The sequence below is a fragment of the Theropithecus gelada genome, chromosome 9 (genome assembly GCF_003255815.1).
Source record: "Theropithecus gelada isolate Dixy chromosome 9, Tgel_1.0, whole genome shotgun sequence".
Taxonomy (NCBI): Eukaryota; Metazoa; Chordata; class Mammalia; order Primates; family Cercopithecidae; genus Theropithecus; species Theropithecus gelada.
Window position 1 is genome coordinate 116,554,467 of NC_037677.1, and position 72,089 is coordinate 116,626,555.

The 72,089-nt window shown below is 42.6% G+C and overlaps 1 non-coding gene and 2 pseudogenes across 1 annotated transcript; all 3 read right to left on the minus strand.

Moving 5' to 3' along the window:
• Nucleotides 1-20,064: 20,064 nt before the first annotated feature.
• LOC112631081 lies at nt 20,065-55,853 on the minus strand (annotated as a pseudogene).
• LOC112632342 lies at nt 20,616-20,727 on the minus strand. Its single transcript, XR_003121383.1, has one exon. It is a non-coding gene; the product is annotated as a U6 spliceosomal RNA (small nuclear RNA).
• A 160-nt stretch (nt 55,854-56,013) lies between the features above and the next one.
• LOC112632000 lies at nt 56,014-56,427 on the minus strand (annotated as a pseudogene).
• Between the last annotated feature and the right edge of the window lie 15,662 nt (nt 56,428-72,089).

The following is a 72,089-nucleotide window of genomic DNA, read 5'->3' on the forward strand; positions in this document are numbered from 1 at the left end:
TATACAATTTAAATTGTAATTATAACTACATCACAGAAAACTGGAAAATAAATTTCACCTAATATCAAAGACTAAACTCAACTACCATTGGCATCAACCTGTGTGATGTTTTGTTTCTCCTTGGGCCAGCACTGAGGAGCATTGAGAAGGAAATAAAAGAAGCAGCTGCATCTGCCTTTCATAAAGCACACGCTGTATGTCAGGCACTAGATGAAGCTGTTGCCATGCGTGGTTTCATCCAGTTGTCAAATCCACCCGGAGAAGCCTTTAGTTTGGGCCTAGGGTATCATTCTCTTTTTTTTCACTAGGCAGAAATAGGATCTTAATGTGAGTGTAAATTTGGACACTGAAATGGGTGGCAATCTTTGCTTACAAGGTAGATGACACAGAACACAATGATTGTGAGAGAACTCATAGACTCACTCCTCTTTCCCACACTGACATGGAAAGCTCTGCTGTTGCTGTTTGAGGAGTGTCTAGGGTTTTGTGATGCACGTTAGGATTCATGCATTAATTCACTCATCCATTCTAAAGATTCATGGTTAAGCCTACTACGAGCTAGGCTCTGTTCCTGGCACTTGGATATGGCAGTGAACAAAACAGAGATCCCTGTCATGAGCTTAAGTTCCAGTGGGAAGGGAGGCAGCAGATAAGCAACGTGCAGGATAAATGGTATGTGGAGATGTATGGTAGGCTGGAATGTGACAGATGCTATGGAAAAAATAAATTGGGACTGGGCGCTGTGGTTTGTGCCTGTAATCCCAGCACTTTGGGAGGCTAAGGTGGGCAGGTCGCTTGAGTCCGGTAATTTGAGACCAACCTGGGCAACATAATGAGACCCTATCTCTACAAAAAATACACAAATTAGCTAGGTGTTGTGGTGCATGTCTGTAGTCCTAGCTACTTGGGAGGCTGAGGTGGGAGGATTGCCTGAGCCTAGGAGCTCCAGGCTGCTGTGATTGCACCACTGAACTCCAGCCTGGGTCACAGACTGAGATCCTAGCTCAAAAAAAAAAAAAAAGAAAAAAAGGTGGGCCAAGGGAGATAATTTGGAAGTGGTATCTGTCTTGGCTTCATGCACAGGTAACATTTGAGCAGAGACAGAGGGAAGTGAGGGCATGAGCCGCACAAAGGGGTGAGGCCAGAGTGCAGTGGGTAGAGAGAATCCAAAGTGGGAACCCAGGCTTGAAGGCGGGAGCATGCCTAGCGAGGCGAGGAGACTGGGGAGGCTGTAGGAAAAAAGCCAAGAAGAGAGAAGTCAGGGCGGGCTGGTCAGGCTCTTGGAGCCATTAGTAGGGCCTTGACTTTTACCCTTAGAGAAATGAGGAGTCCCTGGAGAACCTGGGCAGAGGTGTGACGTGATGGGACTTGTATTTCCATAGCATCCTTCTGGCTGCTTGTGGGGAGAGGACAGCAGGGGTGTCACTGGTTGGATTTCCCCAGAAACAGACTCTGAGAGAGGAAAACATGCAGGAAGTTTATTGGGGTACACACTTGGGATCAGCATCTGCCGGGGAGTGAGGGAGGCAGGATTGGGCAGAGGCCTAAGTGTGGCAGTTGCAGCAGAGGCCCAATGGGATGGCTTTTCAGAGATGTCCCGAATGGAGGCGAGGGACCTGGACTTGATACCCCTGCCTCGACCAGTCATAGCATGTGGGCTGCTCCCAGAAAGGGGATGTGAGCTCAGCCAGGCAACTCTTCTCCTAAACCCAGCCCCTTCCCTAAGAGGGAAATTCCTGAAGGGACTCTATTGAGTGCCATTGGCAGGTGACACTTCTGGAAGCTGGGGAAATGAATACCTCTGTTTGAAGAGTTGACCAGGATGGCACGTCCCAGCCTCAACTAAAAGGCAAGGGTGGGAGTGACGAGGCTACAGAGGAGGCCCTTACAGAAGCCCAGGTGAGAGATGATGTGACCTGGACCTCCATGGTAGAAGGGAAAGGGTGAAGCGTGGCTGGATTCTGGACCTAGTTTGAAGGTAGAGGCTGGAGGGTTTTCTGATCAACTGGGTTTGGGATGGGAGAGAGGAGTCAAGGACCACCCCATAGTTGAGCAGAGAAAGACCAGACTGGAGACAGAGGGAAGAAAGAAAGCTGTCATTAGAAGAGGCCAAGTCAATATAGATCATAGGGGAAAGGGCCTCTAAGGGCTGGCAGTAGAGGAAGAGCCTTAGGAGGAGGGGTCTTCTGAGGGACTTTGGAGAAGTTGGGGTGGTGTGAAATGGGGATTTGAGAAATATCACTGGAGGTTATGGATTAGATCCCTTTTAATATTTTTGGAGGGGCTTAAGTTAAAAAAAAATTAAAAGGGCCAGGTGCAGTGGCCCATGCTTGTAATCCCAGCACTTTGGGAGGCCAAGGAGGGAGGATTGCTTGAGCCAGGAGTTCAAGACCAGTCTTGGCAACATGGCAAGACTCTGTCTCTACAAAAAAACTTGAAAAATTAGCCAGACGTGGTGGCACGCACCTGTAGTCCCAGCTACTTGGGAGGCTGAGATAGATGGTGGGGATGGCTTGAGCCGTGGAGGTCCAAGCTGCAGTGAGCCATGATGGCACCACTGCACTCCAGTACGGGTGACAGAGTGAGACCCTGTCTCTAAACTAATAAATAAAAAGAAATTTATTTAAAAAGAATGTTGTCTGTTTGGCCTGTGTTCTTCCACTCCATGTGACTAGCCTAAGCATGGCACTTGTCCCTTTACCAGGGATGGCCCAGGGATGGCCACGTACTCAGTCTTGGCCGGTGCTGTTGGGGACACAGCTGGCTAGGGGGGGTAGGGTGCTTCTGGGAAGGCTGCCTGCCTCCTAGGAAGGTCCATGTAGAATGTTTTCTGACCCCGATCACAGTCCTCGCTACAGTCATGATTGCTGCTCCTCCCAGTCCCGAGTGCTATTCATGCTTCATCTCTGTCACTTCTCATAACAGTGCAGGAGCAGGCATTGTCTTCTTATTTTACATGACAAAACTGGGAGTAAGGGAAGTCAGGAGACTTGATTACCATCACACATCTAGTAAGAAAAATTACACATGAAGCCATTAGGACTGGCACCGGAGAGACGCTGAATAAATGGCATTGATGATTGTAATACAGGGACTTCCTCAGTTCCAGGGAGGAAGGGAAGGTCATTTGTCCAGATTTATGTGCTTCTGAATTCACTATTGAATTTTATAGCTTTTCTGTTTCCCCCTTCACCATGTATTGGCATTTGTAAATATGGTCACATGTTTACCTGAGCTACAGTGTAACAGAAAGAACTTCAAGGTCTATAGACCTGGCTTTGAATCCAGGCTGCATCGCCTACTAGCTGTGTGACGCTGGGAGAGTTACTTACCACCTCTGAGCATGTGTCCTCATTTATGAAATGTGGATAATAATAACCTCCGAAGAAAGACAGTTTGAGGATAATAAAGTGCTTTTTAGCTCATTGTCTGGAACACAGTCAGTGCTCAAGAATGCTAGGTATTATTACCCAAGTTATTGTGTAGACGGCTCATTTGGACAGATCACATGAAAGGGCCAAATAAAGCAAGGTATGCAAGAGTGCTTTACAAATGCTTGTTATTATATTGTTAGAGAAACTCCACTGCACGGAGGAATTTGCTATATGGAAAATGGGCTGGGCGCAGTAGCTCACGCCTGTAATCCCAGCACTTTGGGAGGCCAAGATGGGCAGATCACCTGAGGTCAGGAGATGGAGAACAGCCTAGCCACATCGTGAAACCCTGTCTATACTAAAAATAAAAAAAGTAGCCAGGTATGGTGGCACATGTCTGTAGTCCCAGTTGCTTGGGAGACTGAGGCAGGAGAATCGCTTGAACCCGGGAGGCGGAGGTTGCAGTGAGCCGAGATCACGCCACTGCACTCCAGCCTGGGTGACACAGCGAGACTCCGTCTCAAAAAAAAAAAAGAAAATGAATTGATACAAGAGATGTGCATGCCTAGTGGGCTAGGAATCTTGGTGTGGGGAATAGCACAGCCATGAAGGAAGGAGGGAGGGAGAGAATGAGTGAGAGAGAGAGCACGAGAGTGACAGTTGACTGGGAGTTCCGGGCCATGCATGCATTGCCATAGGGACTTGTAAAGTGCCCAGGATTTGGAAGGATACTAGGGGTAAAGTGAGAGGGAGTCTCCCAAGGGAATGTGACTCTCCGGATGCAAGTGATGTTTTTTTTCTGAAACACCCTCAGGAAACTGCCTGGAGCCCTCAAAAACGTGGAGGCCTGAAGCGCTGCCCCTGGTCTGAGTTCCTGGAGTGTGGTCTGTCGCTGGGGAAGTCCAGAGCTCCAAGGCTCAGTGCCCAGGGGAAGCAGAAGTCACGGGCGGGGTGCAGGTGGACAGTGTCACTGAAGGATCCTAGGCAGGGGGAAAACTGAATCCAAGCCAAAGGGCCAGTACCTGGGGGCTCGACCCGGAAGAAGGTGCAGGGGAAATCAGGCGGGAAGTTGAGCCGAGAGCAGCAGCTCTGCATTGAGCTGTCGTCCAGGGGGCGCCATTCAGTTGTGTAAAGCACAATCCCATCACCCTTGCCCCAGGTACACACGGTTACCCTGGCTCGAAAAGCTCCCAAATCAGGGAGTCTTCTAGAGGGATTCTATTCACACGAGACTGAACGCGGCATGCGGGTGGGTCACTGAGCCCCCATGGGAATGTGAATTTTGTGTTTTCATTTTGATGATAATCTTTAGAAAACAAACACACACACGGCCGGGTGTGGTGGCTCACACCTGTAATCCCAGCACTTTGGTGAGGCCGAGGCGGGCGGATCACGAGGTCAGGAGATTGAGACCATCCTGGCCAACACGGTGAAACCCCATCTCTACTAAAAATACAAAAAAATAAGCCAGGCATGGTGTTGCACGCCTGTAGTCCCAGCTACTCAGCTACTCAGGAGGCTGAGGCAGGAGAATCGCTTGAACCTGGGAGGCAGAGGTTGCAGTGAGCCGAGATCGCACCACTGCACTCCAGCCTGGGCAATAGAGCAAGACTCAGTTCCAAAACAAACAAAGCGAAACAAAAACAAATGCAAAAGCAAACAGAAAACGCCCACAATGTCTCTTTACTGAAGGAGACATCCAACCAAGTCTTTTCCTTCTGGCTTTGTAATCCAAAAATGTCCTTCTAACGTGTGTGTCCTCTCAGGATGACACGTGGCACCAGCCAGCAGTCGTCTTGGGTGGATTCTAGGATGGCAGAACATAAAAGAATGGCCTTTGTTTGTTTGTTTATTTATTTAGAGACAGAGTCCTGCTCTGTTGCCCAGGCTGGAGTGCAGTGGTGTGATCTCGGTTCCCTGCAACCTCTGCCTCCCAGGTTCAAGTGATTCTCACGCCTCAGCCTCCAGAGTAGCTGGGACCACAGCCGTGCGCCGCTGTGCCTGGCTAATTTTTTGTATTTTTAGTAGAGACGGGGTTTCGCCATATTGGCCAGGCTGTTCTCAAACTCCTGATCTCAAGTGATTCGCCTGCCTCAACCTCCCAAAGTGACGGGATTACAGGCGTGAACCACCACGCCTGGCCAGGATTAGCCTTTGAATTTAGACCAATTCACTTTCAGATATTGACTCTGGACAATTTTCTTAACCTCACTTTTATATTAAGATTTTGTTGTTACAAAAACAATTGTAAAAATTCAAACTATACAGAGATACACCAGGTAAAAGGTGAATTTCTTCCCTCTCTCATCCTAATCCCTCTCCTATTTACATTTCTCAACTAGATTTTTCCAGCCCTTTTCCCAATGTTTTGTGGTTTTAGTTGTTGAGTGGGACTTTTATTTATTTTATTTATTTATGTATTTTTTTTGAGACGGAGTCTCACTGTATTGCCCAGGCTGGAGTGCAGTGGCCGGATCTCAGCTCACTGCAAGCTCCGCCTCCTGGGTTCACGCCATTCTCCTGCCTCAACCTCCCGAGTAGCTGGGACTACAGGCACCCGCCACCCCGCTCGGCTAGTTTTTTTGTATTTTTTAGTAGAGACGGGGTTTCACTGTGTTAGCCAGGATGGTCTCGATCTCCTGACCTCGTGATCAGCCCGCCTCAGCCTCCCAAAGTGCTGGGATTACAGGCTTGAGCCACCACGCCCGGCCTGAGTGGGACTTTTAAAAAACAATTTCAAGTTTGTTATTGTTCGTACCTAGGAAAGTACTGGTGACTTCCCATTGGTAGCATGTCCATCTGCCCCACTCCTTTCTCTCATTAGTGCTAATAGCTTTCAGCTGTTTTTCTTGGCATTGTTGAGCATTAGTTTTCTCATCTGTAAAATGCAGATAATGTTGACCTTGCAGAGCTTTAATAAGGATTCAATGAGATAAAGTAAGGAGCTTAGCTTAGTGCCTGGCTCAGTAGGGGCCTGATTAATACGAACTTGTACTTTCACTAATATCATCCTCACGATGAGATCTTTTCTGTACAACTCTCTTCTCTGATTGTGGAGAAATGGATTAGGGAGAAAAATGATTCAATCAGAGAAGGCTCTGCATATGGCTGCTTATACAGAAAGACTGATGTTAACCAAGGTACTGCCAATGTTTATTTTTTTACTCTGTTAAAAAAATTAAAATTGTGGTAAATACACATCTTAACCATTTTTAGGTGTAGGCAGTTCAATGGGATTAAGTACATGCTAATAGTTGTGTAATCATCACCACCATCCCTCTCCAGAATTGTTTTCATCTTGCAAAAGTGAAATTCTGGCCGGGTGCAGTGGCTCATGCCTGTAATCCCAACACTTTGGGAGGCCGAAGTGGATGGATCACGAGGTCAGGAGTTCAAGACCACCCTGGCCAAGATGGTGAAATCCCGTCTCTACTAAAAATACAAAAATTAGCCTGGTGTGGTGGTTGGCGCCTGTAATCCCAGCTACTCAGGAGGCTGAGGCAGAGAATTGCTTGAACCCCGGAGGCGGAGGTTGCCGTGAGCTGAGATCGTGCCACTGCACTACAGCCTGGTCAAAAGAGTGCAACTCCGTCTCAAAACAAAACAAAAAACCCTGAAATTCAGTACCCATTAGGCAGTAACTCTCCCTTTCCCCTTCCCCCAGTCCCTGGAAACCAACATTCCATCTTCTTTTGCCATCAATTTGACTACTGTAGGTACCTCCTATAAGTGGAATTATATAGCATTTGTCCTTTTGTGACTGGCTTATTTCACGTAGCATCATCTCAAGATAGGCTCATGTTGTAGCATGTGTCAGGATTTCCCTTCTTTTTAAGGATGAATAATATTCCATTGTATTATACACCACATTTTGTTTATCCATCTATTGGCCAATGGACATTTGAGTGGCCTTCGCTCCTTGGCCACTGTGAATCATACTATTACGAAATGGGTGTACAGGTCCCATGTGGTGGCTCATGCCTGTAAACCCAGGACGCTGGGAGGCCAAGGAGGGAGGATCACTTGAGCCCAGGAGTTTGAGACCAGCCTGGGCAACAAAGTGAGACCCCATCTCTCAAAAAAAAAATACAGAAAAATTAGCCAGGTGTGGTGGCACAACCTATAGTCCCAGATACTTGGGAGGCTGAGCTGTGAGGATTGCTTGAGGCCCAGGAGGTTAAAGCTGCAGTAAGCTGAGATCAAGCTGCTGTAGTCTAGCCTGGGCAACAAGGGGAGATGCTGTCGAAAGAAAGAAAAAAGAGAGAGAGAGAGAGAGAGAGAGAGGGAGGGAGGGAGGGAGGGAGGGAGGGAAGAAGGGAGGGAGGGAGGAAGGAAAAGATGGGAAAGAAAGAAATGGTTGTACAAATATCTTGCAGAGTTTTCTGCTTTCAATTCTTTTGGGTATTAATGCCAGTGGGTTTTTGAGAGCTATAGATCACTGTGAAAAAACTCTTTGTGTACCTTTCATGGTGTCAGAAGCTCTGGAGTGGCCTGACCAGCGCACCCTGTGCTGCTTAGTCTGCTGTGACAGGAGGGAGGTGTCTGAATCTGATGATCACCGTGTGTTGAGCTTGCAAAATCCCCGTCAGCCTGCTATCTGAGCGCTCAAGGCTGCAGAAGGCCCTGAATGAGTGTGAGATTTGTAGTTGTTATTGTTAACTTTCAAGACTTCCACAAACGTACATTTTTCTATTTTACTGTATAGTTCCAATGGCTAAAATGATCCTGAACAATGTGCAGACTGCAAATAAAGCATCAGCATTGGGCTTCCAGGAAAATAAAAATGCAGCAGGAAGAAACAGCAGCAGGGAAAAAAAAATTACTGGGAAACACATAGTGAAATGCCTCCGCTATCTTTTACATTTCCCCCGTTGTTTAAACTCTCTACGTTATTCAACACAGCATTGTTTGTCATGGCAGAAGATTGTAAATAACCTCAATGTCTATCAATGGGAGATGATTGGATAAATTATAGTCCTCCACACCAGGGGATACTGTATAGCTGTAAAGAAGAATGCTCAATCTCTTTGTTGAGAAAGGTCTACCAGACATTTGAAGTGAAATAACAAAGGCAAAATACTGAGTAGACTGTACAGTGTGCTGTCCTTTGTGGAAAAGGGAGCAAATAAGAGTGTGTGTGTGTGTGTGTGTGTGCATATAGAATACATTTTTATCCTTACTTGTGTATGTTTGATGAAACTCTGGAAAGATGCATAAGAAACCAATATTAGCAGTTTTATATGCAGATAGGAGGGAGATTTTTACATTATCACTTTTGTTTATTTTTTATTTCTGAGCCATGTGAATATATTACCTATGGGAAATAAAGAGCTTGTGTTTTCCCACCAGCCTGACCACAGGAGAGGCTCAAAATGAAATTAGCTTGTATAGGCAATAAATAATTTTACTGTTTCTTGCAAGAAAAACAAATCTCTGTTACAAGCTATTCAGAATTTATCTTCTAGTCAAGGAAGCCAACTTCTTCCCATCTCAACCCTGTAGATGCTCAAGAAGCGACAGGGAGGGTGATGCACTCGAAGCCTCACTTGGCAGCTGATCCTAAGTGCTTTGGAGAAAGGAGAGCGTCGGGTCCGGGGCAGGGGGTCTGGAGTTGGGCAGGGGAGAAAATCAAGGCCAGAATGGACTGAACTGGGTTTTACTCAGGGCTTTGCCTGTCTCTGACACTGCCCTGGGTGAACTTGGTGGGAGCTGGGAGGCCCTCCCTAGTGCAGTTGGAAACCTTGGCTTGTATGGCTGGACCCAGAAATTGGCTTGCTCAAAATCTTACAATCTACAGCAACTCTTAAGTAAGCAGGCAAGTGAACACACTGGTTGATCGAGTACCCACTTCCACTAGACCAGAACCTCTACCACTGTTCACTCCAGAGGGCCCCCAGGCAAGATTTGCTTGAGCCTGGAAAGCCTATGTAGAGGTTCTCTGCCTTCTCACCTCCAGCTCACCTGGAGAGGCATAGACCCTAGGCTCTTTCCTCTCTACCAAGGAGCCATCCCTACCCGAGGGATAGGTAATCTTAAGGGAATAATGGAGAGCTCCGAGGAACAGTTAGAAGGCATCTGAGGAACAGAAGCCCTGTGAAAGAAAGGTACGCGTCAAAACTCAGAGACTCTCTGATGGGCTAAATGAGGGGATCCTGGGGCCCAGCAACGTGTGATCTACCAAGTCACTCTTACAAGAAAAGGATATACGTAAACGGAAAATAAGTGTGCAAAAAGAGATGCAGCAGGCAGATGTGAACAAGAAAAAGCTCAGGGAGTAATCTTACTATCAGACAAAACAAATTTACAGCAAACGAAACACAGCAGCAGCAAAACAACCTGAGCAAAGATGAAGCAAGGTGCCGCATGCTGATAAAAGGAATGATGGACCAAGAAGATATAACAATTACAGATGCCTGCCCCTAATATTATACCCCTGAAATATATCAAGTAATCTGTGGTAGAATTAACATGAGAGGCTGGGAATGATGGCTCACATCCATAATCCCAGCATTCTGGGAGGCTGAGGCAGGAGGATCACCCGAGCCCAGGAGTTTGAGACCAGCTTGGGCAACATAGTGAGACCCCGTATCTACTAAAAAATAAATAAATAAAACAATGACAACAGAAATAATTAAGAGGATAGATAAATCAAGAATTATAATTGGAGATTTTGACACATACTCAAAAGCTGATAAATTAAGCAGAAAAAATGACCAGGGATATGGAAGTGTTTAATAATGTGATCACTTATCTCAAATTAGCAGAGAGAAGTTTAACTTTACATTTCAGAAAAAAAAATATTATTTTGAGCAAACACAGAACCGGCACAATACTTGTGTACTGTATCTGTGTCACAAAGGAATTCTCAGTGAATAAGAAAGAAATGACTTCATCTGAACTATATCCTGTGGTGGAAATATAATTAAATTACAAATCAGTATTGGAAGATGTGGTAGAAGAATAATGGCCCTGCAAAGATGTCCACGCTTAAATTCCCAGAACCCATGACTATATTACTTTACATGGCAAAAGTGATTTTGCAGATGTGATTAAGGTTAAGGGTCTTGAGATGGTGAGAGTAGCCTGGTTTATCCAGGTGGGCTCAGTTGAATCCCATCAGTCCTTAAAAAGGGGATAACCATTCCCAGCTGTAACCAGAGGGAGACACGGTTATGGAAGAATGGTCAGAGAGGTGGAATGTGAACAAGTCATGACCTGCTGTTGCTGGCTTTGATGATGGAGGGAGGGGCCCATGAGCCAAGGGCTGTGGGTGGCCTCTGAAAACTGGGAGTGGTCCTCAGCTGTAACAAAACAGCCAGTAAGGAAACGGGGATCTCAGGCCAAGCGCAGCAAGGAACAGCCTGAATGAGCAAGGAAACAAATTCTCTCTCAGAGTCTCCAGAAAGGAACATACAGCCCTGCCCATGCCGTGACTTCAGCCCGGTAAGACCTGTGTCCAGAACTGTAAGATAATGAATTTGAGTTGTTTCAAAGCCACTAAGTTTGTGGTAGTTTGTTACAGCAGCAAGAGAGAATACAGAAGACTAATGACAAATCCTATATGACTAAAAATTTAAAAATGTATCACTGAAAATTAATTCCTGGGTTAAAGAAGATACAGGGGTATATTAATCATCTATTGCTATGTAACACAACTAATTATCCCAAGACTTAGTGGCATAAAATAAAACATCTTATAGCTTCAGTGGATCAGGAATTCAGGTGTGGTTTAGTTGTATGCTCTGGCTCAGGGTCAAGGTGGCAGCTGAGGCTGCAGTAATTTTTTTTTTTTTCTTTGAAACAGGGTCTGGCTTTGTCACCCAGGCTGGAGTGCAGTGGTGAGATCTCAGCTCACTGCAACCTTCTTCTCCTGGGCTCAAGCCATCCTCCTACCTCAGCTTCCCAAGTAGCTGGGACTATAGGTGCATGCCATCACGCCCGGCTAATTTCTGTGTTTTTTGTTTTTTGTTTTTGTTTTTGTAGAGATGGGGAAGGGCAGGAGGAGTCTTGCCATGTTGCCCAGGCTGGTCTCCAACTTCTGAGCTCAAGTGATCCACCCGCCTCAGTCTCCCAAAGTGCTGGGATTACAGGCGTGAGCCACTGCACCCAGCCTGCAGTCATCTTAAGGCTCATTTGGAGAAGGACCTTTTTCCAAGCCCATTCACGTGGTTGTTGGCAGGATTTAGAACCTTGCTGCTTGTTGGACTGAGGGCCTCAGCTCCTTACTGGCTGTGGGCCAGAGGTTGCCCACAGTTCCTTGCTCTGTGGATGTCCCAGCATGGCCCCTTGCTCCATCAGAGTGAGTAAGAGAGCGTGTGCTGGCAAGTGGAGTTTCATAGTCTTTTATAACCTAATCTGGGAACTGACATCTCATCACCTTTGTCATATTCTAGAAGCAAGTCTCTAGGACCAGCCCTCTCTCCAGGAGAGGTGTTACACAAGGGCAGGAATACTAGGAGGCAAGGATCATTGGAGCCAAGTCAGGAGCTGCCCTGCCACAAGGAGAAATTACAAAATTCTTAGGATTGGATGATAATTAAAGTGGGACATGGTGATATTTATGTGATGCAACTAGAACTGTACCAAGAGGGGAATTTATGGTGGTAAATAAAACTAGAAACAGGGAAGATGGAAAAGAAATGAGCTCAGCTTTCAATTCAAGAAACCAGGATAGAGTAAATTTGAAAGAAGAAAAGAAGTAATGGTAAAAGCAGAAATCAATGAAATAGTAAAGTAAAACAAATAGTGAAGAGATGATTTTTCAAGATCTAAAGCTGGGTTTTGGCTAGTGAGTTGTAAGTAGGAGCTGTGTGTGCAATTTCTGAGGTGTTTCCTTTGTGGGTCCTGCGTGGATGTGATGCCAGGAGCAACATGGGAGCATGAGGATGAGGATGCACCTCAAGGCTGCTGTCGAACTTTCATACCAGGCCTGGACTCCCTACATCTTAACTTTTACATGAGAGAGAAATGAATTTCTATCTTCTTAAGCTACTGTTATTTGGGGGCTCTGTTATATATAGCTGAACCTAAGCCAGAACTAACATGAAATCGAAGAGACAAAATTGTTATTATTTTTAGATAGAAGGAGACTTTTCAAAGTAAACCCAAGAGAGTAACTAAACCATTAGAACTAAAAAGAGAATTAAAAGTTCAGCAGGTTTGGAGGTACAAAATAAATTTTAATAATAGTATCTTCTACTCTAGAAATAACTCATCATAAAATGTAAAGAAAATAAGGTACAAATTAAAATAGCAAAAATCCCCAGGCTCCATAGGCCTATAAATTTTCTGGGAGTTAACGTAATAAAAGAGTCTGAAGACTTTTATAAAGAAAAATTAGAAACTCTATTAAAGAATATAAAATAAAATGTAAATAAACAAAGAGCTATGGACGGATGACAACATTATAACACTGGTTGATTCTCACATAATTAGTCTATAAATTCAGTGTCATTCCAATTAAAAGTCTGAGCGTTTTAGAGGACTTAATAAATGGATTTTGCAAATTAGATGGAGGAATCAAACTTCATGAATAAGACATTTTTGGGAAAAGGGGCCAAAGAAATGAGACTTACACTGTCAGATACTGACATTTATTATAAATACAGGCATATGTTATAAAAACAGGCCCAATGGAAAGAAAAGCATCTAGAAATAGACCTCTATATTTGAGAATGTGGTACTTTATAGAGATAGGGAAAGGGAGAATATTTGGTAAATAATCTTAGGAAAATGGGCTCCATTATCTGGAGCAAAATAAAGTTGTATCCTCATCTCATGCCATACCCAGAAGTAAACTCCTGGTGGATTACAAACCTAAATTTGGGCCCAGCAGTGGTTCACACCTGTAATTCCAGCACTTTAGGAGGTCAAGGCAGGTGGACCACTTGAGGTCAGGAGTTCGAGACCAGCCTGGGAAACATGGTGAAATCTCGTCTCTACCAAAAAATACAAAAATTAGCCAAGTGTGTTGGCATGCACCTGTAGTCCCAGCTACTTGGGAGGCTGAGGTGGGAGAATTGCTTCAACCTGGAGCCGGAGATTGCAGTGAGCCAAGATTGAGCCACTGCACTCCAGCTTGGGTGACAGACTGAGACCCTGTCTTACACACACACACACACACACACAGACCTGAATTTAAAGATAAAAGTGCAATGTTAATAGAAAAAAGTGTAGATTATTCTTTGTGATCTTGGGCAGGGGAGATATTTTTAAACAGGATCCTCAAAGTATATATAATAAAGGAAAAATAGATTTGAATATATTAAAAATACTTTTTGGAGGGGTGATGTTGAAAGGTGAGCACCATCACCAATGTAAATGAATAGGTGATGGCTGGTAAAATATATTTGCAACATCTATGACTGAGAAAAAATTAGTTTCCAGAATGTAGAGAAAAATACCTAAAAGTCAGCATGGGAAAAAACAAGAAACACATTTAAAAGAAAAAGGGAAAAGGGGAATTATATGAATAATAGGAAAGTTATAGGACGGGAAGCCTAAATGAATTAGTATACGAGAAGATGCTCAACCTCAATAAGAAAAACACAAATTTAAGTACCAATGAGAACCTACATCCACTAAGTGGCAAAAGAAAGTTTATGATGATGTCACTCCCCTGAGTAAAACCCTTAGAGGTTCCCTAATCAGAAAATGAAACACACATACCTCATATGGCCCAGATGATGGACTCCATACCTACCTCTCCACCTGCCTTCACTTCCTCACATTGGATTTGCATTTTAGTATAACTAATGACCATGGACATTGGAGAGAGAAGATACTAGAAGCAAATGACTAGTTAGAAGTCTGTTGAAATAGAATGGAAAAGGATGCCTAAATTAGGGTACAGAGGGGGAGTCAGAGTGAAGAAATGTTGAGAAAGAAGGATAACAGACCTGTTGTTCAGAGACAGAGAGTGGTTGAGAATGGTTTCCAAGTTTTGGCTTGGGCAACTTGTTGAATGGTGGTGTCATGCATTGAGATTGAAAGGAGAACACACAATCTAGGAGGTGTTTTAAATAGGTTGAGTTTGAGATATTGTTAGGACATTTAGAAGGAGATATATGTTGCAGGTGTTACAGGACCACCGGATTCATATGCCAGCTGTGCAGTAACTGATCAATGAACGGAGACAGAAGAGTTTGTAGCAGAGAAAAAAGAGTTTAATGATTGCAGGGAGGCCAAGTGAGGAGATGAGAGGGACCCTCAAATCCATCTCTCCAAGGAGTTCTGGGCTGGGGTTTTAAGGAGATCATGGAGGGCAAGGGGTTAGGAAATTGGAGTCATTGATTGGGCAGGATAAGGGGGATGAAATCATCAAGATGTGGAAACTGCATTCTTTGGTGAGTTGACTCCTTTTGGGGTCCATCAGACCAGCTGGCATCAGTAGTTTCATCAGTATGCAGGACCTGAAAGAATATCTGAAATGGAAAACAACATTTCACAATGTTCAAGTTCAAGTTGTTATGTATAGAGCAGTTAAAAGGAACTATATTCTAGTGTCTATGTGATTCTGGGGCAATGGGTGGCAAACAACTGTGAAGAAGTGGTCAGGAGCAAACTGACCTCATGATTAATGTTGAATGTGCTGCAAGCTTGGTTTATTTTCATTTCTCCCCCTCCCTTCTTCCCTGATTAATTTTATAAAGTGTATAGGGATGATTTGACAGGTGGCTATGTGCCTTGGAACTTAGGAGAGGTACCTGAGCAGAGATTTGATTTGGGTGTTGTCAATCTGTAGTGGGTAGTTGATACCGTTAGACACAGTGGAGCTATTGCCTGAATCGGAAAACACAATAGCTTTTCTTTGTTTATAAAGAAGATGCTTTCTGACCACTGTTGTGATTACTATTTTTTTTTGGCATGAATAGGCAATTCCCCCCACCTCCAATTCAACCACCTCCTCTTTTTTTTTTTTTTTTTTTTTTTTTTTGTCCTGAATAGTTATTTCCTCTTTTTTTTAATTCAACCTCTTCTTTTTTTTTTTTTTTTTTTTTTTTTTTTGGCCACACAATAATGCTCACCTCTTATTTTAGAGTCTGACTTCTTATGATTGAAAGATTATTGGTTGCAGTTAGTGGTAGAGATTATGACAGTAGAAGGATTAAAGCAAACTAGTATATACCTGGAGATTCCAATTCATGACCCTGGCCTCTGTGGTACTGTGCTTTAATCAGCCATCTGGTTATTAGAAGATGACATTTTAAATGAATTGTAGGTTAAACTAATAAGTGCTGTTACTATGACTTCCAGGCTATTGATGTTCAAGGATTTATATGATCTAGGGTTACTTTCTAATGGTACTAAGGAATATTCAAATTCAAGTTGCAGAGGTTTCAGAAAAGTGACATGAGCTAATTGGAGGCCCTTGATATATAAACTTGTGAAAAATTGGAGCCCCAGGTACAATTCATTCATCAGGCCCTTTTCCCTGGTAAGTCTTTCAGTGTGGACTAGGAGCACAATTAACAACATGGGATTTGGAGGTAGATTTAAGACCTAACTCTTCCACTTAAAAATGTGTGTCCTCTTAAGCTGCTTTTGTGGTTCAAAGATGGCTGAGGCAGTTCTAGATGCCTAGAAACAGAAAAAGGGAAGACTGTCTTCCAGAGTCTGTTTGAGTTTCCAAAGGCTGGGTGTGGCGGCTCATGCCGGTAATGCCAGCACTTTGGGAGGCTGAGGTGAGTGGATCACTTGAGCTCAGGAGTTCAAGACCAGCCTGAGCAACATGTCAAAACCCTGTCTTTACAAAAATTACAAGAATTAGCAGGGCATGGTGATACACGCCTGTAGTCCCAGCTACTCAGGATGCTGAGGTAGGAGGATCACTTGAGCCTGGGAAGTGGAGGTTGCAGTGAGCAGAGATTACACCACTGCACTCCAGCGTGGGTAACAGTGAGAACCTGTCTCTTAAAAAAAAAAAAAAAAGAAAGAAAAGAAGAGAAAAAAAAAATAAATAAATATTTCCAAAAGGCCAAAGCAAACTTCTCTTCATGTCTCATTGGTTAGAATTGCACTGCACACCCGATCCTAAACCAGTCACTACAAAAAGAGCGGAATTACTGCTTGGCTCAATCATGTCTCCTGTGTTTCAAAATCTCATAATTTTATGAGTAGATGTGGATCTATTTTTATCCACTGCCAGTTGGCCACCTCAATGTACAGAGTTATTCTTTAAATTCTGAAAAATGTTCTTGAAATATGAATAAGTGAATTTGGTTCTCTTTTATTTTTCTGTAATCTCCCTCTGGTACTTCTATTATCTGAGTGTTAGAACCCCTGGACTGGTCTACTATTCTTCTTATTTTTCTAATATTTTTCATCCCTTTGTCTTTTTGTATTTTATTTTATTTATTTATTTATTTTTTTGAGACGGAGTCTCGCTCTGTCGCCCAGGCTGGAGTGCAGTGGCCGGATCTCAGCTCACCGCAAGCTCCGCCTCCTGGGTTTACGCCATTCTCCTGCCTCAGCCTCCCGAGTAGCTGGGACTACAGGCGCCCGCCACCTCGCCCGGCTAAGTTTTTGTATTTTTTAGTAGAGACGGGGTTTCACTGTGTCAGCCAGGATGGTCTCGATCTCCTGACCTCGTGATCCGCCCGTCTCGGCCTCCCAAAGTGCTTGGATTACAGGCTTGAGCCACCGCGCCCGGCCGTCTTTTTGTATTTTAAGTTTGTCATTTTGGCTTCTAAAAATTTGGTTTCCAGGAGCCCTATTTTCTCCTTCTCTCTCTCTTGTTTTTTTTTGTTTTTGTTTTTGACAGGACCTCACTCTGTCACCCAGCTATAGTGCAGTGGAGCAATCATGGTTCACTGTAGCCTTGACCTCCAAGGCTCAAGCAATCCTCCCACTTCAGCCTCCTGAGTAGCTTGAACCACAGGCGTGCACCACTATGCCTGGCTATTTTTTTTTTTTTTTTTTCATAGAGACAAGGTCTCATTATATCGCCTAGGCTGGTCTCTAGCTCCTGGGTTCAAGTGATCCTTTGACCTCGGCCTCCCAAAGTGCTAGGACTGCAGGCATGAGCCACCAGGCCTGGCCTATATTTTCTCTCTTAATGTTTGTATTTTATTGCATCCTATTCTTGTTTCGTTGGGATAATATATTCTCTTATTGCTCTGAAAAAAATTGAATCTAGCTTTGAAGACTTTTTCCTCTTTGTAGTGTCTGTTTCTTTCCAATTGCTTTCTGTTATTTTTATTCTCTTTTTGTTAAGGTTTTCCTCAAACACCTGGCAATTATTTTTAAGATTGAGACATTAAAAACCCCTATGTGTGGGACTGGGCTTGTTGAATTTAAACCATACCATAGCGTGGGCTGTTTCACTGGGGGAATTTCTCCTCCTCTCCAAATGATGCATGACTTTTCTGTTGCTTTGCTTGGCCAGATCTGGGTTCTTGTCTCACGCTCAGAAAAAAATTATGCACACGGAGATCGAAGAGTGAGCGGAGTAGAATTTGTTAAGTGAAGGGAAAGTTCACAGCAAAGAGCAGGGTCCTGAAAGCAGGTTCCTGATTGCCCCTTCACAGTTGAATTCAAGGGCTTTTATATATCCAAGGTGATGAGCTGGGTTCCCTATTTGTATAAGGCGGAAGTTTTTGGTGGCGCCACCCCCCAATCCCCTCAGTGCGCATGCGTGCCCGTAGTCTGTCGTCCCCCGTCCCCCGCAGGCACGTCTCGGCAAGCACCCCTGTGAAGTTCTTTTATCTGCACAAAACATCTGTTGTAAACCCTTGTGGGGTAGGTCGCAGGTTCTCCGAGGGACGCTTCTCTTACTGTCTGCCTAAAGCAAGCTGGCTAAGTCCTTTCACTGTTTCAGTACCTTTCAGTCTTTTCACTGGGATTGGTCAGAGAAGAATTTTTAAATCTCCTTGGAATGTAGAAGATTGAGTTTCCCCTGGTTCAGAGTCAGGGAGTGGGGCTGGTATTTGAACATTCACGTGTAAAATCTTACCTAATCTAACATTTCTTTTTTTTTTTTTTTTTTTTGAGACAGAGTCTCGCTCTGTCGCCCAGGCTGGAGTGCAGTGGCGCGATCTCGGCTCACTGCAAGCTCCGCCTCCCGGGTTCACGCCATTCTCCTGCCTCAGCCTCCCGAGTAGCTGGGACTACAGGCGCCCACAACCGCGCCCGGCTAATTTTTTGTATTTTTAGTAGAGACGAGGTTTCACCGTGGTCTCGATCTCCTGACCTTGTGATCCGCCCGCCTCGGCCTCCCAAAGTGCTGGGATTACAGGCGTGAGCCACCGCGCCCGGCCCTAATCTAACATTTCAAGTAGCGTACCCTGCCCCTCAGCTACGGTTGCTGCGTTGGTCTGTTTTCCTCACTCCAGTGACTAAACCTGTTTTCTGCCAGGATCGGAGAGAGGCATCTGCTGGGAGGCAGCTGGTTGGGAAAAGCCTACTTCTTCGTAAATACCTTTTCTTTTTAGAATGGCTTTAGACTTGAGTGTTCCCATGTACCCCAGAGTGCTCCCATATACCCCAAAGTGTTTCTTCTATTACTAGCATCTTACATTGGTGAGACACATTTGTTATAATTAATGAACAAATATATATACATTATTATTAGCTAAAGTCGATAGTTTATTTTTATATTCTTAGTTTTTTCCTAATGTCTTTTTCTATTCCAGGATCCCATCTGGGATAAACTGCGTTACATTTAGCTGTCATGTGTCTACAGCATCCTTTCGGCTATGACAGTCTCTAAGACTTTCCTTGTTTTCTATGACCTTGAGTGTTTTGAGGAATACTGGGATGGTATTTTGTAGGATGTCCTGCTATTATACTGGAATTTATCTGATCTTTTTTCCACAATAAGAACGAGGTTATGGGTTACTGGGAGGAAGACCCCAGAGATGAAATACACCCCCCAACTATTTTTTAATATGAGACAGACTCTCACTCTGTTGCCGAGGCTGGAGTGCGGTGGCACAATGGCTCACTGCAGCCTTGAGCTCCTGGGATCAAATCAAGCAATTTTCCCACCTCAGCCTCCCGAGTAGCAAGGACTACAGGTGTGCCACTGAAACTGGCTAATTTTAAAAACTTTTTGTAGAGATAGGGTCTTGCTATGTGTCCCAGGCTGCTCTTGAACTCCTGGCTTCAAGTGATCCTCCAACCTCAGCCTCCCAAAGTACTGGAATTACATGTGTAAGCCACTGTGCCAGGCCTAAAATGCCATTTTCATCATATCATGATTGATGATGTTGACTTATGACTGTCCATGTTGGCCTTGATCTCCCAGCTGAAATGGTGTTTGTCAGGTTTCTCTACTGTAAAGTTACCCTTTTGTTTCCTCCTTTCATACTATGTCCTTTGGAAGGACATCACTAGGTCCAGCCTATACCTGAGAAGTAGGGACTTATGCTAAAACTACATTTTTGTTTTTTGTTTCTTTTCCCTCATTAAGTCATTGTTTTAACGGGCCTCAAAATTCTGTGACAGATTTTTTGGTCAAGTTTCCATTAAAAAGTACTAATTTTAAAAACTAATAAACCTGCTACATGTGAAAAAAAAAAAAGCAGTGATCCACAAAACATTCTCCTTTCTTTCTGAGGGATTTATGATGCATTGTTATCATTAACCATTATTTTCCTATTAAACTTAAATGGCCAATTGAAACAAACAGTTCTGAGACCGTTCTTCCACCACAGATTAGGATTGGGGTGGCAGGTATTAGGGATGATATTCATTTGGCCCTCTGAGCTTTCTGGGCAGACTTGGTGACCTTGACAGCTCCAGCAGCCTTCTTGTTCATTGCTTTGATGACACCCATGACAACTGTCTGTCTCACATCACAAACAGCAAAATAACCCGGCGGACGATAATCTGAGAAGCTCTCAACACACATGGGCTCATCAGGAACCATATCAACAATGGCAGCATCACTAGACTTCAAGCATTTAGGGCCATCTTCCAGCTTCTTACCAGAACAACAATCAATCTTTTCCTTCAGCTCAGCAAACATGCATGCAACGTGAGCTGTGTGACAATCCAGTACAGGGGCATAGCCTGCACCGATTTGGCCTGGGTGGCTCAGGATAATCACCTGAGCAGTGAAACTGGCTGTGTCCACTGGTGGATCATTTTTGCGGTCACCAGCAACGTTGCCACAACAAATATCTTTGACAGACACATTCTTGACCTTAAGGCCCACTTTGTCCCCAGGAAGAGCTTCACTCAGAGCTTCATGGTGCACTTCAACAGACTTTACTTCACTTGCAATGTTGATTGGAGAAAAAAAATATGGAATGCTTTATAAATTTGCGTGTCATCCTTGTGTAGGGGCTGTGCTAATTTTCTCTGTATTGTTCCCATTTTAGTGTATGTGCTGCCGAAGCTAGTGTAAAACTGCTTCTTAAATAGACTCCCACCCAGTCCTAGAATTGTCAGCTTACTCCTTCACTCCATTCCCAGCAGTACCTGGTGCTGCTGATTGGCGTGACGTGCTGAGATTCTGAGGTGCAGGTTGTGTGGCCTCCTGGCTTCCCCACTGTTGGCTCACAATTAGGCTTCCTTGTATCTTCTGAGTGTGATTCAGTTTCCTAATTTCCCGGTTCTGGATTTTTGTTGCTGCTGGCTTCTCAGATTTCCTTGTCTTCGTGACTTTATGCTAGTTTTTGTACCTTTTTTTTTTGTGTGTGTGTGATTTTGGTGGGAGTACTGGAGGGAGTAGAGGTGTGGCAGTTTTAAAAACAAATTATTTGGCCAGATGCAGTGGCTCATGCCCATAATCCCAGCACTTTGGGAGGCTGAGACCGGCAGATCACCTGAGGTCAGGAGTTTGAGAACAGCCTGGCCAACGTGGCGAAACTCTGTCTCTACTACAAATACAAAAAAATTAGCCAGGTGCAGTGGCATGCGCCTGTAATTCCAGGTACTCTGGAGGTCGAGGCATGAGAATTGCTTGAACTCAGGAGGCAGAGGTTGCAGTGAGCCAAGATTGCGCCACTGCACCCCAGCCTGGGTGACAGAGCTAGACTCCTTCTGAAAAAAACAAAACCAAACCCCAAAAAACAAAACCAAAACAACAACACAAAACCCCAAATTCTTTGATTTTGCTTCCTTAAAGAGGCAGAGCTTAATTTCTCTTTCCTTGTGTGTAAGGCTGTACATAGTGTCTTGCCTCTAATGAGTGGAGTATGGCAGAAATGATGGTTTGTCACTTCTGAGATTAGGCCATAAAAGGACTGTGGCTTCCGTCTTGCACGTGTGTTCTTGCTCTGTCAGATCACTTACTTTGGGGAAAGCCAGCAGCCATGTGTGTCAGCAGCCTGATGGCTGCTGTGTGTGAGAAGGTCACAGGGTGAAGAACTGAAGCCTCCAGCCAATGACCAGCAAGAAACTGAGGCTGCCAACAACCACATGAGTGAGCTTTGTGTTGGATTCTCCAGTCCCAGCTGAGCCTTGAAGATTCTTTAAGCTGAGGCATTCCCAGATTTATGATAATCAGAACTGTGGGATAATATTAACTGAGAGAGTAAATGTTTGTTTTTTCAAACTGCTAAGTTTGGGGTTAATTTATTACAAAGCCATAGATAATTAACCTAAGAGATAAATCACAAACAGAGACTTTTATAAGTGTTACTATGGCCTATGGTTATTTACCATTATGAATTTTTGAGAACTCAAATAAAGATACAAGCTTTTAAAATATATATATATTTCTAGGCCAGGCACGGTGGCTCATGCCTGTAATCCCAGCACTTTGGGAGGCCGAGGCAGGTGGATCACCTGAGATCAGGAGTTCGAGACCAGTCTGGCCAACAAGGTGAAACCTCGTCTCTAATAAAAATACAGAAAAATAGCCGGGCATGGTGGTAGGCAACTGTGATCTCAGCTACTTGGGAGGCTGAGGCAGGAGAATCGCTTGAACTCGGGAGGCAGCTGAGATTGCATCACTGCACTCTAGCCTGGGGCAACAAGAGCGAAACTCCGTCTCAAAAAAAAATTCAAAAAAAATTTCTTATTTTGAAATAATTTTAGATTTACAGAAAGGTTGCAAAGATAGTAGAGAGGATTTCCATATGCCCCTTACCCAATTTACATCATTGTTAACATCTTACATTACCATGTCACATTTGTCAAAACAGAGAAACTGACTTTGGTTAGTTTCAGTAACCAAACTATATAGTTCATTAATCCAACTCCAGATTTTATTTGGTTTTACCAGTTTTTCTATTCATATCTTCTTCCTGTTCCAATCCAGGGCGGTGCATTATATTTAGTTTTCACATCTCCCCAGTCTCCTGGTCTGTGACCGTTTCTCAGTCTTGACTTGTTTTTCCATGACCTTGACAGAGACCTGAACCCTACTGAAAGTAGTTTTATTTGGTAGATTGTGTTTCTTTGACTGTGACCGTGCTAGGAAATTGAACCACAGAGACACAGGCTTTATACGAGTTGTAACACTTTTCCAATTTGACAATTAGTTTTACATTCATTTGCGCTATTGTTTGGTTGTCTGCCTTTCCCACTACCTTGGAAGATCCGTGAAAGTAGGGGCCATGTTTGTTTTGGAAACAGATTGATGTCTAGCACTTAGTACTTGCTCCATAAATATATGTTAATGAATAAATGGATAGTTAATGATCTTTGAGTATTTTTAATAAACTGGTGAGTTGCAGTATTCCTCAGTGGACTTAGAATTTTGCCTTCATTATAGTAAGTTTTAAGCAAATAGTAACTATATGCCAGACCAACTGCCAAGTACTTTCTCTGCAATAGCTAAATAAATGTGTATTGAATTCTGTTACATAAAATGAGGATTGCAAAATTCTTTCTGAGGGACAATGCTTCGTTTCCCCTAGATGGGGAAGTCGTACTGCCTAGGAATTATTCCTTTTTATTAAGGAATTTACTGCTACCTAGGAATTACTCCTTTTTATTAAGCCCAATGCATTTGGAGGAAAGAAAGCTGTTGGACTGGGCATAGCAGCTGTTCTCTGGGAAATAGCAGTGTGTAAATATAGCAGATCTGTGTGCCAAGGAGGGAAACGAGAAATTAAATCAGGGTTCTTAGGAGCAATGAATGTAAAGAAAAACATCACAAGTTAACAGCATGGGGGAAGCAAATATAAATTCCCAAGACCTACCTCTGCCTCTTTGAAACCTAAAGCCTAAGTTCTGAAAACCTTACTCTAATTAAATACAACTTCACTTGAATTCAGTGCAAAACTTTCACCATCTCTCAACATTTGAATTTAAAAAGTTTATGCTTTAGTATTACTATTCATATTACTATTGGCACTTTAGTTAAAATACTAAGTGCAAAACATTTGTTGGACTTTTTTTATGGTGGGAAAAGGTGGAGAGGGTGATGGCACCATCTGGGAAGATGGTGGAGATGAATCTTAATGGAATTTGGGAAATGAGAAAAGCTGAGTTGGTGATGTCTATGTCTGACAACAGTGATGCATTCCAGTGGCAGCTCAACCAACATTATTATTAAAGGCTTTATGTGGTGGTTTATGTATTATTTAGAAATCATAATAAATTGGAATTGGACTTTTGGCACCTCTCCCAGGTGAAATCTCCTGAGTGTTTATCTTATACAAGACACAGAAGGAATTCAATTTTGGACCCATGTATTTGTCTAAATGCAACAAGTGACAATTTGTGTGTTTTTTTGTGTGTAGGGAAAAATAAAAATATATTTCAGAATAAAATACACAAAAAGTCATCAAAGTAAAAATTCAGGACTGAGACTCTGGAATATATTTTGCTGGTGGCAGCATAGCCTGATAAATCAGGGCTATTTGTTTACTTTCTTTATAATTGATTTTCCATATTTTTCAGCAAGCCACAAAAAATTCAGTTTAAAATATATCTGTTAGTATCTACAACCTTCTATGGGAAGAAATTACTTGTGTCCATCTTTTAAATTATTTGCCCTCATGAAATTTTCATGGCCTTACCTCCGTATTGCTTTTCCGAAAAAGGGACTCATTCATTTATTCATCCATTGTTTATCAATGCCTTGCATTGGATCTGAAATATGGTGGCATTTTTATTCATCTTTGTTAAATGAAGAAACGTCTGCATGCATATAACATCATTCTGAACGTGTTTCCTAAGGCGTGGCCACTTGAGATGGCTAATTTCCTTTCATTATCTGTTCTCCCTTTCTTTGGTATTATAATAACAGAACTTTTAACTTGGTTCTGTCTTTAAAAGGCAGGGGCTTGCCCTTCCTTTCCACCTTTACCCCTTACAAGGCATTGAGCCATTGTGGACAGCTGAAGGCAGTCCTCTGGAGATGGCAGAGCCACAGATGGGAGATGCTTTGATCCCTGCATAACACTGTGGAGCAGAGCCTCCCTCCAGCCCCACACTGTGCAGCTGTACCATTATGTGAGCGAGAAACAAACTTCCACCATGTTTAAGCCACTGTTATTTGGAGGTGCCTCTTATACAGCACCCAAATTCATCTTTTAACCATACAATTCTCAAGGCATTAGTTCTAGAAGGGGTGAGAAGAGTAGTCCTCCAGTAACCAGAATATGGAAAAAGTCCATATTCTGAGAAAGTCCAATAAATGCTCTGAGGGTGTGGAGGAGGGAAAGTTCACATTCATTTGGAGAACAAATTAGAATTGCATTAGAAACTACAACATCTGAATTTTGAGAGCAGCATTACTCTAGAGTCTGAAGGGCATGGATATTATCATTCATGGAATCCTAACTGTCTAGCTTATTTTGTCTGGCTGTCTGTCACAGCATTGCTACCTCCAGGCTTATGAATAAGGCACAGTCCAGAGAGTCTCAGGGGGTCAGTGTGGACTCAGTCCCCACCAGAACACAGAGGCTGTGTGAACTTTCTCTGAGTAAATGAATTATGATCCTCACAAATTATTAATATCAAGGTGGGTCAAGAATGTGGGCTTTGGAGTCAGATACAGTTTCACATTCTACCTCTACCACTTACCAGCTGTGAGACTGAGCAGAATATTGAAGTAGTTGAGATTTGGCCTGCTCGAGTTCAAATCTCTTTTCCACCACTTAGGAACTATGTGACCAAGGCAATTTGTTTAACCTCTCTNGCCACCTCGCCCGGCTAAGTTTTTTTGTATTTTTAGTAGAGACGGGGTTTCACTGTGTTAGCCAGGATGGTCTCGATCTCCTGACCTCGTGATCCGCCCGTCTCGGCCTCCCAAAGTGCTGGGATTACAGGCTTGAGCCACCGCGCCCGGCCTAAAAATACCTTCTTCACAGGGTTGTTGGGATGATTAAGTGAAAACTCCTTATAGTGTTAAGTCATTAGGACGTGTTTAGTGCTTAGTATGTGCCCGGCAATCATGTGTGCACACACACACATTTATATTTTTATTTCATATTTGTAAACAGAATAGTTAATATTACCTGTTGTTGTTATTAATGACCTAACTTCCTGGCATCTCAGTTTACTCATGTATAAAACAGAGGTGATAGTATCTGAATGACTCTTTGTCCTCATTTGTAAAATAATATCCACTCTCAGAGTTGTAAGATTATGTCTATAAAGCACATGCACAATTCCTGGTACCTAGCAGGGTCAATAAATTACACAACTTTTGAAGTAGATCTCTACAAAAATTCCCTTACATTAAGGGAGGAGACCACCCCTCATATTGTCTTATGCCCAATTTCTGCCTCCAAAGAAAGAAGAAGTAAAAACTAAAAGGCAGAAATGGAATCCTTAGGCAGACAGTCCAGCACCGCGCCCTGGTAGTTAAAGATCAACCCGTGACCTAGCTGCTCGTGCTATCTCTAGATTTCAGACATTGTATGGAAAAGCATCGTGAAAATTCCCGTCCTGTTCTGTTCCGTTCTGATTACTGGTGCATGCAGCCCCCAGTCACGTACCCACTGCTTGCTCAGTCAATCACACGACCCTCTCACGCGGACCCCCTTAGAGTTGTGAGCCCTTAAAAGGGACAGGAATTGCTCACTCAGGGAGCTCGGTTTTTGGAGATGTGAGTCTGCCGATGCACCCAGCTGAATAAAGCCTTTTCCTTTCACAACTTGGTGTCTGAGGGGTTTTTGTCTGTGGCTCGTCCTGCTACAACATATTTCCTATGCCATTTTTATTTATTCATTTATTCTGAGACATGGTCTCACTCTGTTGCCCAGGTTGGAGTACAACAGTGTGATTGTAGTTTACTGTAGCCTTGAACTCCAGGGCTCAAAGGACCCTCTTGAGTAGCTGGGACTACAGGCATGCACCACCATACCCAGCTAATTTTTGTATTATTATTATTATTTTTTTTGGTAGAGATGGGATCTTGCTGTGTTGCCTGGGCTGGTCTTGAAATTCTGGCCTCAAGCTGTTACTGGTGGAGGGTCTTGACTATGAGTCCTCCAGGTTCTTGGCGTTTTGAATAAAGAATTGGACAAAAATAAATGCACAAAGCAATGAAAGAATGAAGCAACAAAAGCACAAATTTATTGAGACAAAAGTACACTCCACAGAGTGGGAGCGGACTTGTGTAAGTGGCTCAAGAGTGCTGGTTACAGAGTTTTCTGGGGTTTAAATGCCCTCTAGAGGTTTCCCATTTGTTACTTGGTTAACACCTATGTAAATGAAGTAGTGGCCTGCAACCAGTTTGATTAGTTGTGGAAGGTGACCAATCAGAGGCTGAAGTGAAATTACAAAGTTACACATGAAGACTTGGCCTGCAACCAGTCTGACTGGTTGCAGGAGGGGACCAATCAGAGATACTTTCATTTTTCATCTGCAAGGCAGAAAAGTGGGGGGTGGGTTTGCAAAGGGAGTAGCCTTTGATCCTTTTGTTACTTGGGTGTGGAGAGATGGAGTTTTCCTTTTGATTCCGTTCTGGGAATTCAGCACAAATTGGCTGTAGGTTCCCTGCCTCCAGACCCTATTCTCCTGCCTCAAAGCTGTCTTCCTGAACTGGCCTCTCAAAGTGCTGGGATTATAGGCGTGAGCCACTGCACCTGGCCCCTATGTTATGTTAAGGGAAATAAAGAGTTATGTGCAGTTTTGTTAAACGCAGTCTTGTGGGGGGATGGGCATATGTAAAATACTAAGTATTCAGCCTAACGCCCTGCTGCTTTAGCTGTCTTTTTAAGGATGCTGTGAAAAAGATATGGAGAATTACAGCTGGTGCTGGGGAGAGGAAATAGGAACAGCTACCATTTATTGGGGCCACCTATGCGGTTCACCAAAGCCCTTGAAAGTGCCTGTGTCCCTTCTGACAGTCAACGAAAGTGGGGTTCAGAGAAGGTCACACACCTGTCTTTGGGGATTTAGTGCACACCCTCCCTGGGAGTCCTATTCTGGCTTAAATGCCAGTAATAGGGCCAGGAGCCAGGCTGAGCTTGGAATATCTTCCCCAGGACCTCCTGCTCCTGCCTCCCACAGTCCGAGAAGGTGCTCACCCAAAGACCTTGGACCCCATGGCAGCCCCTCCAGAGCTCTGCCCATCTGGTCATTTCTCAACCCTTTGGGGAAAAAATACCCCCCCTCCCGCCCTCCTCAGCGAGAATGGGAGAACTCCTGCCACAGTGTCTCCCAGCGTGGGAGCACCTGCCCAGGCTTGTGTGTCATTGTGAGCGTGGAGATGGCAGCAGGGGGCCAGAGTCACCCGCACATCCAGAAGGCTTCAGAAGCACTGACCCACAGTGGGTCCGCCCTAGAGGTAAGGGGTTAAAGAAGAGGAGAAACAGCAGGAGGAGTGCTGGAGGCTGGCTGCCTGGGAGGCTGGGAGAAGCTCCTGGGGTTAATTCTGTGAGTTTTGTCAAGAAGGGGCTGGAAAGGGGAGTTGGAAGCTTCCTTCCCCTGAGAGAGTGCAGGCTGAAGAGGTGGACCTCAAGGAATGGGGCCAGGGCCCTGCCCAGCCGGAACAAGGAAGGCGGTGACTCAGATCTGGTCCTTTTTGCTCCTGCCAGGACAGTGACTGCTGCTGGGCCTACCTCTCGTCATGGTTACTTTGTCACATTCTGAATCACAGCCAGGCTGCGATCTGCCTGCAGGGTGAAAAAACCAGTGAGGTCCCAAGAGAGCCAGAAAACAGATTAGGGCCCTGCACACTGAATGGCGGACAGCAGTGGCATGTCATAAGGTCCCAGGTGCCCCAGACTGTGGGGTGGCACCAGCAAGACCTTGTTGGTTGCTTTGGGTGACTTCGCAACTGATGAGGCAGAGGCAAGATGGGACCCTCAGAGCCCACCCCTCAGCGGCTGTCACCTATGGCCGGGCCTTGGGTGCTTCCAGTGGCAAGGGGAGGATACCTTCTCATCTATTCTCTCTAGAGTGGTACATATTTCTATAGACTTGGGTGTACAAGGGATGTACTTTTCTGTTTTCTATAATTTAATTTCTGATCTCTAGCCTTCATTTGTGTGATACAGGAAAATGCATTCTGGTCACTAACATTTGAAATAAAATCAGTGACTTCAATCATATTCATCTTGAAGGCCAGGCACTCTAGGGGTGGCTGCTGAGCTGGGGCAGAGCTTTCACAAATGCCACTGTGGCAGCCTTCCTGGCTCTCCTGTGATCTTGGTCCTAACTCAGCCTCCTGCCCTGGTTATGTCACTGGGTCCTCACAAGCACTGTCTGTGGTGTCTGTGGTCCTCCACAGACAACTCAATGGCCCCTAAATGCCAGACCCTTGCCCGCTATTCTGCATTCTCCCCTTCCTGGATGCTAGGTGTGGGGAAGGCATGGGTGTGGGGAAGCTTCGGTTGTTTTCCTTGCCCTTCTGGGTCTTTGGGAGGGTTGTGACCGGCTGCGAGCACCCACTCAGTTCCAACAACCCTTGCTGCCATCTCTGTGTTGTTATTTCCTGACCTTTGTGATGCAAGGGACAAAGTTGAACCTGCCCTTGCCCAGGCTGGGAGAAGATGGAGGGCTCAGCTCAAGTAGGCAGACAGGCAAATTCTCTGTTCCTCTGCCTTTTGTTCTGTTCAGGCCCTCAGTGGATTGAATGGTGCCCACCCACACTGGGGAGGGCCATCTGCTTTCCTCAGTCTACCCATTCAAATGCTCATCTCTTCCAGAAACAGCCTCACAGACACACCCAGAATAACACTGAACCAAATACCTGGGCACCCTATGGGCCATTCTAGTTGACACAATGATTACACCCCAGTAAGAGGTTTTGTGAGTGAGGGTAGCACATCATTCAGCCACATTATCTAGAGTTCAGCTAATTTGCCACATACTCTTTACCCAGGCTCTAGAAAAAGACATTTGAAGTTACCCCCAGCCCAGACTGGAAAATATCATGAAATAGGACTTCTTTGGGGGCTTTGTATTTCACTTTTACCTCAATGTTCTTTTTTTTTTTTGAGACAGAGTCTTGCTCTGTCACCCAGGCTGGCGTCCAGTGGTACGATCTTGGCTCACTGCAACCTCCGCCTCCAGGGTTCGAGTGATTCTCCTGTCTCAGCCTCCCGAGTAGCTGGGACTACAGGCGTCTGCCATCACACCTGGCTAATTTTTATATTTTTAGTAGAGACGGGGTTTCACCATGTTGGCCAGGCCAGTCTCGAACTCCTGACCTCAGGTGATCTGCCCACGCTGGCCTCCCTCAGGGTTGGGATTATAGGCGTGAGCCACCGCGCCCGGCCTACCTAAATAAATGTTCTGCAGTCATCTTCACCAGGACCTTTGCTTTGAGTCTCAGTTCTTCTGAACGTTGTGGGTGTGGACAATTGGGGCAAAAAGGGAGCTTGATAAACGTGACATTTAGGAACCAGCTTCCTTTAGGGATTACTCCTGAGCACGTCTTAATGCTGGGATTCTGTTTGACATGTTGCACTTACTGGCCATGTCAACAGATGCTGTCATGACAGGGAGATGTGAGAGAGGAAATACTGTAGCGGGGAATGGGATATGGAAATCAGGGTGGGGAAGGCAAATAAGAACTTTCTGTTTCAGTTAAATATAGCAGTTAGAGGATGAGGGTGAGAAATGATTTAAGATACAAGATTTATCTTAAAATTTTTCATTAATGTTTATTATTTTTTCCCAGATTATGAAAGTAGAAAATTTGGAGGATACAATTACAAAGAAGAAAATAATTACCTCGTAGTTCTATTACACAGAAATAAGCTTTTTAATGCAGAAATATATCTCTACGTCTAACATGTATTTTATAAGAATATTTTATATTGACTACTTTATAATAATCTATTTTAAGAGTTTTTATAACTATGAAAGCAATCCCTGCTTGCTTTAGGACACTGAAGCAGAGCAGACTGTGTAAACGAACAGTCATTCTCTGGGAGAGTTAGTGTTGACATTTGGTGTGTATCCTTCCGGATATTTTCCTCACACGTGTACCTTCTGCAAATTGCTTTTTTTTTTTTTTTTTTTTTTACAATTAACTTTCCTTTCCCACAACCACCAGGCCATAGGTTTCCAATATCTTCTTTTCATTCCCTGTGCTGGTGCCTACTCTGGTGAGTTAATGAGCTCATAATGTTAAACAGGCCAAGGCCACTGGTTCATTCCCCAAGTAGTACCCTTTCGAGGCATAGTTCCTGACGGTAACTGTGGGGTGATTCCCAGGACAGGAGATGAGAGCAAAAGGCTCTCTCCCTTCCTGGGAGAGCGGACCCCAGGGAGGCAGGTCAGTTCCCTGTATCCTCGCCAAGTGCTGCCCCCATGCTCAGCTATTCCCACCTGATCACAGCCGTATCCCGTGTGGCGGCCGTGGCTTGCTTAGCAGAATGGTACCAGCATTTAAGTTGACTTTAAAGATGGGACATGCCTTGCATCTCAACATTTGTAGTGGCATGTACGCGTGTGTTCCAGACTTGAACAGCCTCTCAGGAACTCTGAAAGGTCATTTCTGAGGTGGCTTCTAATTTGTCTGAAAAGTTATAGTGGCGCCTGGAAGCAGGGAAGAGTCAGGCAATTTAATTGTCACCTTGTTTGCAAACATTACCTGCCTCCTAAGAGGGATGATGGTAAGTATTAACACTGGCTGGGCCACTAACAGAAGAACATGTGACCTCGCAGAGTGCTCCTACTTCTATTACCAGCCGGGCTTGTTTCTCTCTCTGTTTCTGTCTCTCTCTGTCTCTCTCTCTCTGTCTCTTTCCCTTTCCTTTAATAAATCCTCGATGCCCATCAGGAGGTTCAATTTCAAATACCTGTAGGACTGGGATGGTGACAGAACCAGTGGAGTGGGAACAGTGGCGCTCTCATGGGGGCAGTTCCACTGATTGCTGACATGCTGGAGGGTGGGCATCGTGTTGCCAGAAATTGGGTTTTCAGGGTAATTGGAAGTCCACATGTTAATATGAAATCTCCCAATTTTAAATACAGGCAATTAAGTTAATTTTTCAAAACCCTATGCAGGCTGGGCATGGTGGCTCATGCCTGTAACCCCAGCATTTTGGGAGGCTGAGGCAGGCTGATCACTTGTGGTCAGGAGTTCGAGACCAGCCCCGCCAACATGGCTAAACCCCGTCTTTACCAAAAATACAAAATATAGCCAGGCATAGTGGTGCATATCTGTAATCCCAGCTACTCTGGAAGCGGAGGCATGAGGATCGCTTGAACCTGGGAGGCAGATGTTGCAGTGAGCCGAGATCTCGCCACTGCACTCCAGCCTGGGTTACAGAGCGAGACTCCTTCTGAACAAACAAAACCAAAAACCCTATGCAGGTGGAAAAACCGTATCTGTGGGCTGTATTTGGTGTCTGCAGCAGTGTAGGTAAGGGCAATATTCCAATGGCCCATCAGGTTACGTTGTCTTTTCATAGACGTTTTTTATCTGTCTCTGAAATCCCAAAGTCTTTATTTTGCCTATATCTTGTGATTTATGAGGCAATCACATGAGTTCTTACATATTAAACCTCCTTCAGTTTCCCCTCTAACAGGACGGATGAATTGACTTAAAAACCCTTAAAACAAAAAGGGGACTATTCCTCTGGATATATTTTTAACATATGCTAATGGAATTTTGGTTTAAGGAATGAATTCTGCAGTCTTGTAAACAGAGGCTGAATGAAAATTAAATTTATTATGGAAATATCAGTGGTTATATTTACTTTCCTAACATGAATTCAAGCCTAAATTGATTTGTGTGTTATGATATCATTTATCTCTTTGAACAGAGTAAAATGGTAGTTTAAATTATAAAACTAAGAGGTGGTGGAGTACCTTTCTTCAGGGTTAGAGTCTACTGCTCCTTCTTTGTGAAATGAAAGATGACGATTACAGAGAACAGGATCAGATCAGACGCTCGCCCTACACTCCCCCTGCCCCTACACACATATAAAATACTCATCTTTCTCCCGCTTCCTTAGTACCTTCTAACACTACTTATAAGGTCAACAGGAAATGTATGGTAGCCTCATGGGCTGTCAGCGTGGACTGGTGATTCATCCAGTTTCTGGCACATCACTGTTTTCTTTCTTTTTTTATGAAAGAAAAAAAGCTCTGACTTCCAGGCTGGAGTGCAGTGACACGATCTCAGTTCACTGCAACCTCCACCTCCCGGGTTCAAGCAATTCTCCTGCCTCAGCCTCCTGAGTAGCTGAGATTACAGGCACAAGCCACCATGGATGGCTAATTTTTTGTGTGTTTTTAGTGGAGACAGGGTTTTACCATGTTGGCCAGGCTGGTCTCGAACTCCTGACCTCAAGTGATCAGCCTGCCTTGGCCTCCCAAAGTGTTGGGATTACAGGCGTGAGCCACTGCGCCTGACCCATCTTTGTTTTCTTTCAAGGGATTAACTGACTTTCAAGACTCTAAGAACTATGAATAAGGAAAATGAGTTAATGGAATTTAGCCATAGTTGCTGCCTTCACTTTTTTATGTTCCAGTCACTGGGAACTATAATACAAGCTGCTTCTTCGATGACACTTTCTTCTCATCAGAATCCAGAGGCTTCTAGTGTCAGTAACTTATTTCTTATACCAGTGGAGACCTTAAAACTCTGCCCTCTATTGAGCAGTTCAAAGATGCCCTTCTAAAGTCAACTCAGACATCCAACAATTAGAAACAACTGTAGATTTTGAGAGAAGATAGAGTTTAACAAGAGCTAATTCTTAAAGATACGCTGTACTACATTTAATGTGAGGACAAACCATATATTAGAAGGTCACAAAAACTATTCTTGTGACTATATTTATTTCTTCATAGTTCTTCATGGCATTTGATGGGGGTTTAAAAGTCACAGATGGTTGGGTTGAACTTTCCTTGCATTTGTCTCTATTGGTAAAGACATTCTCATACAGACTGGTCTAGACTCCTATTAGCTTCCAATGAAGACTTTGTGACTGACATCTCTTAATTCTACCATAGTTCTAGAAGCCACAGGTTTTCAATTTCAGCATGTCCCAACTGTGGTATACATTGCTACAAGTATAATAAATAAAATCTTAGAGAATACATGAATAGTTTTTAAAATTTAAGTGACTATATATTTATTTTAAAGGTAGTTTTAAAAATATAACCAGCACCCAAAACCAGTGGGTTCAAAGATTTCATATACTCCTTTTGAAACAAAGTAGATTATTTAAATCAAATTATTAGGTAAATAATAGTTCAGGTGATACATGAATATGGCAAAAATCATGCAGATGGTAAAGAAATAACTGAAACATGGGAAACTGTGAATTAATGGAGTCTATTTGAGTCTGTTGGGGTGATACTATTTATTAACTTTATAAAATTTCAATCAGACTTGGATTAGATGGACCTGAAATGTCAACATAGATAATCCAAATTATTTTACATCTTGACGATCCTGAAGAGGATGCCAAATCAGCTGTTGATTCTGGTTTCCCTTTTATCCTCTGCTGTACTTTAGGTTTCATTTCTGTAGGGCACCTTGTTTTATATAATAGTGTCGGCTCAGGAGTCAGACTGCCGGTGCTTGAACACTGACTCCACCACCTATTTTTTTGTGTGAACTCAGAAAACTTATTTCATCTCTTTGAATCTTTTATATCTTACACGTAAAATGGGGCAAAAATAATCCTTAGCTTGTGAAGTTCTCCTTAAGATTAATACATCGAAACACATTAAGGAACTGTCACCTCAGTAAGTACCGAATAAATATTAGCTATTATTATTTTATGTCTGAAAGGGTGTGTAAAGATAATGGTGTATGTCGTGGGTAAGTTGGCAACTCTCTGGGCCAACGGTGTGGGTGGTAGAAGAATTTGCCAAGACAGTTGTAGTTAAAGAAAGGCAGATTTATTAGAAAAAGTATGAAAATACATCCATGCATTAAAGAGGGGTTGTAGTAAAGAAAAATACGTTGCAAGACAGTGACAGGCAAATCAACGTGAGAGGAGCTGACTGTAAGGAGACAAAGGCTTGCTGGGGCTTTTATAGAATGGTGCCTGGGCTGTGTGCTGAAGAGGGCTTTGTGCACTACTGGTAATGCCAAGTTTGCAGTGAGCTAGCTTGCATTTTGTATCAGCCAAGGAACTGGTAATCGCTGGACACAGGAAGATTGTGTCCTGGACCATGAAGAAAGGCAGACTTATAGCTTATCTGCTTTTTTTTCTTCTTTTCCCTACTCCCACCAGCCTGACTCCTCCTCCCTATTTAGGACTCCACTGTTTATACACAAAATTCCATTTATGATGCTACAAAAGAGTTTATTTAAAAGAAAAACTAGTGAGTCCCATTGTGAAGCAAATAATGGCATTATTTCACAGTAATGAATTACTATGATATGTACCACTTTTTAAGGTCTGTGTGTTGAATAGGCTAGGTTTAAGTTGAAGATGTTCTTAGAGACATTTAAGTCTCATAAGGTTTGAAAGGCATTTCCCTTCACGGTTTTCACCATGATTTGGCACAAAGAAAGTCCCTTTGAAAGGTAATACGAATGAGCTCAGCATTCGTGAAGCCAAATATTCCTAACTGTATATGGAAGACTTTAGACTGGCCATAGGTCCAGAAAGAGAACTTTTTTGGAAATCTTTCAGAAGAACTCGAGATTAAAGCTCTTGGAAATGCGTTTTTGGTTTCATTCTCTTTAGCACTGCCTGAAAGAAGAAATTTAATTCTTAAAAAGGCTTGTAATTTATCAAGTCTTCTGCAATTAAGAATGTCATATGTTCTCACTTGGAAGAATATTTTGATTGTAGCTATTTAGGTAGGGCTGTACGTAGAATCACAGGATTCTTAAAGTTGGAAAGAACTTAAAATATTGTTGAGTTCTCATCTCTCTCCTGTTCTTTCTCTCGTAGAGCCCTAGAAATGTTTACCAATTTGTCCCAGTTTGCCCAGCGAGTTGGCATCAGTGCCCAGCTAGGAAACAAATGCAGATGACTCAGCAGGCCCACTGACTGAATTCCTTTCATGGACAACAGCAGCCTCTGGAGGAGGAGAATGGCATCCTGCTCACCTTTGTTGATCTTCATTTCCCCTCTCCTCGGCTGTACTTTAGGTTTCATTTTTATAGGGCATGTCATTTCATATGACGGTGTTGGCTCAGGAGTCAGGCTGCCCACGCTGGAATCCTGGCTCTACCACCTATTTACTGTGTGAACTCAGAAAATATATTTAACCTCTTTGAGTTTTATATTTCTGGTTTTTTTTTTTTTTTTTTGATACGGAGTCTCACTCTGTTGCTCACTACAACCTCTGTCTCCTGGGTTCAAACGATTCTTCTGCCTCAGCCTCCCAAGTAGATGGGATTACAGGTGCCACCATGCCTGGCTAATTTTTGTATTTCTAGTAGAGATGGGGTTTCACCATGTTGGCCAGGCTGGTCTCGAACTCCTGACCTCAAGTTTCAAACTCCTGACCTCAAGTGATCCGCCTGCCTTGGCCTCCCAAAGTGCCGGGATTACAGGTGTGAGCCACCGCGGCCAGCCAGCGTCTTCTATTTCTTACATATGAAATGGAGGTGGGGCGAATAGTACCTAGCTTGTGAAGTTCTCCCTAAGATTAATAAATCAGAACACGTCAATGAACTGTCACCTCATGAGGTACTGAATAAATACAAGTTATTATTTTGTGTGTCTGGAAGGTTTTGCACCTTCTGCATGGTTTCTGGCATACAACAGGCCTCCACTAAGAGTTTGGTGGCTCAGAGAGATCACTACTCTCCACTCGGGGGCCCTGGATGGAATCCTAGGGATAATTACATAAGAGTCATATCATTTCCACTTGGGAAGACTCTAGTTACTAAAGCCATGTGCATCTTAGTTATAAAGTGTTTTAAAAATATTTTTAGTGAATGTTTGAATATGTCTTAAAAAATTATGATCCTTGGGTTACTTACATCAGAATCTTCTAGAGTTGCTGTTCAAAATCCAATCCCAGACTCTTGGAGGTGTCTCAGGATCTGCATTTGGAGTCTCCTCACTGTCAATGCTCGGTTTCTTTATCCAGTTCACCACTGAAGGGCATCTAGATTGACTCCATGTCTTTGCTATTGTGAATAGTGCTGTGTCTTTATGGTAGAACAGTTTATATTCCTTTGGGTATATACCCAGTAATGGGATTGCTAGGTTGAATGGTAGTTCTAAGTTCTTTGAGAAATCTCCAAACTGCTTTCCACAGTGGCTGAACTAATTTACATTTCCACCAGCAGTGTACAAGCAGTCTCTTTTCTCTGTAACTTTGCCAGCATCCGTTTTATATATATATATATATTTTTTTTTTTTCCTAAAAATATTGAGTTTAATTGGGAATAAGCAGAAGAATTGCAATCCAGGACACTGGGGCCATAGTAAACTGTGGGCATATTTGAGGAGGTTGAGGTAAGGGGAAACTTTTAAAGGCAAAAGAAGTACACATAATTTGTTTTGAAACAAAGAGAACATTGGTTACAGTGACTTATCACAGAAGATGACGTCAGTTCTTTAGTGGAGACAGTGTGCCAGGCAAGCATTCTTGCCCTTTTGGCTAGCTGTCCCTGTGATTCATGAAGCAAGACGCAGGTTAGAAAGTCTTTGGCAAAAGTTCTTGTTACAGGCAAATGTGCATAAGAGCATAAGAGACTTTCAGAGCGTCTTTGATATAGTTTTTATCATAGGCATGTGTGCAGGAGGGCTTTCCCTTTCTTTTTTATTTTATTTTATTTTTATTTATTATTATTATTATACTTTAAGTTCTAGGGTACATGTGCATAACGTGCAGGTTTGTTACATATGTATACTTGTGCCATGTTGGTGTGCTGCACCCATCAACTCGTCAGCACCCATCAACTCGTCATTCACATCAGGTATAACTCCCAATGCAATCCCTCCCCCCTCCCCCCTCCCCATGATAGGCCCTGGTGTGTGATGTTCCCCTTCCCGAGTCCAAGTGATCTCATTGTTCAGTTCCCACCTATGAGTGAGAACATGCGGTGTTTGGTTTTCTGTTCTGTAGATTTTTTTAATAATAGCCATTCGGACTGGTGTGAGACAGTATCTGATTATTGTTTTGATTTATGTTTTTCTAATGATTAGTGATGTTACCCATTTTTTCATATGCTTGTTGGCTGTGTGTATGTCTTTTAAGAAGTGTCTGTTCATCTCCTTTGCCTATTTTTTATTTTATTTTTTTTGAGATCGTGTTTCAAAAAATGGCATGAACATGGCTCACTGTAGCCTCGACCTCCTGGGCTCAAGGGATCTTCCTGTCTCAGCCTCCCATGCAGCTGGGACTGCAGGCATGCAGGACCATGCCCAGTTAATTTTTGATTTTTTATAGAGACAGAGTCTTACTTTGTTGCCCAAGCTGGTTTTTAACTCCTGGGCTCAAACAATCTTTCTGCCTCAGCCTCCCAAAGTGCTGGGATTACAGGTGCGAGCCACTACACCTGGCTCTTTGGCCATTTTTAATGGGGTTGTTTTTTGCTTGTTAATTTAAGTTCCTTATAGATTCTGGATATTAGGCCTCTGTCAGTGCATAGTTTATAAATATTTTCTCCCATTCTGTAGGTTGTTCACTTTGTTGATAGTTTCTTTTTCTATGCAGAAGGTCTTTGTTTGATTTAATTAGGTCCCGCTTGTCAATTTTTGTTGTTACTGCAATTGCTTTTGGCGTCTTTGTCATGAAATCTTTGCCAGGGCCTATGTCCAGAATGATATTTTCTAGGCTTTCTTCTAGGGTTTTTATGGTTTTAGGTTTTATATTTTTCTTTAATCCATCTTGAGTTGATTTTTGTACAAGATGAGAGAAAGGGGTCCAGTTTCAATCTTCTGCATATAGCTAGCCAGTTATCTCAACACCATTTATTGAATAGGGAGTTATTTCCCCATTGTTTGTTATTGTTGGCTTTGTTGAAGGCCAGATGGTTGTAGGTGTGTGGCTTTATTTATGGGTTCTTTATTCTGTTCCATTAGTTTATGTGTTTGTTTTTGTACTATGTACAGTACCATGCTGTTTTGGTTACTGTAGCCTGTAGTATAGTTTGAAGTTGTGTAGTATGATGCCTCCAGTTTTGTTCTTTTTGCTTAGGATTGCCTTGAATATTTGTGCCTTTTTTTGGTTCCATATGAATGTTAAAATAGTTTTTTCTAGTTCTGTGAAGAATGTCATTGGTAGTTTAATAGGAATAGCATTGAATCTATAAATTACTTTGGACAGTATGGCCATTTTAATGACATTGATTCTTCCTATCCACGAGCATGGAATGTTTTTCCATTTGTTTGTACATAGCAATCCTATATCACAAGTACAGATCTCAGGAAGGGGTCTGTCTTAGTCCATTTGGGCTACTATCACAAAAGTACCTTAGACTGGGCAATTTATAAAAAATGGAAATTTGTTGCTCACAGTTCTGGAGGCTGGGAAGTCCAAGATCAAGGCACCAGCAGATTTGGTGTCTGTTGAGAGTCTATTCCTTATAGATGTCACCTTCTATCTGTCCTCACATGGCAGAGGGGTGAATAAGCTCCCTCTGGCCTCTTTACTAAGGACATTACTCCCATTTATGAGGAAAGAACCCTCATGACCTAATTACCTCTCAAAGGCTCCACCTCTTAATACTGTCACCTTGAGGGTTAGGATTTCAACATATGAATTTTGTGGGACACAAACATTCAGATCACAGCACGTTCTTTATTTTATTTTTATTTTAACTTAATTTTTTTTGAGACAAGTTCACCCAGGCTGGAGTGCAGTGGTGTGATCTCAGCTCACTGCAACCCCTACCTCGCAGGCTCAAGCCATCCTCCCACGTCAGCCTTCTGAATAGCTCAAAGGACTATAGGCACCCACTACAACACCCAGCTAATTTTTGTATTTTTTGTAGAGATGGGGATTTGCCATGTTGCCCAGACTGGTCTCGAACTCCTAAGCTCAAGCAATCCACCTATCTGAGCTTCCCAAAGTACTAGGATTATAGGCATGAGCCACCATGCCCAGCCATTTATTATTTTAAGTACAAAATGGCCTAACATGTCTCCAGTAGGAATGGAGGGAATGGGGTGGGAGATTTCCTTTTTATCTTCCAAGCAGGGACTGCTTTGAACTAAGTTGTCAGGAGCCGGGCCAGAGGCTAGTAAGTGCCTGTGGATAGGCCAAGGCATTTACAGGAGGAGTCCCAGTCTTTAAAATGGACTATATTAACATAAATAAATAACTCCTTCCAGAAGTACTGTGGTCATGACCTCTCCCATGGGTTGCAGTTCCTCTTGTCCTTGTACCGGTTGCCTTTGGATTCTACGTGATCCCAGGAATAACCCTCCCCTGCATTTTCTATCTACAGCACAGGCTCCATGACCACGTCCTTGCCCACTTCCTGTCCTGGGCCTGGAATGTAGGGTCTCCTATGAATCTACTTTGATTTAAGTTTGGTGGGTCTAGTTGCTCAGACTTTCTTCTGAATGGATAATGACTATGACAAACATTCCTGGAGCACTAAAGGTTTAACATGCATTCATTCACTCAATCCTTACAACAGGCTTATGGACCTACTGACATTGTTATGCCTATTTTGCAAATGAGGAAATTGAGGTTCAGAGAAGCACAAGGCCCCACAGCTGGTGAGTTGCAGAGCTGGGATTGGAAGGCAGATACACCTGACTCTAAGGCTTTTTCCCTTGCTCACCTGTTAGACTGTTCTGGCTGGCCAGCCTACATCATCCCTAACCAGGGCTGGGGGACTCCCTGCTTCCTTCCCTCTCAGTCAAGTTTGGGTTCTGTCCGTGTAGAAGTTGTCCTTCCCCTGTTTAGAAAGCAGTGTGGCTCCCTGTTTTGACAGCTTGCCATCAGATGGAGGTAGCAAGGCTGGATGGGCAACTCCACCCTTGGGCTACCTGTGTGCTATGCAGCAAAGTGGAGGGGCCCAGATTGGGCATTGGCTGGGCCTGCAGCTAGGGAGCTTGTTCCAGAGCTTCCATAGCAGCTCCAGAAAGAAGTACCAGGAAGGAGAAGAGCTGGTCTCAGCCAGGCCACCAGAGAAATGTCGGTTTTTCCAGGAAGGCCCAGCCTTCTTGCACAACATGTGTACCCACCCGCTCACTGCCAGGCCTGGTGTTGGTCAGTGAGCATGTCAATATGGACCCCACACTGCTTGCCTGGGTCGTGGAGGACCAAAGCCAGTGATGCATCCAACTGTGGGAAATTGTGAGGACCCAGAGGTCCGGGGTGATCTCTGGGTAGGTGGGGTATCATATATATACCATATATAATATATATAAAATATTATATATCTATATATTATATATACATATTTTATATATTATATTCAATATATATTATATATATTATATTTTATATGTGTGTGTGTGTGTGTATATATAGAGAGAGAGTGAGAGGGGGTCTGGCTCTGTCGCCTAGGCTGGAGTGCAGTGCTGTGATTTTGGCTCACTGCCACCTCCACCTCCATCTCCACCTCCCGGGCTCAAGAGATCCTCCCACCTCAGCCTCCTGAGTAGCTGGGACCACAGGTGCACACCACCATGCCCAGATAATTTGTTATATTTTTCGTAGAGGTGGGGTTTCACTATGATGCCCAGGCTGGTCTCGAACTCCTGGGCTCCAGAAATCCATCTGCTTCGACCCTCATAGAGCCTGTGGGGGCGGGGGTGGTGAGAGTGAGGGGTGTGGCATCAGAGGCTGTGGGAGGTGTGGGGAGGAGCTTGGCATCAGAGGCTATGGAAGGGATGTGTGCAGAAGAGGGTAACATCAGAGGCTGTGTGGGAAGTGTGTGTGTGAGGAGGGGCGGGGCATCAGAAGCTGTGGGAATGGTGTGTGGGAAGGGGTGTGGCATCAGAGGCTGTGAGGGGGTTGTGGGGCAGGACTTGGCATCAGAGGCTATGGTAGGGATATGTACGGAGGAGGGTGTCATGAGAGGCGGTAGGGGAAGGCGTATGGGGAGGGATGTGTATCAGAGGCTGTCAGAGGTGAGAAGAGCAGGGCAGCATAGGCTGATGGGTCTTGTGTGTGGAATTCAACATTCCCATAAAGCCTGTGCACACCACATTTCTCTTTTTTTTTTTGAGGCGGAGTCTCGCTCTGTCGCCCAGGCTGGAGTGCGGTGGCGCCATCTCAGCTCACTGCAAGCTCCGCCCCCCGAGTTCCCGCCATTCTCCTGCCTCAGCCTCCCGAGTAGCTGGGACTACAGGCCCCCGCCACCTCGCCCAGCTAATATTTTGTATTTTTAGTAGAGACGGGGTTTCGCCGTGTTAGCCAGGATGGTCTCCATCTCCTGACCTCGTGATCTGCCCACCTCGGCCTTTCAAAGTGCTGGGATTACAGGCTTGAGCCACCGCGCCCGGCCGCACACCACATTTCTCTTAATTAAAGGTACAGCTGGGTGAAGCATATTGGGTCTGTATTTTCCAGTCACTGGGGGTGAGTGTAACAAATATGTTTTATGCATAAGGGCAAACGCGCTTAAAAACATGGGGACTTCCCTAGAGACGAGACCTAGACAGATAAGAATTTCGGGATTATTATTTTCCTAAGTGATGCAGGGTGATGGTGGAAAACTCCCCCAGTGAGACTTTGGGGGCAAATAACAAGTATTGGCAAAATTATCCAGGCGCTTCTTCTCATGAAGAAACACAAAGGCTCTAGCATGCTAACATCCAAACTCCTCATTATTAAAGCAGTCGAATTGTACTTTGCTATTGCAGAGAAGAAAGGATAAAAATATCAGTTCTCATTACCTCTCCCCGTATTTTGCCCCATTTCTCCTTTCAGCTCTTGCCTGAAGGTTTATGGTCCAGCAAGCTCGGTTGTTTCATGCTGACCACTTTGTTTATTTATGTTTAGCTCTACTCTGCATCTCTGGTCTCATCTTTGATGCATCATAAATACTAATGAGCTTGTTTGCCTTTCTTACTGACAATCATGAAGAGGAGTGAGTATTTGTGTGGTTTCCCTGTCCCTAAATGTATCCTCCCAAAGAGCCTCAATTCACCAAAGAGTTGTTTAGATTAAAACAAGCTCTTGTTTGGGCAGTTTTGAGAGAGAAGTAGCAGCCACTCACTTATTAATGTGAAAAGATAACTTAGACAATCGTTCATCCAACACCCAGTAGAAAGCTCCATGTAGGAATAGATCTATTTACGAGGTAGAGATGCCAAGTGGCGGCGGGGAGGAGGAATAGCGTGGAGGAGAATTCAGCTGCTTGTGCTAATTCAGAATGCAAGACAGAATCGCTGGTGGTGACGGGGTGCAGGTTGCTGGGAGGTGAAAGAGAGGGCTGAGATCAATTTGGTATGTTGGTAATTTAGTCCCGAAGAGGTGGGTCTTCTCCAATGAAGAATAATTGTATGGATGTGACTATTCCTGCTCCTTCATAGATATTTATTACGAAGTCATCCTGACATAGCTTGGTGGGGCTTTTGTCCTTTTTTCATTTCAAGAACTGACATGTTTCTAGTGGGAGAAATATGTTTCACAGCAAATTCGAGTTTTTGCAGAGGGAGGCTTTGCGTTGGCCAGCTGTGCAGCTAACCTTTCACCTGCTTGCTAACTGCCTGGGGATCTCAGACGCTGAAAATAATTAGAAATCAAGACATTAGAAATCTCAGTAAATGGGAAATTCTGAATGCCTTTAGAAAACTTGTTTCCCTCCCAAAGCAAGAGGTGTATTTTGCTTATATATACCTCTTGCCCCTAAGAAGGAAAGTAAGATCCTAATGTCCTAAGATGAGTAGATCTCCAAGATACATTAAGAGAACAAACTATATTTCAAGACTAAGCCTTAAGTATGATATATTTTATGCTGAACACACACAGTGCTATAGATCCTTGATAAGTAAATATATGAGTATGTTTATGTAAAGTAGCTGTCTTATGGGGTTGTTATGAGGATTTTAAAAAGATAAAAAGCAAGAAGGATGAAGGATGTAAAATGCTTAGAATACTGGTATTGTACCAGTGTTGGCTATTACTATGATGTAATGCATTTAGAAAGATTGGTAATGAACTTGCAGCCAAACCTATAACAGTGCGGGGGAGGGTAGATAGATGAGTTGGATTTTAGCCTTATCTTCAACGTTTAAATAATTTTGGAACAAAGGAATGTATTTACAAATTACTTGTATAATTAAAGATTAATTTAACTGATCTGAATAAAAGGTGGATACATTCAGATAAAAAATGTAAGAGTTATCACAAGCACTGGTGCATTTAGACCTGAGCCGTATGCTTTAGAGAGTCTCAAATGTTATAAATACACACACACACACACACACACACACACATCAAAGACCAAATGGCCAGCTCTGTCACTTTAAGAACTGGTGCTCGGCCGGGCACGGTGGCTCACGCCTGTAATCCCAGCACTTTGGGAGGCCGAGGCGGGCGGATCACGAGGTCAGGAGATCGAGACCACGGTGAAACCCCGTCTCTACTAAAAAAAAAAAAATTAGCCGGGCGCGGTTGCGGGCGCCTGTAGTCCCAGCTATTCGGGAGGCTGAGCCAGGAGAATGGCGGGAACCCGGGAGGCGGAGGTTGCAGTGAGCCGAGATCGCGCCACTGCACTCCAGCCTGGGTGACAGAGCGAGACTCCGTCTCAAAAAAAAAAAAAAAGAACTGGTGCTCAACTTAGGCTTACGTCCCTAGACATCTGCTTTTGTGACTAACACCATTCAGGTCCCAGGGAAATTCTTCATACATACATATTCTTGCCCTACGTCCTTGAAACAAAGGCAACTGTATCTGAATGTCACAAATTTGAGGGTTGTGCTGCTGCCTGGGTTGGACTTGCTTGGGAGGGTAAGAATGATTTGACCAGCAGAGCACTGAGGTAAAGAAAAATTCATTTAATTAATTTATCTTTAATTAACTTGTAATGAATTCTTGCATAAAGAGTTACTGTTTCTCAGTAGTGCCAAACGTTCATCTTCTTATTTCTCTTTGTGCTCCAATTCTTGGTTCCAGAGGTACTCATAAATTAGCACAGTTTTGCAATAGCTACACATGGTAGCTAAGGGATAATTTGCAATGTTAAAACAGTGCATATTATTTTTAAATTTGTATTTATGTAGGTCTAGAAGTAATACGTCTGAAGTGTGTTATCTATTCTTTATATAGGGGTCTAGATGGAAATTGAACACTAAAATTAGGAATAGTTTTACTTCTACAAAATATATTTAATATGCTTTGATTACATTTTCCAAAAATTAAATACAACTTCAGCTTTAAAAACTCTTGATGTAAAAATTCTATATTCATTAGTTACAATTTGGATTTTGCATACATATATACTTTGGAATATTTTAGAAAAATAACCTATCTTGAAAGCATAAAAATAATTTTAATTTTTAAAATCAAATAATTTATATTTTTAATGAAAATTCATTCTAATTTTATACATTTTGAATATTATTACATTTTATTATTTAATAGTTTAAGGCATTGCTATCAATCTAACACAAATTATATGAAAATTTTTATTTTTGAGACAGGGTCTCGCTCTGTGGCCCAGGTGTGATCACAGCTCACTGCAGCCTTGATCTCCTGGGCTCAGGCAATCCTCCCATCTCAATCTTCAGAGTATCTGGGACTACAGGCACATGCCACCATACCTGGCTCATTAAAAAAATGTTTTTATAGATGTAGGATTTTGCTGCGTTGTGCAGGCTGGTCTCAAACTCCTGTGCTCGAACAATGCTCCTACCTCAGCCTCTCGAAGTTCTGGAATTGGCGTAAGCCACTGTGCATGACCTAAAATCTTGATTATAAAACTATAATTATAATTTTGCTAAAATGAAGTCAGGAAAAATAAAACTTATGAAATAAATGTCATGTATGAATGATGTATACCTTTGTTACATATCAAACACCACTAGCCCGTTAATAGAACACTCAGACATAGGCAATACTATATTTAATTGTTTGATATTTTGCCAACCTTCAGTTATATTAAAACCTAACTTTATACATATTTTAAACTTTGTCCATATGAAGGTATACTGATCAATGTAGGGTAATATGTCACATTGCATTTAGCAGTTTGATAGCTTGATTTATAACTTTTGATATTTTAGGCATACAGGATATGAGCCTACACTGGGACTTTTCACCTGGAGTCCCGTCACTGTTAGGAGTGGGTCTGAGCAGATGTATCGTTTTCAGCGGCCAAGGCTGCTGCTTCTGAACCGTTCATTGCTTGGTTCCTTGCTGTAGCCTGACCTGTGTCCAAGTTGTCTCATGGGAAATTGAAGGGTCAGGTGCCTGAGTGAGAGCAAGAGGCCGAGCAGCTGAGAGGATGCCCCCTCTGCTTTCTCTTTCTCCCTCTGTTTCTTCTTCCCCGTTGTCTCCACAGCTCATGGGTGTATTCTTAGAATGCCAGTATTCTATACATTTTACATATATCTTGACTCACTGCAACATTTGCCTCCTGGGTTCAAGCGATTCTCATGCCTCAGCCTCCAGAGTAGCTGGGATTACAGGTGCGTGCCACCATGCCTGCCTAATTTTTGTATTTTTCGTAGAGACAGGGTTTCACCATGTTGGCCAGGCTGGTCTCAAACTCCTGACCTCAAGTGATCCACCCTCCTCGGCCTCCCAAAGTGCTGGGATTATAGGCGTGAGACACTGCGCCTGGATCTCCTAAGGCTTGAGGTGAAACTGTAGCCTTCGCCCCTCTTCTGTTCCATGTCTATAAAGCCTGACCTTTTCCATGGTTGCCAACTAATTCCTGCTAATGTATTAGCTGATCATTAAAATCCAAAGATGGGATGAAGGATGGAAAAGGCAGGCACTTTGTAGGGTTAGTTGTAACTGCAAAAGGCCATGTGTCCTCACAGTTGATTTTGGAGATTAAAAACATTGATTCACTTAAGGAGAAGTTACTCTCTTTTTATTTTTTTAATCCTCTGATTAACCCAGGAAGAAAGTTTCAGTTTATTGTACAGTTGGCCCTCTGTATCTGCAGGTTCCATATCCGAGGATTCAACCAACTATTGGTTAAAATTATTAGAAAAATAAAAAAGTAAAAAGAATAATACAATAATAAAATAATACAAACATCAACACAGTATAACAACTATTTACATAGCATTTACATTATGTTAGGTATTATAGGTAATCTGGAGATGATTTAAGGTAAATGGGAGGGTGTGCATAGCTTATATGCATTATATGCAACAAAGCTTATGTGTAACAAAGGTATACATCACTCATACATTGTGTCAGGGACATGACCATCTGTGGATTTTGGTATCCATGGGAGTCCTGGGACCAGTCCCCTGCTGATACAGAGGCAACTATATTTTAATGCTGCTTCTTGGAAAGTTTCCCCCTTTTAAAAAAAATTCAGTTTATTGAGATAAATTAATATAAAATAAGCTTCACCTATTTTAATTTTGGTGAATTTGATGAATGTATACATATAACCACCACCATGATCCACACACAAGATTTCCATCAGGCCTAAGTTCCTTCTCTGTCTTCTTATGGTTAATCCCTCTTTCACCTCTAGTCCCAAGCAATCACAGATCAGCTTTTATTGCTATAGATTAGATTGCATTTTCTAGAATTTTAAATATATGGCATCGGCCAGGTGTGGTGGCTCATGCCTGTAATCCCAGCACTTTGGGAGGCTGAGGTGGGTGGATTGCTTGAGCCCAGGAGTTCAGGCCTAGCCTTGTCATCAAGGCAAAACCCTGCCTTTACAAAAAATATAAAAATTATCCGGGCATGGTAGCGTGCACCTGTGGTCCCAGCTACTCAGGAGGCTGATGTGGGAGGATCTCTTGAGCCTGGGAGACAGAGGTTGCAGTGAGCCAAAATTGCGCCACTGCACTCCAGCCTGGGTGACAGAGCCAGATCCTGTCTCAAAAAAAATTTATATATATACACATATATATGTGTGTATATAATTTCATTCATATATACACACACACATCATTCATATATATGTGTCTATATATACGTATATGTGTGTATTATATATATGAATGAAATCCTACTTTTTGATAGCATTGTTTTTTATTCATACACATATATGTGTCTGTATATATATACATATATGTGTATATTATATATATATGAATGAAATCATACAGGATGTATATATTTTGGGTGTGACTTCTTTCACTCTGCATACTGTTTTTGAGATTAATCTATGTTGTGGGTTTCAATAGTTTATTTTTATTGCTGAATCTTCCTTTGTTTGGGTATATCAAGATTTGTTTATCCATTCACCTACAGGTGAATATTTGGACTACTTTTAGTTTTTGGCTGTTTTGAATAAAGCTATTTTAAACATTTGCATGAAAGTTATGTGTGGACATATACTTCCATTTCTTTTGGGTTAATAAGTGGAGTGGAATTGTTGGTTCTTATAGTAGCTGTATGTTAAATTTATAAGGAACTGCTTGTATTCCAAAGCGTATCATTTTACACTCCTATTAGCAATGTATGAGAGTTTGTACATCTTTTTAAAAATATATTTTTAATTTCAATAGCTTTTGGGGAACAAGCAGTTTTTGGTTACATGGATAAATTGTACAGTGGTAAAATCTGAGATTTTAGTGCACATATCCCCTGAGTGGTGTACATTGTACTCAATATGTTGCTTTTTATTCTTCACCTCTCCCCCACCTCTCCCTGCTTCTAAGTCTCCAGTGTCCATTATACCCCTCCGTATGCCTCCCTTGTAAGTGAGAGCATACAGTACTTGGTTTTCCATTCCTGTGTTATTTCACCTAGAATAATGGCCGCCAGCTCCATCCTCCATCCAAGTTGCTGCAGAAGGCATTATTTCATTCTTATTTATGACTGAGTAGTATTTCATAGTGTGTGTGTGTGTGCGTGTCTGTGTGTGTGTATCTATCTATCTATCTATCTATCTATCTATCTATCTATCAATCATCTGTCTGCTTTATCCACTTATCAGCTGATGGGCACTTAGGTTAGTTCCATATCTTTGCAATGGTAAATTGCACTGTGATAAACATACGCATGCAGATACCTTTTTGATATAATGACTTTTCCTATGGGTGGATACCCAGTAGTGGGATTGCTGGATCTAGTGGTTGATCTACTTTTAGTTCTTTGAGAAATCTCCATACTGTTTTCCATAGAGGTTGTACTAATTTACATTCCTACCAGCAGTGCATAAGCATTCCCTTTGTACCACATCCATACCTACATCTGTTGTTTTTTGACTTCAAATAAAATGGCCATTCTGGTTGGGGTAAGGTAGTATCTCATTGTGGTTTTAATTTGCATTTCCCTGATGATTAGTGATGTTAATCATGTTTTCATACGTTTGCTGGCTATTCGTATATCTTCTTTTGAGTAGTGTCTATTCATGTCCTTTGCCCACTTTTTTGGTCTTTATTATTTTATTTTATTTCTTTTTATTTTTTTATTTTGGTAGTTTTCGGGGAACAGGTGGTGTTCGGTTGCATGGAGAAGTTCTTTAGTGGTGATTTCTGAGATTTTGGTGTGCCTGTCATCTGAGCAGTGTACACTGCACCCAATGTGTAGTATTTTATTCCTTGCTCCTCTCCCACCCATCCCCACCTGAGTTCCCAAAGTCCATTATATCATTCTTATGCCTTTGTGTCCTCATAGCCTAGCTCTCACTTACAAGTGAGAACATACCATGTTTAGTTTTCCATTCCTGAATTACTTTACTTAGAATAATGGTCTCCACCTCCATCTAGGTTACTGTGAATACCATTATTTCGTTACTTTTTATATATTCCTATATATATATTTATTCCTATATGTGTGTGTGTGTGTATATATATATCACACATTATATATATAACACACACATCACATTTTGTATTCATTGGTTAGTCGATGGGCATTTAAGCTGGTTCCATATTTTTGCAATTGCAAATTGTGCTGCTATAAACATGCACGTGCAAGTGTCTTTTTCATATAATGACTTCTTTTCCTTTGGGTAGATACCCAGCAGTGGGATTGCTGGATCAAATTGTAGATCTACTTTTAGTCCTTTAAGGAATCTCCTTTCTGTTTTCCATAGTGGTTGCACTTGTTTACATTCCTACTAGCAGTGTAACAGTGTTCCCTTTTTGCCACATCCATGCCAACATCTGTTATGTTTTGATTTTTTAAATAAAAAAAAATCTTGGCTGGGCGCGGTGGCTCAAGCCTGTAATCCCAGCACTTTGGGAGGCCGAGTCGGGCGGATCACGAGGTCAGGAGATCGAGACCATCCTGGCTAACCCGGTGAAACCCCGTCTCTACTAAAAAATAACATAAAAAACACTAGCAGGGCGAGGTGGCGGGCGCCTGTAGTCCCAGCTACTCGGGAGGCTGAGGCAGGAGAATGGCGTAAACCCGGGAGGCGGAGCTTGCAGTGAGCTGAGATCTGGCCACTGCACTCCAGCCTGGGCGACAGAGCGAGACTCCGTCTCAAAAAAAAAAAAAAATCTTGCAAGAGTAAGGTGGTATCTCATTGTGGTTTTGATTTGCAGTTCCCTGATAATTCGTGATGTCCAGCATTTTTTCATATGTTTGTTGGCTGCTTGTATATGTTCTTTTGAGACTTGTTTATTCATGTCTTTAGGCTACTTTTTGATAGGATTATTTGTTTTTCTCTTGTTGATTTGTTTGAGCTCCTTGTAGATTCTGGATATGAGTCCTTTGTCGGATGCATAGTTTGCAAATATGTTCTCTCGCTCTGTGGGTTGTTGTTTACTCTGCTGACTGTTCCTTTTGCTGTGCAAAAGCTCTTTAATTAAGTCCCACATATTTATCTTTGTTTTTGTTGAATTTGCTTTGGGTTCTTGGTCATGAAATCTTTGCCTAAGCCAATGTTTAGGAGGGTTTTTCTGATGTTATCTTTCAGAAATTTTATAGTTTCGGGTCTTAGATTTAAGTCTTTGATCCATCTTGAGTTGATTTTTTTGTAAGGTGAGAGATGAAGATCCAGTTTCATTCTCCTACATGTGACTTGCCAATTATCCTAGCACCATTTGTTGAATAGGGTGTCCTTTCCCCACTTTATGTTTTTGTTTGCTTTATCAAAGATCTGTTGGCTGTAAATATTTGGTTTTATTTCTGGGTTCTCTATTCTGTTCGACTGGTCTACATGCCTGTTTTTATACCAGAACCATGCTGTTTTGGGGGTGGTATAGTTTGAAGTTGGGTAACGTAGGGCCTCCAGATTTGTTCTTTTTGCATAGTCCTGCTTTGACTGTGTGGGCTCTTTTATGGTTCCATATGAATTTTAGGATTGTTTTTTTCTGGTTCTGTGAAGAATGATGGTGGTATTTTGATGGGAATTGCATTGAATTTGTAGATTGCTTTTGGCAGTATCGTCATTTTCACAATATTGATTTTAACCCATCCCTAAGCATGGGATGTATTTCCATTTGTTTGTGTCATCTGTGATTTCTTTCAGCAGTGTTTTGTAGTTTTCCTTGTAGAGGTCTTTTACCTCCTTGGTTAGGTATATTCCTAAGTATGTTATTTTTTATGGAGCTGTTGTAAAAGGGATTGAATTCTTGATTTTATTCTCAGCTTGATCATTGTTGGTGTATAGCAGTGCTACTGATTTATGTACATTCATTTTGTATCCTAACACTTTACTAAATTCATTTATCAGGTCTAGGAGCTTTCTGGATGAGTCTTTAGGGTTTTCTTTTTTTTTTTTTGAGACGGAGTCTCGCTCTGTCGCCCAGGCTGGAGTGCAGTGGCTGGATCTCAGCTCACTGCAAGCTCCGCCTCCCGGGTTCACGCCATTCTCCGGCCTCAGCCTCCCGAGTAGCTGGGACTGCAGGTGCCCGCCACCTCACCCGGCTATTTTTTGTATTTCTTAGTAGAGACGGGGTTTCACCGTGTTAGCCAGGATGGTCTCGATCTCCTGACCTCGTGATCCGCCCATCTCGGCCTCCCAAAGTGCTGGGATTACAGGCTTGAGCCACCGCGCCCGGCCAAGGGTTTTCTATGTATATGATCATATCATTGGTGAACAGCGACAGTTTGACTTCCTCTTTACCAGTTTGGATGCCCTTTATTTCTTTCTCTTGTCTGATTGCTCTGGCTAGGAATTCCACTACAATGGTGAATAACAGTGGTGAAAGTGGGCATCCTTGTCTTGTTCCAGTTCTCAGGGGAAATGCTTTCAGCTTTTTCCTGATCAGTATAATGTTGACTGTGGGTTTTTCATAGATGGCTTTTATTAGCTCGAGGTATTTTATTCTATGCTGACTTTGCTCAGGGTTTTAATATATTAATAGAGATGCTGGATTTGTCAAATGCTTTTTCTGCATCTATTGAGATGATCATGTGATTTTTTTTTTTTTTTTTTGAGACGGAGTCTCGCTCTGTCGCCCAGGCTGGAGTGCAGTGGCCAGATCTCTGCTCACTGCAAGCTCCGCCTCCCGGGTTTACGCCATTCTCCTGCCTCAGCCTCCCGAGTAGCTGGGACTACAGGCGCCCACCACCTCGCCCGGCTAGTTTTTTGTATTTTTTAGTAGAGAGGGGGTTTCACCGTGTTAGCCAGGATGGTCTCGATCCCCTGACCTCGTGATCCGCCCGTCTCGGCCTCCCAAAGTGCTGGGATTACAGGCTTGAGCCACCGCGCCCGGCCGTGATTTTTGTTTTTAATTCTGTTTATGTGGTGTGTCACATTTATTGACTTGTGTATATTAAACCATCCCTGCATCCTTGGTAGGAAATCCACTTGATCATGGTGGATTATCTTTTTGATATGTTGTTGAATTTGGCTAGCTGATATTTTGTTGAGGATTTTTGCATCTATGTTCATCAGGGATATTGGTCTGGAGTTTTCTTTTTTTGTTATGTCTTGTCCTGGTTTTGGTATTAGGGTAATACTGGTTTCATAGAATGACTTACAGAGGTTTCCTTCTTTCTGTATCTTTTGGAATGGTTTTGGCAAGATTGGTACCTGTTCTTCTTTGAATGCCTGATAGAATTTGGTGCTGGACTTTTTTTTTGTTGGCAATTATTTAATTACTGTTTCAATTCGCTACTTGTTACTGGTCTGTTCAGAGTTTCTGTTTCTTTCTGATTTAATCTAGGAGGTTTGTATATTTCCAGGAATTTACCCATCTCCTCTAGATTTTCTAGTTTGTGCATGTAAAAGAATTCATTGTAGCCTTAAATGATCTTTTGTATTTCTGTGATATAGGTTGTCATATCTACTATTTTGTTTCTAATTAAGCTTATTTGGATCTTCTCTTTTCATTTCTTGGTGAATCTCGCTAATTGTCTATCAACTTTGTTTATCTTTTCAAAGAACCAGCTTTTTGCTTCAATTATCTTTTGTATTTTTTTTTTCAATTTCATTTAGTTCTGCTCTTCGTTATTTCTTTTCTTCTGCTGGGTTTGAGTTTGATTTGTTCTTGTTTCTCTAGTTCCTTGAGATGTGACATCATACTATCTATTTGTGCTCTTTCAGACTTCTGATGTAGGCATTTAATGCTATGAACTTTCTTCTTAGCACCACTTTTGCTGTATCCTAGAGGTTTTGATAAGTTGTGTCACTATTATCATTCAATTCAAATAATTTTTAAATTTCCATCTTGATTTCATTATTGACCCAAAGATTGTTCAGGAGTAGATTATTTAATTTCAACATATTTTTATAGTTTTGAGGGTTCTTTTTGGAGTTAATTTCCGGGTTTATTCCACTGTTCTGAGAGGGTACTTTATATAATTTTGATTTTCTTAAATTTGCTGAGGCTTGTTTTCTGGTCTATCATATAGTCTATTTTGGAGAATGTTCCATGTGCTGAAGAAAAGAATGTACATTCTGCAGTTGTTGGGTAGAATGTTCTGTAAATATCTGTTAAGTCCATTTGTTCTAAGGTACAGTTTAAATTCATTATTTTTTGTTGACTTTCTGTCTTGATGACCTGTCTAGTGCTGTCAGTGGAGTACTGAAGTCCCCCACTGTTATTGTGTTGCCATCTATCTAATTTCTTAGATCTAGTAATAATTGTTTTATAAATATGGGAGCTCCAGTGTTAGGTGTATATATATTTAGGATTGTGATAGTTTTCTGTTAGACTGATGCTTTTATAATTATACAATATCCCTCTTTGTCTTTTTAAACTGTTTTTGCTTTAAAGTTTGTTTTGTCTGATATAAAAACAGCTACTCCTTTTTGCTTTTGGTTTCCATTTGCATGGAACATCTTTTTCCACTTCTTTACCTTAAATTTATGTGAGTCCTTATGCGTTAAGTGAGTCTCTTGAAGGCAGCAGATACTTGGTTGGTGGATTTTTATCCATTCTGCCATTTTGTATCTTTTAAGTGGGGTATTTAAGTCATTTACATTCAACGTTAGTATTCAGATGTGAGGTGCTGTTTTATTCATTGTGCTAGTTGCTGCCTGAACACCTTTTTTTCATTGTGTTATTGTTTTATAGTGCCTGTGAGATTTATGCTTTAGGGAGGTTCTATTTGGTATATTTCGAGGTTTTGTTCAAAGATTTAGAACTCCTTTTAGCATTTCTTATAATGCTGGCTTGGTAGTGGTAAATTCACTCAGCATTTGTTTGTCCGAGAAAGGCTTTTTCTTTCCTTCATTTCTGAAGCTTGGTTTTGCTGGATACAAAATTCTTGGCTGGGCCGGGCGCGGTGGCTCAAGCCTGTAATCCCAGCACTTTGGGAGGCCGAGACGGGCGGATCACGAGGTCAGGAGATCGAGACCATCCTGGCTAACAGGGTGAAACCCCGTCTCTATTAAGAAATACAAAAAACTAGCCGGGCGAGGTGGCGGGCGCCTGTAGTCCCAGCTACTCGGGAGGCTGAGGCCGGAGAATGGCGTGAACCCGGGAGGCGGAGCTTGCAGTGAGCTGAGATCCGGCCACTGCACTCCAGCCTGGGTGACAGAGCGAGACTCCGTCTCAAAAAAAAAAAAAAAAACAAACAAACAAACAAAAAAACCCCAAAATTCTTGGCTGGCAATTATTTTGTTTGAGGGGGCTAAAGATAGGACCCCAATCCTTTCTGGCTCCTAAGGTTTCTGGTGAGAAATCTGCTGTTAATCTGATAGGTTTTCCTTTATAGGTTACCTGATACTTTTGCCTCACAGCTGTTGATTCTTTTCTGTCTTGACTTTAGATAACCTGATGACTATGTGACTAGGTGATGATCTTTTTGTGATGAATTTCCCAGGTGTTTTTTTGAGTTTCTTGTATTGGGATGTCTAGATCTCTAGTGAGGCCAGGGAAGTTGTTTTTTTTTTTTTTTTTTTTTTTCTTTTTCTTTCAATAATTTTTTTTTACTTTTTTTTTTTTTTTTCTTGTCCGGAGAGGGAATTTTTTTTTTTTTTTTTTTTTTTTTCCAACTATTCCCTCAAATATGTTTTCCAAACTTTTAGATTTCTCCTCTTCCTCAGGAACACCAATTATTCTTAGGTTTGGTCATTTAACATAATCCCAAATTTCTTGGAGTCTTTGTTTATTTTCATAAATTCTTTTTTCTTTGTCTCTGTCTGATTGGGTTAATTTTAAAGCCTTATCTTTGAGCTCTGAAGTTCTTCCTTCTACTTGTTATAGTCTATTGTTGACACTTTGCCGTGCATTTTGTATTTCTTAAGTGTATCTTTTATTTCCAGAAGTTGTGATTGTTTTTTCTTTATGACATCTGTTTCTCTGGAGACATGTTCATCCATATCCTGTATTGTTTTTTATATTTCTTTAAGTTGGTTTTTACCTTTCTGTGGTGTCTCCTTGAGTAGCTTAATAATCAACCTTCTGAATTCTTTACCTGGCAATTCAGAGATTTTTTTCCTTGGTTTGGTTCTATTACTGGGGAGATAGTGTGGTCTTTTGGGGATGTTATAGAACTTCATTTTGTCATATCACCAGAATTACTTTTCTGATTCCTTCTCATTTGGGTAGGCTATTTCAGTGGAAAAATCTGGAACTCAAGTGTTGCTGTTCGGATTCTTTTGTACCACAGGGTGATCCCTTGATGTGGTGCAGTCTCCCTTTTCCTAGGGATAGGGCTTCCTAGAGAGCCAGACTGCAATGATTGTTATTGCTCTTCTAGAAACAGTACAAATTTCAAATCAAGCTGCAGTTACTTCTTGGAAACACTGAACAAGTTGTTTTTAGTTGGTTACTTTGTTAATTCCATTACAACACCATTACCATTGTTCTTCAGGGCTTGGACTGCCTTTGCTTTCGACATATTTGCTTCGACAAGGGCATGACCAGTTCCATGCCCTTAACTTCCACACCTATTTTATCAACTTCTTCCTCTTAACTCTCCTCTTGTACAGTTGGAGTCTGTGTTTTTTCTTAAATGTTTGAGATAGCTTTACCTTGAACTTTGAATTTCTCAGCAGCTGCTAGCTGTGCTTGCTGAGATAAATCTTCATTTTTGGTTCCCCCCAGAACTATGTAGGTATCCAAAGCAGGGCTCTTACAGACATCTGGTTTTGTGAGGACAAAGAGAGGATATTCTTAGATTTCCAGATAGTGACTCTCGTAACCCCTGTAACCTGTCGAAGATCCAGTTTGGACATAACCTTCTGTGCTTTCTTTTCACTCTGACGCTGTTTTGCTTTACTGACTGGTTCTTCATTAATTTCAGCTGCTGCTGACAACTGGGCTTCTTGTGTGGTTGTCTGTGTGGAATCCTGTTCCTCAGGCTCTGGTACTGATTCATCACTGTCAGATTCTGTTCCAGACCCTCTGTCAGCCTGGAGCTGCGGCACCTCCTGTTCCGTAGCAGGGATGGTTTCTGTGGCTTTGCCGGGCATTTTGCGCAGGGAATGCAGAACTCTTTGCTCGCTTTTTGATGGGATTATTTGTTTTTCTCCTTGCTGATTTGAGTTCCTTGTAGATTATGGAGATTAGTCAAAATATTGTTGGATGCATAGTTTGCAAATATTTCTACCATTCTGCGGGTTGCCTGTTTACTCTGCTGATTATTTATTTTGCTGTACAGAAGCTTTTTAGTTTAATCAGGTCCCATTTATTTATTTTTGCTTTTGTTGCATTTGCTTTTGGGGTCTGAGTCATAAATTCTTTGCCTAGGCCAATGTCTAGAAGAGTTTTTTCTAGGTTTTCTTCTAGGATTTTTATAATTTCAGGTCTTAGATTTAAGTCTTTAATCCATCTTGAGATGATTTTTATATATGGCGAGAGATAGGATTCCAGTTTCATTCTTCTACATATGGCTATCCAGTTGCCAGCACCATTTACTGAACAGGATTTCCTTTCTCTAATTTATATTTTTGTACACTTTGTTGCAGGTCAGTTAGTTGTAAGTATCTGGCTTTGTTTCTGGGTTCTCTGCACTGTTCCATTGGTCTATGTGTATACTTTTGTGCCAGTACCATGCTGTTTTGGCTACTACAGCCTTGTAGTATAATTTGAAGTTGGATAATGTGATGCCTCCAGATTTGTTCTTTTTACTTAGGATTGCTTTGGCTATTTAGGCTTTTTTTTTGGTTCTATATGAATTTTAGAATTTTTTTCTAATTCTGTGAACAATGATGTTGGTATGTTGATAGCAATTGCATTGAATCTGTAGATTGCTTTGGGAAGTATGGTTATTTTTATGATATTAATTCTTCCAGTCCGTAAGCATGACATGTATTTCCATTTGTGTCACTGTGATTTCTTTCAGCAGTGTTTTGTAGTTCTCCTTATATAGATCTTTCACCTCCTTGGTTAAGTATATTCCCAGGTATTTTATTTTATTTTTTGCAGCTATTGTAAAGGGGATTGAGTTCTTGATTTGAGTCTCAGCTTGATTGTTGTCAGTATATAGTAGTGCTACTGACTTGTGTACATTGATTTTGTAACCTGAGACTTTACTGAATTCATTTATTAAATCTAGAAGTCTTTTGGAGGAGACTTTAGGGTTTTTTAGGTATATGATTATATCATTGGAAAACGTAGATAGTTTGACTTTCTCTTTTCCAATTTGGAGGCCCTTTATTTCTTTCTCTTGCTTGATTGCACTGGCTAGGATTTCCTTCCTCTACATCTTTGCCATCACTTGTTATTTTCAGTCTTTTTAATTTTAGCCATTCTAGTGGGTGCATCTTGGTGTTTTATTGTGATTTTTATTTGTATTTCCTTGATGACTAATGATAAAGAACATTTTTTTTCTTGTGCTTATTTGCCATCCGTGTCTTCTTTGGCAAAATGTCTGTTCAAATATTTTGCCTATTTGTCTTATTATTGAACCGTAAGCATTTTTTATGTACGTTGGATAGATGTAAGTTTTGCAAATATTTTTGCAAAAAGGGTTTTTTGAAGAGTAAAATTTTTATATTTTTGATGGAGTCCAATTTATCAATTACAAAAATAGTTCCTGCTTTTTGTGTCTTACTGAAGAAATCTTTGCCTAACCCAAAGTCATTAAGATTTTCTCCCGTGTATTCCAGAAATTTTATAGTACTAGCCCTCATATTTAGATCTATAATGCATTTTGAGTTGTTCTTTCCTTTTTTGCATGTGGATGACCAATTGCCCCAGGACCATTTGTTAAAAAGATTTTTTAAATCCATTGCCCTGGCATCTTTGTTAAAACCCAACTGATCATTTATGTGTGTCTAATTCTGGACAGCATGCCATTTTCACTGATGTCTACGTTTATTGTTTCATAACTGTCACACTATTTTAAATGACTGAAGTTTAGGAAGATAAGAGAATAAAAAGCTTCAGGCAGCTCAGAAATAAAACTCTAATGAAAGGATGACCAATGGCACCCAAGTGTGTATTTTGGGGCATGCCAAATCACACTGACAATTTGCAGTGAAGAGAATTTCTATTTTGGGATTAAGCCTGCAATTAAGGTTTTCTATAAAGTTGCTTCTAGAATGCTCTGTGTCACCCTAACTCAGGGGTACCTCTGTATTTAGGGATACCTAAAATAAACCAAACCTTGGACACTTACTCTGATCTTGTAGATAGGAAATGGCAGAAAGTTTGTGCATGTTGCCCATCAGAGATGGCACGCTAGGTGTTAAATTGCAATCTGTCTGCAGAACAAGTTCTTACCAGCTAAAGATGAGATAACCCTCTTGCTGATATGAAAGGTAAAAATACTTGTTGCTCTGTTTACTGGAAGTTTAGGATCTAATTTTTCTGTCTTTGATTGGCAGCATGATCTTGGATATGAGTCCCTTACCTAAGATGCATCCCATCTCAGTGGGTAGACAACATAATTTTGTCTTTATTTGCCACCTGCCGTCTATATAAGTAGGTTGAACTCAAGAGTGAAGTACAAGGCTGAGTCAGGTCAGAAGGGCATCAGTGTTCATAGTCTTAATCTCTTCTCTAGAGCATATCCTGTATCCCAGGAAATAAAGACATGATTAAAAAAATTGGCTCTGCATTCCTTTGGAAACAAAGAGTGAGAGGGTAATCATAGTTGGGCACAGAGGAAAGGTGAGTGGGTCACATAGGCTGTCCTCTTCCCCAACATCAACGTAGAAAATAGTTCACAACCTTTTTTTTTTTTTGGACAGCGTTTTGCTCTATCACCCAGGCTGGAGGACAGTGGCACGATCTCAGCACGATCTCAGCTCACTGCAACCTCCGTCTCCCAGTTTTAAGCGATTCTCTTGCCTCTCAGCCTCCCAAGTAGCTGGGATTACAGGTGGATGCCACCAGGCCCAGCTATTTTTTTTTTTTTTTCATACTTTTAGTAGAGATGAGGTTTCACCATGTTGGGCAGGCTGGTCTTGAACTCCTGACCTCAGGTGATCCACCCATCTGGGCCTCCCAAAGTGCTGGGATTACAGGTATGAGCCTCTGCGCCCGGCCAACACAACCATTCTCTTATACTTATTGAAGTTGAGTTGCTTATATTTCAGTTAGATTTGCCCAGCCACAGCTCTCTGTGGCCTGTATGCTCAGTGGAGTTTTGTTGACTAGAATTGTTCTAACCACATTTCTTTAATAATGAATCCACTACACAAATTCTACCCTTGTCTTCAAATGGCAACATGGTAGCCCAATCAACAGGGGCCTTGTTATTTGGAGCGGAGAGCTCCTAGTGGTTGCTGCTCTCGTGACCTAGCTTGTTCAGCCTTCCCAAGGTACATGTCTGGGAGATAAGAGCTACCATTCATGAAGAGCATCTTGTGATGTTTATCACATCGTTTATTCTGAAAGCATCTCCCCACCCCCACCCTTAATTATGAAATTAAGAATGGCTATAGTAAAATTAGGAAACATGTTAACAATCTAGAAAAATCATCATTAAAAAAATCCCCAAGTACTAAATAGAGTATACCTCAGATAATGAATATCTCAAGTGAAGAATAATGTGCAGTATGAGTTTTTCCCCTAAATAAGAAAACTTTGTATAGGGTGTGTGTGTGTGTGTGTGTTTGGTCAGGAGCTCTCCTCTAACACTGATATTAACTCAAGAATAATAGATTGGTTATTAGCACTGAAATTGACCTTAACTTCAAACCTTTAATTTTTCAGGTAGGAAAACTAGGGCCCAACAAGATGAGGTGATCCTCCTAAGGCCTGGAGTGATGAGGTGATTCTCCTAAGGTCCCACAGCCTTGATGTGGCAGTGTCCAGAGAAGCTCAGGTTCAGTGGTATCAATGGTTTTAGTCTTTTTGAGGTGTATTAGGCAGTTTCTTCAGAGAAACAGAACCACTAGAAGATACATATGTATTCTAGGATTTGGTTCATGTGATTATGGAGGCCAAGAAGTTCCATGATCTGCCATCTGCAAGCTGGAGAACTAGGCAATCCAGTGGTATAATTCAGTATGAGGCCAAAGGCCTGAGAGACAGGGGAGCTGGTGGTGTTAAGTTCTGGTCCAAGTCCAAAGGCCCAAGAACTGGGAACACTGATGTCCAAGGGCAGAAGAAATTGGACATCCCAGCTTAAGCAGAGAGAGAGAGAGAGAGAATTCATCTTTTGACTGCTTTTTTGTTCTATTTGGGCCCTCAATGGATTGGAGGATGCCATCCACATTGGTGACGGCGGTCTTCTTTACTGATTCCAAGGTCTCTTCTGGAAACACCCTGACAGACATACTTAGAAATAATGTGTGTTTTTTTTTTTTTTTTTTTTTGAGACGGAGTCTCGCTCTGCCGCCCAGGCTGGAGTGCAATGGCCGGATCTCAGCTCACTGCAAGCTCCGCCTCCCGGGTTCACGCCATTCTCCTGCCTCAGCCTCCCAAGTAGCTGGGACTACAGGCGCCCGCCACCACGCCCGGCTAGTTTTTTGTATTTTTTAGTAGAGACGGGGTTTCACCGTGTTAGCCAGGATGGTCTCGATCTCCTGACCTCGTGATCCACCCGTCTCGGCCTCCCAAAGTGCTGGGATTACAGGCTTGAGCCACCGCGCCCGGCCAGAAATAATGTTTTATCAGCTATCTGGGCATCTCTTAGTCCAGTCAGGTTGATATATAAAATTAACCATCACAAGGGGTCACCTTATCTAGTATAAATGTGCGTGGCATAGGCTTTGTTGTAAACTGTTTCTTTTTGAAAAGCTTTCCTTCTCCTTTTAGAATTTTACAAGTAAGGTGACCAAGCATTCTGTTTGCCCAGGACTCACAGGGTCCCTGGACTCAGCACTTTAGTGTGAAAACTAGGGAATGTCTGGAAAGGCCAGGATGAGTTGGTCACCCTCGTTTACAGGGGTTTGCACCTATTCACCTGGGTGGTTTTGTCATACATTTCCTGGTGACCTGTGGATTCTGGCCCAGGCTACCTGAAAGGAAACAGATGACTCTATTCAATGGCAAAGAGACAAAGTGTGGCTGTCTCTGTGTTATGAGTGCCTGGATTCTACTCACCTTAACCTAATCCTGCCTGTCCTTCCAGGGCACCCCCCTCACTTCCTTTACCACCTCCTGTGGTTGCCGTCAAACACCGCGTGGATGGATAGAACTGATTTCTGTACTCAGCATTTCACTTTCTGCTATCAAGCACTGTTGACTAAAGCTTCACCTGGAAAGGTTTTTATCTCAGCAGAGGTATTTTAAGACCCTTTACGGATCTTTGTCAGAGCCTCTTGTCCCAGGCAGGTTAAGATCACAGACTCTAGAACCAGGCAGTCTAAGTTAGAACCCTGGTGCTCCGCCACTGTCTTGGCTGTGTGATCTGGGCAAGTATCATAACCTCTCTGTTTCTTAGTTTGCTTCTATCAAATGGGGGTAATAATAGTACCCAACCCATAAGCGTATTGTGAGATTTAACTTAGTTGATATACATAGAGTGTCTAAAGCAGCACTTTGGCTATGATGAGTGAGGTCTCAGTAGATTCTTTCTTGGCTGAGTGGTTTGAATGCATATTCATGAGGCTAATTCCTTTACCTTCGCTGTCCACGTGCAAGGCGTGCATGCTAAAAGTGAATATATGTTGTGGAGAAGATTCCTGGACTGCCCAAACTGTTAAAGAATTCTGTCTGTGTGGTTCATTAGGATTCTAACTGCAGCAGGGCTTGCCTTGAAATAGAATCTTTAAGCACGAGGCCATCTAATGGTGTCTGCTTGAAGATTACTCTGTATAAGTAACACTTTTTCATCTTCTAACTCTCCATTTAATATCAGCATGTTAGCAATTAAAAATAGTTTTAAAGCACCTTAATGATAACTAATTTCAATTCCTTGGAATAGATTTTTATCATATTTGATGCATAATTTCAATTTTATTGCTGAGATAAAAGGTCAACTCTGATAGGTAACTGAAATATAATATGTGCTTCACAGGAACTTTACTTTTAAGTTGTTATTATCTTGGTGTCATTAATAAAACATTTCTTACAGCAGAATTGCACCACAGAGTGAATCTATAAACTTCCTGAGTGTCGAACCAAATCAAGCTACTTCAATCCTTGAAGAATAAAACTATTCAAACTGCGGTGGCTCATAAATTCCTAGCTTTGGATGAAGGAATCTGCACTATCTTCAGAAGAAGGAATAAACATTTCCTGCCACCCAAAACCATATTCCCCTCTCTCCATCTCTAAGAAATCTGGCCACAGAGGATGACACTGTGAAATGACGCAGTTGCTCCTGTGCTTGCCTGACCAGCACTCTTTACACTGTCCTTCTAGTAACAAGGTCCTTCTCCCTTCTCTGGGGCACAGCTCTTTCTTCTCCTTCAGCCATGTATTCGGGGCTGCCATTCATAGTATCCTCGCCTCCCTTCCCACTGCAATGGGCACCTGACCAACCTGCAATCCAGAGAAACAGAAGCACTAGGAGATATATATATGTACTATTGGAAGTTGGTTCACATGATTATGGAGGCCAAGAAGTTCCATGCTCTACCACGTGCAAGCTGGAGAGCCAGGAGATTCCATGGTGTAATTCAGTCTTAGTCCAAAGACCTGAGAGACAGGAGAGCTAGTGGTGTAAGTCCTGGTCCAAGTCCAAAGGCCCAAGAACTGGGAACACTGATGTCCAAGGGCAGAAGAAATTGAACATCCCAGCTCAACCAGAGAGAGAGAGAAAATTCATCTTTTGACTGCCCTTTTGTTGTATTTGGGCCCTCAGTGAATTGGAGGATGCCATCCACATTGGTGACAGTGGTCTTCTTTACTTTGAATCAGTCTACTGATTCAAAGGTCTCTTCTGGAAACACCCTCACAGACACACCTAGAAATAATGTTTTATCAGCTATCTGGGCATCTCTTAGTCCAGTCAGGTTGATATATAAAATTAACCATCACAAGGGGTCACCTTATCTAGTATAAATGTGCTAGATTAGAAAAGTTTTTGAAAAGAAACAGTTTAAAATAAAGCCTATGCCATGCACATTTATACTAAATGAGGTGTCCTGCCCTCCGTCTTAGTTTCCTATGACTGCTGTAATTGCTATAATGAAATGCCACAAACTGGGTAGCTTACCACAACAGAAATGGATTCTCTCACAGTACTAGCGGGTAGGAGGCTTAAAGCGAGGTGATGGTAGGGTTGGTTGCTTCTGGAGACTCTGAGGTAGAATCTGTTTCGTTTCTCTCTCCCAGCTTCTGAGAGTTGCTGGCAATCCCTAGTGTCTCTTGGTTTGTAAATGCATCACTCCAACCTGTGTCCAAACTTCTCACTTCTTATAAGGACACCAGTTATTGGACTGGGGCCCACCCTATTACAATACAACCCCATCTGAACTTGATTACATCTGCAAAGACCCTGTTTCCAAACAAGGTTACATTCACAGACACCAAGAGTTAGGACTTGTATATATCTTTTGGGAGAATATGGTTCTACTCCCAACACCCTCTTTCTCATAGAGATTGGTCCAGTAATAAGCATGTGACCCAAACTGGGCAGTGAGAGAGTTTCCCACTGGAGCTGGTGGGGGCAAGGCTTGCCTTTCCACCTGAGACTCTGTGTGACAGCCATGGGCTGCTGGCCATTGTGGTTCCAGCCCCATGGGGAAATCTGCCTGAGAGAAGGCAGCTGATGTGCAGAGAAAAGCCGAGAAGAGGAGGCAACATCCTGATGGGGTGCTTAGATCCTTACATCCAGACACCCCTTTCCTTGGTTTGCCCACACGAACCATTAAATGTGTGCTTTTCCTTTTTGCCCTCTTAAACTATTCTGAGATAATGTTTCAGTCACCTGCAACCCAAGGACACTGAATAATGCCAGTTGAAGACAGCATTTGAAGATATGGGCAAGGACCCTAACATGGAAATGTTATCTTCTGAAAAGTCAGTGCTTAGCCAAGACCATTCCAACATGCCTGTACTGTGCTTGGCAGGTAGTGACGCATGTACAGGGACACATCCCGTGTCTTGGGCCATGTGAATGCCCAGCTGGTAATGTGGCTTTTTAGGAGGCTGCTCTGGGTCCTCACAATGGCAGACACAAGCTCTGATCTCAATTCATTTATTTATTTTTTCCCCTCACAAGCTTATTCTGATCATCTATCATTTTAGTATGAGTTTACAAAAGAGACATTTTCCTGAGTTCCTAAGAACAAAAGAATAACGTAGAATAATGTGCTTTTTCTAAGATGACATAAGCAATGCTGCAAGAACGCATAGGTGTCTTTTTCGGTTGCCCTATTCATGGTAAGCATTCTAAGATGACATTGCAATGCCACTGTAAAACTGCCACTCAGTGCCATTCAGCAGGCAGGAGGCTGTCTTCCTGTGGCACCTGCAGGACAATTTTAGCTGCAAATAATGAGACCTGGTAAAAGGAGCTTGAATAACAAGGAGCTTCTTATCTAATGTAACAAGAAATGCAGTCTCAGGGCTTCCATGTCATCAGTTCCTTGTTGCTTTCTCGCTTTCAGCTCTGCCATTTTTCGGTGTGTGGGAAACATTCCCCTCACAGTTGCAAAATAGCTTTGGGAGTTCCTGCCACTGAATGTGACAACATTTAGCAAAGGGGAGAAGTGTTTTCTCATTTGTGTTTCTTTTTATTGGGAACAAAAATCTTTCTGTGAATTCTCCCGCCTCTACCCCTGCCAGGCTTTCCTCCAATCCCAATGGCTCGGACTGAGTCACATGCAAGGTTTGTTCTGATCACATGGGAGGGAATTGGATTCCCACAGTGGCTTGGTACTCAGCATTAACCCCTTGGTGCTGGAAACAGGCTGAGAAGCCAAGGACTCTCAACATTTGAGCAAAACTGGGAGCCAGTGAGCAACAAAGGGGGAAGGGCACAGTGTGGGTTGTGCCACAGCACTAGGGGGGCCTTTGCTGGAAACTGACGTCAGTACCTATCTAGCTGCCCCACAATTCCTTGGGGTCAGTGGTGCATGAGGTATTGGTAAAATATTAAATATCGTGGAGTATTTCTTAGAAGAAAATGGATAGTGTTAAATATTTAATATAACGTTAAATATATGACATATAATATAGGATATCCCATTTTATATTTGATAAGTTAATAGCATATTGAGTATTAATATTAAATCTCCCATATTATATTTAATAAATTAACATTGAATATGTTAAAAAAGGCAAAAAATTAATGAACTAACAACCATCAGACTTAAGTAGAAAGAAAGTAGGATAAACCCAAATCAAATGTGAAAGTAATAGGTTAAAGACAGACATTAACAAAATATAAAACATTAGAATAACAATAGAAAAACATTTTCTGTCGAGAGGATAAATAAAGCCAGTTTGATTCTTGAAAAAGACTAAAACAAATGTCAAACTTTTGATAAAAATGATCTAGAAAAGAAGAGAGAAACAGACAATATTAGAAATGAAAATATCAGAAATCAGACACTAAAATATAAGCCTCTTTAAGCGTACAAACATTAAGTTTAGATAAAATAGACAAACTTGTCAAAAAATATAGCCTACTAAAATTAACTTAAGAAGAAATCGAATATTGAATAGTCTTATGATCTAAGAAAATTGAACCATTTGTTAAAAGTTTTTCCAGGAAGGATATTCCAGATGGCTTTTACTGGCAATTTCTATCAGACATTCCAGAAATAAATAATCCAAATTATATACAAATTATTCCAGCATATTGAAAAAGAAGGAACAATTCTCAAGTCATATTTTGAGAGTCGAATAACTTTGATTCCTTAACCTGACATGGGCTGAATGGGAAAGGAAGCTCACTTAGAAACATGATTACAAAAATCCTACCAAAAATATTAGCGAGCCAAATCCTGCCTCCATCAGTTGTGTAAATCATGAACAAGCTGGGTTTGATTTAACATTATAACATCAATTGAGGTAAAACATGGGTTAAGGGACAAAAGTCTTGTGATCATCTCGACATGTGCCAAAAAAGCAGTTGATGAAATTCAACACTTGTTCATGATAGAAACCCTAAGCAAACCAAAGACTGACAGTGTGTGTGGCTGGTCCATTGGCTGAGCAGCATTTTCTCAGACTGCTCCCTTAATGCTCAATGGAAGGCAGATGCCAAACTCCCCTGTTTTTTTGGGCTCCTTTCCCAATTTTAACCATGTGTGGTTGTGTGAACGTTTCTTGTATCTCTTTATATATAATTAATCTTTTATTTATTTATTTATTTATTTATGAGATAGAATATTGCTCTTGTCACCCAGGCTGGAGTGCATTGGCGCGATCTTGGCTCACTGCAAACTCCGCCTCCCGGGTTCAAGCAGTTCTCCTGCCTCAGCTTCCTGAGTAGCCGGGATTACAGGCACCAGCCACCACACCTGCCTAATTTTTATACTTTTAGTAGAGATGATGTTTCGCCATGTTGGCCAGGCTGGTCTCGAACTCCTTACTTCAGGGGATCCGCCCGCCTCGGCTGCCCGAAGTGCTGGGATTACAGGCATGAGCCACCATGCCTGCCTGATCTTTTATTTTTTAGAATAAAAATAGGCACATATATATGCCATTCTCTTCTTTACTTTGTTTCATTTGACATACTATAGACATATTTTCTTTTACATATATGTACCTACTTCTCTTTTTAGTGGTTACATAGAATTTCATTGTATATAAGCCATAATTCGTGAACTATGTTTTTTTTTTTTTTTTTTTTTTTGAGACGGAGTCTTGCTCTGTGCCCCAGGCTGGAGTGCAGTGGCGCAATCTCGGCTCACTGCAAGCTCCGCCCCCCGGGTTCACGCCATTCTCCTGCCTCAGCCTCCCAAGTAGCTGGGACTACAGGCGCCCACCACCATGCCCAGCTAGTTTTTTGTATTTTTTTAGTAGAGACGGGGTTTCACTGTGTTAGCCAGGATGGTCTCGATCTCCTGACCTTGTGATCCGCCCGCCTCGGCCTCCCAAAGTGCTGGGATTACAGGCTTGAGCCACCGCGCCTGGCCTCGTGAACTATGTTAAGAAAAAATAATTCAGCCACCCGAAGACTGAGTGTAGCTTTTAATATGTATAGAATAATAATTGAGTTGGGGGGAATTAAAACCATGTACCATAAAAAACTGGGCACTCAGCGGATTTCTGCCTATTACAGAAAAATCTAGGCTCCTTACAGTTGTAAAACTGTGAATAAGATTTGGGTGACTGTGACCACAGCACCGTTTGGAGGTCATCTTTCTGTACATAGGTGTAAAAGTGAGAGAGGGCAAATCCAGCATTGCTTCTGGAGATGTGATCAGATAGTGAGAACTTTACAAAGTCTATGAACACAAGTGCTTTCATCCTAGAAAAGTCTTGTAAACACTCCCACTGCTCCCCACACTCTCAGCGCCCCTGAAATGTGTTAGACAGTTCATTTCAAGTCACACACAGACTCTGTGATTTCCAGTTTGGTGAACTGACTGAGGGGCATGAAGGGGTCAGGCAGTCACGTTCTGGAATTGAAAGGCATCTGGGTGGAGGGAGAGAGAATCCAGTTCCCACTGCACACCACTGCAGGTTCTGGCAAGTTACTTGGGCTCCCCGGAGCCTCTCTTCCTCATCTTTAAAATGGGCAGGATGCTACACACCTTGCATGGTGTTTGTGAGACCTAAAGATAAGCCTCCCTGTCCACAGAGGGGTTAGTTTAAGAATGTAGCAAATACCATTGTTTTCGGAAAACATTATTCTCGAGAATAGTTTTTACATGGTATCAGGTGCTGTTTCTGTTTGTGCACATGCCTTGCAATTAGGGTAATAGTAAGAAAATTATTGAAAAACATAACATCTGGGCTAATCAGCTGTCAGCATTCACCTGTCCTTTTCACTGGGCTGTCCCCACCAAGGCACTTCCCCTAGCATTGAGGAACAATGGGGGCAGTCACTGGCAAATTCCTGGAAGAAACAGAGGGAGGACTTTAACCACCCTTCACCTCAATAACTGACTTAAAAATCCCAATTAGGCATTTCTCTCTGTCCCCAAAGTCCCTTGCCTTTTGCCCTTCCACTAGGAATCTCTTCGCTTCCCTGTGCAGGGCTCAGCCTAACTTGCTCAGCCAGATGAATCAGTGCAGGTAACAGATCCTACTCTCACCTAGAAGCAGTTTAGTGACCTACAGTTTTACTGCAACTTAACGTTTGAGGTCTCATCATAGTTGCCTACTCCAAATTCTTAGCAAAATGTCTTTTCAATAAGATAAGATGTCATGCCAGTTGCTAAGAGAAGTTTCCTCCCCATATTTTTGTGTCAGCAACAGTGGTTGTGGGCATGTGAAGCTGCCAGGAGCCTCTTCTTTCACTGTTGTAGCCCCGATTGCTGTTGCATCTGTTATCCTGGCCACCTCTGGCTCTCCTTGGTTACACACAGCTGCTCCTGGTTACATGCAGATTCCTCCTAGATACCTCCAAGCCCCATGTGACTCCCCCCATGCTCCCTAAGCACTTGCCCTGGCTGTAGGGAAGTCAGTGTTGTGGCTTGAGAGCCTATCTGGCTGGACCATGATTTACCCTCTGTTATAGCCCTGGAGCCAAGCACAGTAGCTACCCAGGGCAGGTACCCAAAAATCTTTGTCGAGTAAATCCATGAATATCCACAGACCACCCAGTGTTGTCTATTCTCCACATAACCTACAATTTCTGGTTGTGGAAGAAAGAATGTATGACTTTCCCTAAACTTTCTGGTTGTGGAAGAATATATCAGTTTGCTAGAGCTACCGTAACACACAGCACAAAGCAGAAACTTTGATTGTCCTACATTTATGTTGATTAAAAACTGACATAAACAAAACCTGTGTAAAAAATATCCCAAATCCCCTATCACTTTGAAAGAGTCGTCTTGAGAGACAATATGACCTACGACCCCCTCTTCCTCTGCAATAGCCACGTCCTCTTCCTCTACCTCTGCCTTGGCTTCTTCCTGCAACAGAAATTTGTTATTTCCCAGTTCTGGAGAGTAGAAATTGGAGATCAAGGTGTTGGGAGGATTGATTCCTTCCAAGAGCTGTGAGGGAGAATCTATTCCAGGCCTCTCTCCTGGCTTTTCATGGTTTGCTGGGCATCTCTGATGTTCCTCGGCATGTAGACACATGACCCTGGCCTCTGCTTTCATGCTCACATGATACTCTCCCTGTGTATTTGCCCATTGTTGCATCGCTATAAAGAAATATCTGATACTGAGTCATTTATTAAATAAAAGAGGTGTAATTGGCTCACAGTTCTGTAGGCCGTACAGGAAGTATGATGCTGGCGTCTACTTGGCTTCTGGGGAGTCCTCAGGGAACTTACAATTATGGTGGGAGGTGAAGGAGAAGCAGGCTCATTTTTCATGGCTGGAGCAGGAGCGAGAGAGAGAGAGAGAGAGTGGGTTGGGGGGCGGGGGCAAGGGCTACATACTTTTAGACAACCAGATCTGGCGAGAACTCACTATCATGAGAACAGCACCAAGGGGTATGGTGTTAAACCATTCATGAGGAGCCACACCATGACCCAGTCACCTCCCACCAGGCCCCACTTCTAACACTGGGGAATATAGTTCGACATGAGATTTGATGGGGACACAGAACCAAACCATATCACTCTCTGCGTGTGCCTGTGTCTAAATTTTTCCCTTTGTTGTAGATACCAGTCATATTGGATTAGGGGCCCATGCTACTTTAGTATGACCTCATCTAACTGTATATTGAGCTGCCTGTGGTCCCAGCTACTCAGGAGGCTGAGGCAGGAAGAATCACTTGAGCCCAGGAGCTCAAGGCTGCAGTGAGCTGTGATTGTGCCACTGCACTCCAGCCTGGGCAACAGAACAAGACTCCATCTCTAAAATGACCCTATTTTCAAATAAGGTCCCATTCTGAGGCCCCGGGCACTAGGACTTCAACATATTTTACCAAACAGTGTAGTTACTTCCCTTGTTTTCAATTCTCTGTTGCTGTTTCTCCATTTATGTCAAAAAAGACCGAAACTTTGATAGCTTTCTGTAAAGTATGAACACTGCTGAGGAGGCACATAAGGAGACGTTCCTTATATTTACATAGTTTTTGATTTTTGTCTGAAAATGACAATGAGGTTGAGAATCTTGGTGGTCAGGTAAACAGCACTCTTCCATCCGGACCCTGTGTAATTCCTGGGAGAAAATCAGTATTTTCTCTTTGGGGTCAGTGACTTGCATCAGGATACCTCGGTTTTAGCTGTGTGTTTTTGTGTAATGAAATGCAGTGAGGTCTTGTGATTCCAGGGACACAAGAGAAAAAAAGAGAAAAAGAGTTGTTAGAAGAAACCGGATAGGATAGAAATGGCAAACCTTTTTGATAGTGAACCCTGACGCCGAACGCTGGACTAATCCAATCCTCCCTGCAACTCTGCAGCCCCCAAAGAAGCGCAAAAGAGCTGTCTGCATCTCTTGTCACCACCCCATTTGCAGACCCTGAGTCGCTGTGCATGGAGCGACCCGCAGGTGGCGCAGGAGGGACTGGGATCCCCGTCTGGCCCCGGTGCGCGACTCGCGGCTCTGCCTGGTCCTCTCCGGAGTCACTAAGGTGCAGAGGGAGAGAATTCGGAAGATGCAATGTGACCCTGGCTCCTCTCTGTAGCCCGCCAGCGCCCACAGTGTCTCAAAGAGTACACAGCCCCCTGGAGGAACACGGCTGCCTTCGCAGAGGGCCCTCGAGGAGCTCGGGGCTGCAGCTCTTGTGTGAGACCGTCGTGGGTTGCAGTTAATTGTTGCATCTGTATTTCTGGTCGAGAAGCTGTCCTGCTAAGATGCGTGCTCCTGCGGAGAGTGTAGCTCCGAGTGTGACAGTTCAGTGCAGCTGGGGCGTGGCCCCGCCACACGCTGGCCGGGCAAGGTCGCCAGCGAGGCCTGTTCCCTTCGGAGCTTCTCTAGCTTCATGGCTTCCACCGGCCTGTGGCTGCTGGTCTCTGGGCAGTTGTCCATTCGTTAACAGCTTCCTCAGGGGTTCGGGCAGAGAAAGTAAAAGAAGCCAAAAAACCCAGTGTTGAATTTGGCAGAGGAGATGCTGGCAGAGGCGAGATTGGAGCAAATGGCTGCAATGCCTGGAGGGAATTTGCATTCACCCTGGCACCTGCGTGGAAGTCAGCACCCAGAACCCCACCTGGCAGCATCTGTCACTGCTCCAGGAGCATCCAAGACAAGCCCACACTGTGTTCCACTGGGAAGCCAGTATGAAGGCTTGGTCTCCAAATGTCACCGCTAAGACACACACATTTTGTTTGGAAAGAGAGAGAGGGAGACAGGCTGGTTGTGCAGGACATCTCTGTTCACCCGGAAGTGAGAGAAAACATGTCCCATAGGATCCCAAGCCAGGAAAATGCCAGGGGACTGGGGTGGTTTTCAGGGCCAGGTAAACACATTTTGTGCCCAGTTCCAGGGAGTTCACAAATCAGGTGGTCCATCTCTGTTAAGAATTTCTTATGGATCAGAACAAGGATCTCTGAAGGATATGCTCACAGAGTGGGCTGCTGGTGGGTGATTCGCCGGGGATGGAGGTTGGTGGGGGAAGAAGTAGAAAGGGGACAGGCTGGATGGCGTGTGAGAAGAGCCGAATCTGGCCAGCTTCACTGTCTTGCCCAGAGCTGATCTTGACATTTTACCTTAGGGCTGACTCAGTGCTGCCGTTAACAGCTCAGAGTTAACTGCCCTGCTCCTGGAGGAATGGG